This window comes from Salminus brasiliensis, chromosome 5 (assembly GCF_030463535.1).
Source record: "Salminus brasiliensis chromosome 5, fSalBra1.hap2, whole genome shotgun sequence".
Lineage (NCBI taxonomy): Eukaryota > Metazoa > Chordata > Actinopteri > Characiformes > Bryconidae > Salminus > Salminus brasiliensis.
The window spans coordinates 2,030,784-2,102,228 of record NC_132882.1 but is presented as its reverse complement, the minus strand read 5'-3'; the positions used below and the strand labels follow the sequence as shown (position 1 = coordinate 2,102,228).

At 41.9% G+C, this 71,445-nt stretch overlaps 4 protein-coding genes across 4 annotated transcripts in view; all 4 read right to left on the bottom strand.

Annotated features, from left to right (window-relative positions):
- The window catches only part of LOC140555817 (von Willebrand factor A domain-containing protein 7-like), a 17,036-nt gene extending 5,207 nt beyond the window's left edge, over positions 1 to 11,829 (bottom strand). The window contains exons 1-12 of the mRNA XM_072679136.1: positions 11,550 to 11,829; positions 9,870 to 10,069; positions 8,532 to 8,804; positions 7,723 to 7,816; positions 7,503 to 7,628; positions 5,303 to 5,486; positions 4,472 to 4,650; positions 4,180 to 4,295; positions 2,728 to 2,844; positions 2,260 to 2,433; positions 1,735 to 1,867; positions 1,285 to 1,437 (exon numbers count right to left, since the gene is read on the bottom strand). Of these exons, the coding sequence (XP_072535237.1) occupies positions 1,285 to 1,437; positions 1,735 to 1,867; positions 2,260 to 2,433; positions 2,728 to 2,844; positions 4,180 to 4,295; positions 4,472 to 4,650; positions 5,303 to 5,486; positions 7,503 to 7,628; positions 7,723 to 7,816; positions 8,532 to 8,804; positions 9,870 to 10,069; positions 11,550 to 11,829 (2,029 nt within the window). The remainder of the gene's footprint in view (positions 1 to 1,284; positions 1,438 to 1,734; positions 1,868 to 2,259; positions 2,434 to 2,727; positions 2,845 to 4,179; positions 4,296 to 4,471; positions 4,651 to 5,302; positions 5,487 to 7,502; positions 7,629 to 7,722; positions 7,817 to 8,531; positions 8,805 to 9,869; positions 10,070 to 11,549) is intronic.
- Positions 11,830 to 18,999: 7,170 nt separating this feature from the next.
- On the bottom strand, positions 19,000 to 28,741 carry LOC140555816 (von Willebrand factor A domain-containing protein 7-like). Its single transcript, XM_072679135.1, has 11 exons — positions 28,550 to 28,741; positions 27,546 to 27,818; positions 26,395 to 26,488; positions 26,185 to 26,310; positions 25,250 to 25,436; positions 24,569 to 24,741; positions 24,292 to 24,407; positions 21,627 to 21,743; positions 20,580 to 20,795; positions 19,669 to 20,016; positions 19,000 to 19,374 (listed from the first exon to the last, which is right to left on the bottom strand). Exons 1-11 carry the CDS (start codon positions 28,739 to 28,741, stop codon positions 19,000 to 19,002), a joined length of 2,217 nt encoding a protein of 738 aa, XP_072535236.1.
- A 4,698-nt stretch (positions 28,742 to 33,439) lies between these two features.
- On the bottom strand, positions 33,440 to 46,487 carry LOC140555815 (von Willebrand factor A domain-containing protein 7-like). Its single transcript, XM_072679133.1, has 14 exons — positions 46,299 to 46,487; positions 43,882 to 44,154; positions 42,943 to 43,036; positions 42,733 to 42,861; positions 41,627 to 41,813; positions 40,912 to 41,084; positions 40,642 to 40,754; positions 40,213 to 40,329; positions 37,787 to 37,960; positions 37,185 to 37,317; positions 35,994 to 36,146; positions 35,798 to 35,890; positions 34,681 to 34,943; positions 33,440 to 33,814 (listed from the first exon to the last, which is right to left on the bottom strand). Exons 1-14 carry the CDS (start codon positions 46,485 to 46,487, stop codon positions 33,440 to 33,442), a joined length of 2,466 nt encoding a protein of 821 aa, XP_072535234.1.
- A 4,485-nt stretch (positions 46,488 to 50,972) lies between these two features.
- On the bottom strand, positions 50,973 to 66,754 carry LOC140555814 (von Willebrand factor A domain-containing protein 7-like). Its single transcript, XM_072679132.1, has 15 exons — positions 66,751 to 66,754; positions 65,798 to 66,003; positions 62,851 to 63,123; positions 62,193 to 62,286; positions 61,989 to 62,114; positions 60,727 to 60,913; positions 59,709 to 59,881; positions 59,487 to 59,596; positions 58,842 to 58,958; positions 56,048 to 56,221; positions 55,650 to 55,782; positions 54,755 to 54,907; positions 54,014 to 54,106; positions 53,092 to 53,357; positions 50,973 to 51,350 (listed from the first exon to the last, which is right to left on the bottom strand). Exons 1-15 carry the CDS (start codon positions 66,752 to 66,754, stop codon positions 50,973 to 50,975), a joined length of 2,487 nt encoding a protein of 828 aa, XP_072535233.1.
- Positions 66,755 to 71,445: the final 4,691 nt, after the last annotated feature.

Here is a 71,445-nt window from a genome sequence, read left to right as displayed (position 1 = left end):
TGTATCAGTGAGGTACTGATGGTGGAACTGTTGGTCTGTAGTGTGTATCAGTGTGATGGTGGAACTGTTGGTCTGTAGTGTGTATCAGTGAGGTACTGATGGTGGAACTATTGGTCTGTAGTGTGTATCAGTGAGATACTGATGGTGGAACTGTTGGTCTGTAGTGTGTATCATTGTGGTACTGATGGTGGAACTGTTGGTCTGTAGTGTGTATCAGTGTGGTACTGATGGTGGAACTGTTGGTCTGTAGTGTGTATCAGTGTGATGGTGGAACTGTTGGTCTGTAGTGTGTATCAGTGTGATGGTGGAACTGTTGGTCTGTAGTGTGTATCAGTGTGATGGTGGAACTGTTGGTCTGTAGTGTGTATCAGTGAGATACTGATGGTGGAACTGTTGGTCTGTAGTGTGTATCAGTGTGGTACTGATGGTGGAACTGTTGGTCTGTAGTGTGTATCAGTGAGATACTGATGGTGGAACTGTTGGTCTGTAGTGTGTATCAGTGTGGTACTGATGGTGGAACTGTTGGTCTGTAGTGTGTATCATTGTGGTACTGATGGTGAAACTGTTGGTCTGTAGTGTGTATCAGTGAGGTACTGATGGTGGAACTGTTGGTCTTTCTAGTGTGTATCAGTGTGGTACTGATGGTGGAACTGTTGGTCTGTAGTGTGTATCAGTGTGGTACTGATGGTGGAACTGTTGGTCTGTAGTGTGTATCAGTGTGATGGTGGAACTGTTGGTCTGTAGTGTGTATCAGTGTGATGGTGGAACTGTTGGTCTGTAGTGTGTATCAGTGTGATGGTGGAACTGTTGGTCTGTAGTGTGTATCAGTGAGATACTGATGGTGGAACTGTTGGTCTGTAGTGTGTATCAGTGTGGTACTGATGGTGGAACTGTTGGTCTGTAGTGTGTATCAGTGAGATACTGATGGTGGAACTGTTGGTCTGTAGTGTGTATCATTGTGGTACTGATGGTGAAACTGTTGGTCTGTAGTGTGTATCAGTGAGGTACTGATGGTGGAACTGTTGGTCTTTCTAGTGTGTATCAGTGTGGTACTGATGGTGAAACTGTTGGTCTGTAGTGTGTATCAGTGTGGTACTGATGGTGGAACTGCTGGTCTGTAGTGTGTATCAGTGTGATGGTGGAACTGTTGGTCTGTAGTGTGTATCAGTGTGTTGGTGGAACTGCTGGTCTGTAGTGTGTATCGGTGTAATGGTGGAACTGTTGGTCTGTAGTGTGTATGAGTGTGATGGTGGAACTGTTAGCTGGTTCTTGAGAGAGCATTACCGGTCACTTTGAGAGTGTAGGGCTGAACTGAGCTGATGTTAATGGACCACTGTCCTTTTGGGCTGGAGGTGTTGATTCTCACTGAGTGGAAGTTGACCACAGTCTGGATGACCCCTAGAGGGCCCTCTGACTGCTCACTGGACTGAGACTGGCCTGTGGGAATAGGGAAAGCATGATTGCAGTTGTGGTTACATCAACTGGTTGTGAATGCACTGCCAGAGTTCTGAGAAAAGTTCAGGTCTTAAATGTGTTTTTTAAATGCAAATGATAAAACTTGGTGGAAGGACACATGCAGGTCGATTTGCAGCAAAAAATAGTCCCCAAAGAAAACATATTATTTTCAGATTCTCCACTATTTTATAGATTTACAGTATAGATTTACAGGTGGGTTATAATAAAATGGCTCAACTCTTTCAGTTTGAGAACGGTGATTGAGAAGAATGTAGTCACCAGAGGGAGCTGTGATGGAGAACTGGGTTGAATTTCCTGTGATGTAGAAGGTCAGGTTACCCACAGTGGAGTCCACCACAAAGGAGAAGACTTCTGCTGTCCCGGGGTCCCTCACCGTCTGAAATATGGTCACCTGTGGTGAAATGCTGATGTTAATTACAGTTAACGTTTTAGTTGACAATCCCCACCATCATGGGTCAATCAGAACTATTTTTTGATCGTCTATAGTTAGGCTTTGTTAGATCATCATCTTTATAGAAGTGACATATTATTGATAAAGGTAAGTTGAGAAAGGCAGCAACTCCTTTATGTGGCTTGTTCTTTACAGAAACTGTTCTAGACGTTACTTCGTATGAAATGTGTAAGCTAGCTACATAAGTAGGGTTTCTTTTACTTTTGTTGATACTTTTGGTCTTCCACTCAAGTGTTTTTCCTTTTCCTACCATCATCATTTCACTGAAGGATGGTTTATGGATTATTATTAACAATTCTGGAGTGTGTTGTGGGGTCGGGCAGTGTGTTTACCAGTCCAGAGATGGTGGAGTTAGTAATGAGGCTGGAGGTATTGGCCAGCTGTTCTTTGGAGACCTCGATGGCCTGCCCACCCGAGGCCAGGGCTAAATCCTCGTACAGCTGGTTCACAGAGTTCGAGAGGCCACGAGTCGTGTTGGTCACAGGATTGGTCAGCAAAAAGTTGACCTGTTTGACAAACGAATGAAACACAGATGTGATTAGTGTGATACACAAAGAAGATTAGGTTTCTTAGTCTTGGACCAAGCTGAGATGTTAGTGGTGGTTTACTGTTGGGACATTAAAGTCTAGTTTTGGCTTAATCTGCTTAATCTGGTCTGGGAGACTGGGTTTGATCGTTTGTATTGCTGGGGTTGGGTCTACTCTTGACATGGAGCACAATATCTCCCACTGAGGTGGGATGAACTGATTTTTTTCATGTTGGACCATCTCAGGTACTTGTATAAGTGATTAAATACTTGCCGTGGACTTTGTGCTCTCGATCAGTGCCAGTACTGTGCTCTTCATCTCAACGTCTTTTGGTCCTGCATCAGTGAAAAGGAAGATCTCAGATGCTGTGGGTGCCTCTGCAAAAGCGAGCTGGACGAGAAACAGAGATTGTGTGAAGGTATGTGAAATATGCCATTGGTCTGACTGCTGTCTGTTGTATCTGAGAATGTGATTGTTAGCTTGAGGAGATTGATGAAATGCAGATAGCCACGTAGCTCCCAGCCCATCTGATCTGTTAAAATACAGCCAGCAGTTTTCACAGACAGCTTTTTGTAAATGAGCTGAACTCAGCTGCATTAAAGTGGATCTGAAAGATGAGCAGCCACAACTAACCTCAGTGTTTCTAGGAAATAACTCTGGTAAAGCTTTAAGCAATGCGTTTAAAATAATGGATAAGCATCATAAACTGTGAACAAGAACAGCATTTATGACAATGAAATACTCAATTTTTGATTTTCCATGGAGTAATGGGCCCTCCAGGAGGTCTTCAGTTAATTAGAAGACCCAGCTCCTGCTCCTTTATTGGCCTTGCAATATAACCATAGTCATATAATTTCTGGCGCTAAATGTAATTTAGCAAGGTTCTTTGGGAGGAGAGAAAAGACCAAATAAGATTATCATGGATTGCTGGCCTTTGCCTCTCATGACCTTTAAGGCACTTTCTACCAATCTGGTTCTACCTATCTGGACATGTGCAGCCCATACAACCTTCTCCAGGTTATGAATGGTGATGAGTGAAAGACAGTATTCATTACTCTATCTGGCCATTATGAGTACCTAGTTTTGAATTGCCATTTTCTGACATAGACAAACAAATATCCTGTGTCTAATAAGTTCTCCAGTTGCTTCTGGTGAATCATTTATTTGCAAAGCTTTTGCCAGTTTGTAAAAAAGCCCTTCTCTTTGCCCAGTTTGACTTTTTGGAATATCTCCAACCAGGCTTGAGGACAATGTGGCCAGATACTCATGTTGGAGTTCCTGTGATTGAATTTCTGGTGGCCATGCATGTGATTGAATTTCTGGTGGCCATGCATGAACCATGCCTTACTGATTTACATAGCAGCATGTCTGGTTTGTGCCTGTAATAAGGAACCTAGATCCAGAATCACAGATCTGCTGTACCCATTAATTATGCCCTCTTGCCCATGGTCTCACATCTTCTGAAACTTTGTCATGGGGCTGCCTGCTTCCTGTAGTAATACAGTAATCCTAGTCTGCGTTGACGTTTACATTAAATGTACACAAGTTTTTTTTTTTAACAATTTGTGTAGCTGGCTTTGTCTGGCTTGGTCCCTGCCTCACATACCAGGTAGGCCGAACCACAAATTGTACATTCTATTTATGCACAATTATTTGGGTTAGTACAATAAATACTGTTTCATTTACACTCAAATCTGCCTCCTGTCATAAATTAAGTTTCCATACCCAAAGTCCAGAGAGACGCATTTCAGGATCGTCTCCTCCTCCTCCACTAGCTGAAAGAGCATTGACTTTATTTTTAAACTCCTTAGGGTCAGATGTTTCGGTCACAGGTCCAAAACCTGTAAAGGAATTGTGATCTTTATAAATAGAAATCAAAATATGTTCATAATACTTTGAAATGCAGAGGTTTTAATCAGAGTGTGAAACAATACAAAATAAGCTACAACTTCAAAATCTGCATCACTGTATTTCTGATGTAAACACAAACAGAAGCACCATAGGTAAACCAGCTCACCTGTGTTGTTGAAGGGGACCAGGATGTAGCCCGAGGGTGCATCCACAGTGCCTTGCCTACTGTCAATGATGAAGGAGGTGATGCGCTTGACTTCATCAATCTCATCAGCCATGCTCACTGAGGTGTCAATCACAATACAGAGCACAGAGGACAAGGGAGTGGACGAGATTCCCATCAGTCTGGCAGATGAAGAAGAACTGATTATGAACATGCATAGATAAGTACGCAGGGAGTATACACAAAAACACTTGATTAGAAGTCAGTATACTCAAACAAACCAGTAGAGAGAAGTACACATACACCTGACTTCACTACTGTACAATATAATGTATATAAAGCATTGCTTTACCTCGCTCAGGCTATGATGCTAATGCAGCTACATAACAATGAAAGGGAGCCTAAATTAGCATCCCATATTTCTACGACCCATATGGTCCATATTTCTACAGTGTCAGAAACTACATAAGCAAGTCTTTTTTACTAAACACCTCCACATGCTTTGGGACTTTCGACTTGCAGTTAGTGCTATGCTAATTGGTGGGGTATAAGCTTCCATTACTTGTTATTAAACTTGTTATTGTCTATTAGCCTCAAAAGTAGAACACTCATAACTCATAAATGTAACACTCAGACACTCATGGCTACTGTGCTTTTGCTAATTGTATTCCCCACACTTCCTCTGCTTCCTCTGCACTACAATCACTTTTTATGCTTTTTACGCTTTTATGCCTCTATCATGCTGCTCTCTTGTTTGATTTTGCTGCTGTAAAAACTGACTTTCCCTGTGGGATAAATAAAGTGATCTATCTATCTATCTATCTATCTATCTACCTGAGGAACTCTGTGTCATTTGTCTGTCTGATGTCCTCCAGTAGGTCCCTGGTGGCAGCTGTGGCTACGTCTGCTGCCAGTTGGTGGAGGTAGCCATGGGAGGCCTCAGGGTCATCCTTGTTAATGCCACCTTTGGGCACTGCATAACTCGTCAGGTCTGCGGTTCCTCCATGGCTGCACTTCCCTGTTGATTTCCATTCAGTCAGAAAGACACATGTTCAATAGTGGCAATTAAGCAAATTATATAATTCTCTAAATGTATTTCTCTAAATTCTCTGTATAATTAAATGGTTACGAGTAAACAGAGTAAACAGAGTCAGTCAGAGTGGGGTTTGGTGTGAAACTCTCCATTCTAGAGAAACCTACCCAGTCACAGTTGTTTTTCAGATTCACCACTATTAGCTCACCAGTATGTTCTTTCTTCTTAACGATACTATTTGATAGAAAATAGCCAAATATATATTTTCTAAAAAAAAAAAAAAAAACTCAATCGATGTGGAATCATATGTGACAATAATTAATGAATGAATAATTTATTTGAAAGTAGTGTATCTGTGTGTAATCTGAATCTAGAACTGTCTCTCCTCAATCTATAGTAAAGTAAAAAAAAAAAAAATTAGAACACCCCAACATTTTCACATCCCTTTTTAATCCTATTTAATCATCTGTAGATCTGATCTCCATGTGATCAATAATGAGAGATAGAGGCAATCTAACTAAACTCACACAACTGAATTAAAGTCTTTGATCATCATTCATAAAATGGAATTCATAGAAATGGAATTTTCTTCAACGACCAAATGTCCAGTATATGTTCAGAAAGATGATGAAGGTTTTGGAGTGTCCTAACCTTTTTAAATTACTATATCTTTGTGTAATCTGATTGGCTGAGCATCAGAACCAGAGTGGAGATCTTCTCAGCTGCGAGGATGTTCACCAGGATGCTCAATCCAAACAGATCAGAATCAGCTTTTAATGAAATTAATCAACTGAAAGTGTGACGATCTTCTCTTTACACCATACATGTCTTAGAACTTTCTAGAAAATATTACTAAATCCATTTTAGCTTCTTACTGGGAGATTTAACAGTGCATGCAAATAAGTGAAAAGTGGAGACTTTCAGTGTGCCAATAATAATAACTATTTGTTTGTTTTAATATTTAAATAAGAGAATCAGTAATTGCTACACTATTTGCTTTTAATGTCATATTAACTCTGGAAGTGTCTTATAGGAATTTAGATCTTTGTTCTATAAACATACTGTACTGTAAGGAGGTTTAGGCCCCTAATCCCATTATTTTAGGTCATGCCCCTCATCAGTGAGAGAGTTTTTACTGTCGAAACTCTGAATCTTATATAACATAACATAACATAAATTCTGAATCTTGTGAGCTAGTCTGAAGAACAGAGCTCGGTTCCTCCTGGGTTCTCCTGGACGCCCCCCAGTCCAGCCAGCACAGCGTGAAGGATGTGTTCAACTCCATCAGCAGCAGCAGCAGCAGCAGCAGCTCACCTGATTTACCATTATTAAGCCCTGATTTACCACCAAACCAGGTGTTGATCTGAGGAGAACTCTAAATAATACTAGACTCCATGAGGAGAACTTTGATTAATACAGATATATATATATATATATATATATATATATATATATATATATATATATATATATATATATATATATATATATATATATATATATATATATATATATTATTCAGTAGATTGGTGTTTGTAATTAAACTCTACAATATTATAAATGTAAATATTATTATAATATTATAAAAGGCTTAAATATTTGAAACAGAAAACTGTGTAATCAGGATTGCTTGTTCAGTGGGTAGCTCTGGGTAGATACAACTAAGCAACCAACCATTGTTCGGGACTGCACTGGTAGATTTGAAGGCTGGCAGATTAACCAACAACAAAATTAGGACCCAACCAATCAAGTGCTCCATGGTTTCTAGTGGGTGGAACTGGTTTAATCTGGAAAATGTCACCCTTCTAGAAGTTCTACATGTATCACTGAATCTGAATACAAGTGACAGCCTAATCAAACTTACATCAGTTTTTGGAAATCAGTGGTTGCAACTCTATACCAGGACTTTTTCTGAAGCGAGCTCTAATAGTCATGGTTTAATGCTGTGTGTTTCTACTACACTCTGCAGTGGGATGACATTTGAAAACAGGAGCTCTGTACCAGAGGGCTTTTTAGCGCTGAACAAACTGAAATATCCAGAAGTCAGTTTCTTCTGGATGATGATCGCTTCCAGGATGTTGCCTGTGCTGTTCTCATTGCAGTTCTGGCACGTTGGCGTGTTCTTATCTGAAGTAAAGAGGAGATGTTCAGTCTCATTGGCATGTATTCATACAGGTATGAGGGTAAACCCACAGATCCGCACACACACACTTTGTTTTACCTGCAAGGTTTTCAAGAGGCAGGTTTGGATTAATGAGGTTTGCGTATGGAGATCTGTTCCCCAGCTCGATCCAGTTACTGTGACTGTAGAAATCCTTCAAAACCAGCATGAAAGCAGCGTCAGACACTGACAAAAGGACTCTGACTCCGAATAGCCCAGAAAAAGGGTTCCTTTACTTGCAACAACAGTGGAAGCTTTTTTGGAGCTGTATTGCCTGAGGAGCAGTGCTTGTCTAATATGAGGGAAAGGGAGGGTTTCTGCGGCAGCATCTCAGATCTGAGCCGGGAAAGTAAAAGCATCCAGATATACAGGCAGTTCCATGGCTTTATGAAACCTGCCTATTCAGTAACCATCATAATTACTTTCAGGTTTAGTTGAATGGAGGTTTCATGGTTTGTGGTTTGCTGAGTGAGATCCAGCAGCTTTTACCATAAAGGCTTATCACAGACCATATTCTTTATTAATTATAACTAATATGTGTCTAATGAGGTGGCCCGAGAGCGTACACAGTGTGTACAGTGTGCACTACACACACTACCACTGGCAAGTAATGTAATGTCAACCATCCAAATAGTAACAGCGGTCCTGTGATCAGGAACTGACCAATGATGAATGGGGTAAAGGGTGCTATCAACATATGGAGCTACAGCCTGGAACTGTACACCTGTATAGTGGAGCTAGGAGGTAGGGGCGGGCTTCTAATGAAGTGGCTAGTGAGTGTTTAGTGTGGTGTTTCTGCTGTGAATAAATGTTGGTGCTGTTGTTACCAGGTCAAACACTGATGAATGCAATGCTGATCATGCTGTTACCTGTAGAGTGTGGAGTATCTCGCCTAGTCGCTCTCTTGCAGATATGAATTTCTTCTTTTTAAGGCTTGCCTTCACCAACGACAGTCCCTTCGTGATGAGGCTTCGTCCTTCCTCAAAGTTCTCATTATCAAAATGGTACTCTGCGTCCAGGACATGCCTGCCATCCACCCAGGCGTTCCTGAGTTGTAACTCACTGATGACATACTTCAGTGTGGAGGCGGAGTCAGGATAGAGGCAAGCTTTTGCCACAGACTCTGCAGTCAGAGGGTTTGGCTATGGAAAAACAGGAAACACTGTATTTTGATGATGGATCACTGTAAGAAAATAAATGACAATACTGTTTTTTTTTTATTGCAGCGATAGTAAGAAACAGTGATCAGTTGTGGAACATATCAGTACAGCATCTCAGAGCTTCAGTCCAGTCAGAAGCAGAGCTCAGACTAAGAGAATAGTGGAAGTAAAAGCATCACGATGTACAGGCAGTTCTGGTTCTTTATGTAACCCGCTTGTTTGCTCTTTATTCTCCATCATAGCTACTTTCAGGTTTGGTTGAATGGAAGGTGTCTCTGGTTTGTGGTTTGCTGAGTAAGATACAGCAGCTTTCTGCATTTCCAGAGTTACATAAAGACTTATCACATTCTTGAGTAATTATTTGAATTATTTTAATTATTTTAATACACATAACACATTAATACATAACTTTTAGGTAAACATTCATATGTTATTCTATGCAAGCTCACTCAGGACACCAATTCTATCCTGTAATTAGAAAAAATACCTACATTTATTTGCACAACCTGCAAAATTAAAAACTCAGCAATTCAAAAGTTTAACCATCAACTTCATCTTTTAACACAACAACAACCCAAACATTAAACTGAATATTCATTTTGTCTCTGAAATGAGCCAAACAGCTTTATATTGCACTGCTAATTTGTTGCAAATGTGCACTTATTATTATTTACATGGAGGTTAATAAGCTAAATTGGCTGCGCCCACCAGCACAAAAAGGCTGTATTCCAAAGCCTATATTACAATCAAGGTAGGTGGCATTTCTTGGGTACTATAGCATAGCCCTACATCTAGAGGGAATTGGCGGACACCCTCAATTACTCACAGTTCTCTGCACGCATTAAATTCAATACAATTCTATTGCCATTATATTATAATGGGGGCAGTGGTGGCTCAGCGGTTAGAGCTCCGGGCTGTTGATAACAGGGTTGATATTTCCTAGAATGACTCAAGGCTTCAGGCTATGAGCTCTGAGACTGTACGTGTTCCTCATGTTGTGTTGAGTCACGCTGTGTTGAGCACACTGAGATAATTGAGTCATCTCACCTGAACAAAGGTTCCTCCCTGATCTGTAATGATTTTCTGGCACACCTCTGCTGATTTCTGTAGAATAGCATTACGGGTGATGTTCTGATGGGTGTTGGGGGAATTAAACGTGATTTTAAAAGCCTGAATCCTCGTCTGAGCAGCGAGGGAAAGCAGGAGGAACCCGGCGAAGATGAGGTCTGGGACCATGATTGGAGCACCTGAAAAAGAAAAGGAAATTGGTCTCAACATGAAGATCTCAGTTAGAGCAGCCATGCTGTGTGGATTTTAAGGCCTGTAAAGATTGTGAAATTGATTTTATTAAAAAAAACTGTTACGATCAATTGAACTGTCTTTTTATTTTAATGTAATGTGGTGCTCACTTACAGCGGGGTTGAACCCAGGCCGCCGTGTTGGAGGGCCGGCGCGCTACTGAGTGAGCTACCACGATCACGTGACCAACGGGCCCAAGTGCAGAGTCTTTCAATCTTAGAGCAGGTAAACCGGAAATGAAAAGTAAAATTTCTCGGGACTCGAACCCGGGCCGCCGCGTCACGAGACAATGAAAATTGAAAATGAAACAAATGAAACTTAAAAGGAGATGGGTTTAATAACAAAGGACGCCAGGGGAGAGCTGGCTACCTCTTTAACTCTAGAGGGAAAAACAACTGAAGAGCAAAAAGGATCTCCCAAAAGAAACCAGAAAACTGAGAAGTTACAGGGAAGACAGACACCTGCCTTCCTCTGTAACACGAGTGTATGCGTGCTACGCGCACACACACACAGACACACACACCAGGGAAGACAGACACCTGCCTTCCTCTGGTACACGAGTGTATGAGTGCTACACGCACACACACACAGACACACACACCAGGGAAGACAGACACCTGCCTTCCTCTGGTACACGAGTGTATGAGTGCTACGCGCACACACACACAGACACACACACCAGGGAAGACAGACACCTGCCTTCCTCTGGTACACGAGTGTATGAGTGCTACGCGCACACACACACAGACACACACACCAGGGAAGACAGACACCTGCCTTCCTCTGTAACACGAGTGTATGCGTGCTACGCGCACACACACACAGACACACACACCAGGGAAGACAGACACTCCTGCCTTCCTCTGGTACACGAGTGTATGTGTGCTACGCGCACACACACACAGACACACACACCAGGGAAGACAGACACCTGCCTTCCTCTGTAACACGAGTGTATGCGTGCTACGCGCACACACACACAGACACACACACCAGGGAAGACAGACACCTGCCTTCCTCTGTAACACGAGTGTATGCGTGCTACGCGCACACACACACAGACACACACACCAGGGAAGACAGACACTCCTGCCTTCCTCTGGTACACGAGTGTATGAGTGCTACGCGCACACACACACAGACACACAGACACCGGGAGAGAGACTCGGGAGGGAAACACACGAAGGGGAGTGACACACACTCAGCCTTCCACTCGAGACTACACAGGCACACAGATACACACACCACCAGAATCAAAAGATCCAGCAGTGGGGCAACTGGATCTGTGTGCCTATATAGCCTACTGCCCAGGTGTAGGGAATTGGGCTCAATCACTAGCTGGGGTGACTCGGGGCCTCCCCCTGGTGGCAGGAGGAGGCCTTGCCCTAGAGCTACCCCTTACAGGACCCCCCCCCCGAGGGGCGGCACCCGACGTCCCCAACCCAGCTGCACGGTCCCGACGAAATGCCCGGACAAGCCCGGGATCCAGAATGTGGCGGGAGGGCACCCAGGACCGCTCCTCCGGGCCATAACCCTCCCAGTCCACAAGGTACTGGAGCCCGCCTCGGACCCGCCGGACGTCCAGAAGGCGCTTGACAGTGTAAGCTGGCGCACCGCCAACTGTACGCGGACCCGGCGGATCGGTGGAACCCACGGAACACAAGACTGGCTTGAGGCGGGACACATGGAAGGTGGGGTTAACACGCATTGAAGGGGGAAGGGCAAGGCGGTAGGCAACAGGATTGACCCGCCGAAGGATCTTGAATGGCCCGATGTAACGAGGAGCCAGCTTGCGAGGGGCACCACGTAAGGGCAGATCCTTGGCTGAAAGCCAAACCCGTTGCCCAGGGCGATAAGTGGGAGCTGGCAACCGCCTCCTGTCAGCGTAGCGTTTCTGAGTAGCTTTCGCAGACAGAAGGGACTTGCGGGCCTTCTGCCAGGTCTTACGGCAGCGCCTGACTAGCAGTTCTGCCGAACGAACCCCCGTCCCCGTCTCCTGTCCGGGGGAACATGGGCGGAGCATATCCATACTGGCACTCAAAGGGGGACATTCCCAGGGATGAGTGCCAGAGGGTGTTATGTGCATACTCCGCCCAAATGAGTTGATCAGACCAGGTAGACGGGGAGGAGGAGGCCAGACAGCGGAGGGTGCGCTCCAGGTCTTGATTGACCCTCTCTGTCTGGCCATTAGACTGGGGGTGAAAGCCAGATGAGAGGCTGGCCTCTGCCCCCAATAGTCGACAAAAGGCCCCCCAGAACCGGCTGGTAAATTGAGGCCCACGGTCTGACACGATGTCGGAGGGGAGTCCGTGAACCCGAACCACCTGGTTGAGCACCAGCTCGGCCGTCTCCTTAGCGGTTGGCAGCTTTGGGAGAGCCACAAAGCAGCCAGCCTTGGAGAACCGGTCCACAATGACTAGAATCACCGTGTTGCCACGTGACCGGGGCAACCCAGTGATAAAGTCAAGGGACAGGTGAGACCAAGGACGTGAGGGGACGGCCAACGGAAGTAGTAGACCAGTGGGCCTGGTTCTGGGGTCTTTACATTGGGAGCACACCAAACATGAGGCCACATGAGCTCGTACGTCTAGTTCCATGCGGGGCCACCAAAACCGCCGCCGCAGAAGCTCGAGCGTGCGCTTAGTCCCTGGGTGTGCTGCCTGGGAAGACGCATGGCCCCACTGAAGCACCCGTTCCCTTACAGGCCCGGGTACATAAAGCCGATCCGGGGGGCCACCACCCGGATCAGGCTCAGTAAGGTGAGCCCGCTTGATTGCGTCCTCCAGTCCCCATCGGACGGGCGCCACGATCCGGGTTTTGGGGACTATTGTCGTGGGTGTGTTTGATTGAGGAGGGGGCTCCCACTGGCGAGAGAGAGCATCGGGCTTGGTGTTCTTCGAGCCCGGTCGGAATGACAGTATGAAATCAAACCGAGTGAAGAACAATCCCCACCTGGCCTGGCGCGGATTAAGACGTTTGGCCTGCTGGATGTAGGCCAAATTCTTGTGGTCCGTCCAGACCAGAAAGGGATGTTTTGCTCCCTCAAGCCAGTGTCTCCACTCCTCCAGCGCCAGCTTTACTGCTAGCAGTTCACGGTCACCCACATCATAGTTCCGTTCCGCAGGGGTGAGGCGGTGAGAGAAGTAGGCACAGGGGTGCAGCTTCTGGCCAGGACCAGACCGCTGGGAGAGGACAGCCCCCACGCCTACCTCAGAGGCATCCACCTCTACAAGGAACGGGAGTTCTGGGTCAGGCAATTGGAGAACCGGGGCCGTGGTCAACAGGCGCCTTAGCGTGTCGAACGCCTCCTGGGCTTCCGTGGACCAGACGAACCTCCCCGATGTTTTTCTTGTTAAGGCGGTCAAAGGGGCTGCCACGGAGCCAAAATTCTTCACAAACCGCCGGAAGAAATTGGCGAACCCAAGGAAGCGTTGGACTAGGCGCAAAGAGGTTGGACGCGGCCAGTTGTCCACGGCCTTGATTTTGGCCGGGTCCATGCGCAGGGTGTTGTGGGACACAACAAAGCCCAGAAAGGAGATTGTCTGCGCATGGAAATGAGATTTCTCTACTTTCACAAAAAGGTGGTTCTCCAGGAGCAATTGGAGAACCCGGCGGACGTGGGTGACGTGTTCGTCTACAGACCTACTATAGATGAGGATATCATCTAAGTATACGAACACGTACCTGTCCAATGCCTCCCTGAGGACCTCGTTGATGTAGCGCTGGAAGACGGCGGGTGCGTTCATCAATCCGAGTGATAAACGCCGTCTTCCACTCATCACCCTCTTTGACCCTAACCAAGTTGTAGGCACTGCGCAGGTCCAGCTTGGTGAAGATGGAGGCCTGCTGCAGTGCCTCAAAGGCTGAGGTCATGAGGGGCAATGGGTAGCGGTCCTTGGTGGTGATTTTGTTGAGACCCCTGTAGTCAATACAGGGTCTCAAACCCCCATCCTTCTTCCCCACAAAGAAGAAGCCGGCTCCGGCTGGGGAAGTGGACGGCCGAATGAACCCCAGAGCCAGGGCCTCCTGGACATAGTTCTCCATTGCCTGGCGTTCTGGCGCCGACAACGAGAACAGCCTACCCCTAGGGGGGGTAGTGCCAGGGAGGAGGTTGATAGCAATGTCAAAAGGTCTGTGGGGGGGCAGCAACTGGGCCTGTCGTTTGCTGAACACCTCCCGAAGGTCCCAGTACTCTTTCGGCACTTGCAAGGGGTCAAAACCTTCAGGAACGGTGTTCCTGAAGGCCCCTGGGGCCTTGAGGCAGGAGGACTGACAAGCTGGCCCCCATGCCAAGACAGACCGAGATAGCCAGTCCACATGGGGGTTGTGCCGCTGGAGCCAGGGGAAACCCAGAACCAACTGCAAGTCGGGAGCACTAATGATGAAAAACACTATCCGCTCGGTGTGAGGACCGACTCGCAGCATAAGAGGGTGGGTTTGGTGGGACACCACCCCGGGCTCCAGTGACCGACCGTCTATAGCTGCTATGGGCATAGGCTCCCTTAAGGGGACCAGCGGCAGGGCCAGCTTCCTGGCGAGGCCAGCATCCAGAAAGTTCCCTGCTGCTCCAGAGTCCAAGAAGGCAGGCAAGCGGACCTCAAACATCCCTGACGCTAGTGTGGCATTGAGGAATACCCCCTGGGCCCGAGGGAGAAGCGTCAGGTCAGTCAGTGGTCTCCCCTGCCCTGATGGACATTTGGCTTTTCCAGAGAGCTCGGGGCAAGCAGAACGGAGATGCCCAGAGACCCCACAGTAGAGGCACCTGCCCTCACGCATGCGGGCTTCACGCTCCTGCCGTGGCAGGCGAGTGTGCCCCAACTGCATGGGCTGGACACCACCATCGGGAGGCTCCTCTAACCCCCTAAAAGAGCCAGAGACAGCCGGTGGGCCATTAGAAGCTCGAGGGGCTTTGGCACTCCGCGCCCTTCGCCTCTCCTCGAGACGGTTATCAACCCGTTGGGCCAGCTCAATGAGTCGATCGAGGGAGGTGGGAGGGTCACGGCAGGCCAGCTCATCCTTGAGCTCTTCACCGAGACCATGGTGGAAAGCCGAGGTGAGAGCGCTGGCATTCCATCCACTCTCTGTCGATAGCGTGCGGAATTCGATGGCATACTCAGCCACCGACCTTTTTCCCTGACGCAGGTGCAGGAGGCGGGACCCTGCCTCTTCTCCACGGAGCGGAAGGTCGAAAGCCTGTGACAGCGCAGCCGCAAACCGGGCCGTGGAGGCACATACGTGGGGTTGGTGCTCCCACACCGGGGTGGCCCAGGCTAATGCCCTACCGGTGAGGAGAGAGATGATGTATGCCACCTTAGCACGCTCAGAAGAAAAGTGGGATGGTTGCAGCTCGAAAGCCAGTGAACACTGAAGGAGGAACCCTCTACATCCTCCTGGTTCACCAGCATAGCGCTCTGGGGCTGGTAGAGGGGGCTCAGCATAAGGAATCATGGCTGCTTGGGCAGGGGCAGCCTCCTCCTGGGGAGGTTCAGGAGTGTGCTGGGCTACTAGATTTGTCAGACCCTGCAGCTGAGAAAGGATCTGCTGCAGGGCCTGCTCATGCCTCCCCACAGTCACCCCCTGATTAGCTAGAGTGGCTTTTACCTGCTCTAGATTGAACATCTCTGCTGGGTCCATGTCTTGGCTGGATCTTTCTGTAATGTGGTGCTCACTTACAGCGGGGTTGAACCCAGGCCGCCGTGTTGGAGGGCCGGCGCGCTACTGAGTGAGCTACCACGATCACGTGACCAACGGGCCCAAGTGCAGAGTCTTTCAATCTTAGAGCAGGTAAACCGGAAATGAAAAGTAAAATTTCTCGGGACTCGAACCCGGGCCGCCGCGTCACGAGACTGACGCTCTGTCGCTTCACCAAAGCTGCAGTTATGAAAACGGCCAACAAATGAAACTTAAAAGGAGATGGGTTTAATAACAAAGGACGCCAGGGGAGAGCTGGCTACCTCTTTAACTCTAGAGGGAAAAACAACTGAAGAGCAAAAAGGATCTCCCAAAAGAAACCAGAAAACTGAGAAGTTACAGGGAAGACAGACACCTGCCTTCCTCTGTAACACGAGTGTATGAGTGCTACGCGCACACACACACAGACACACACACCAGGGAAGACAGACACTCCTGCCTTCCTCTGGTACACGAGTGTATGTGTGCTACGCGCACACACACACACAGACACACAGACACCGGGAGAGAGACTCGGGAGGGAAACACACGAAGGGGAGTGACACACACTCAGCCTTCCACTCGAGACTACACAGGCACACAGATACACACACCACCAGAATCAAAAGATCCAGCAGTGGGGCAACTGGATCTGTGTGCCTATATAGCCTACTGCCCAGGTGTAGGGAATTGGGCTCAATCACTAGCTGGGGTGACTCGGGGCCTCCCCCTGGTGGCAGGAGGAGGCCTTGCCCTAGAGCTACCCCTTACATTTAACTTTGAAGTACAAATCTAAAGCAAATCTTTCTTCTTAGCTGTTAAACACTGAATGGGAGATTCACTCCATATCACAATAACAGATTTGACCAGTAATTAATAACAAGTCTGACAAATAATTTATATACTGTTGATTTATCCTCAATATTGTATACAAAACAATGAGAGAAAAGGTTTGAGACATAATGTTTTAAATTTTTCTTGTCAAGGGAAGTGACAACACTGAGTGTGGGCCACATGTTTTAGATTAGAACTGTCTGCAGATTTGACTGTTTTTTATCAGACTGTTGAATGTAACATTGTAACAGACATAAAATACATTTTAACTGAAATTCTACAGAAAATAGATATTTTATGCAACTCATGTAATAACTAATTGAGTAAGAACAAACAAGAATATTAAAGGTATTTCAGTTGAATGTTTGAATCCGAGGATTTAAAGGCATTCAATAATATGTGGACTAGGAGTCATTTAGTTACATTTTGTGTAGAAATTGTTAATAAAATAAACATCAAGCTATATTAGCAATAGAGCAATAAACAACAGAGAAAAATCAATCTATTTAGTGTAATTATTCAAAACTCATTCAATAAAAATTATATATTATACATAATATAAATTATACATGTACAGTGTACTTGTGTATACATCTAACTGTACTTTGAAACAGAAGTTTTGCATTTATTTAGATGACATTTTAAAAGAAACTTCAAAAGTCTAGTGTGAATGTAACTGATCTTTTACTCACACAGATTTATAGTAGCAGTAACATATTATAAATTAATGAATAAATATGTCAGCTTTAATTTTCATATTTAAAGTTAGAGTATTGCCATTTCAGAGTAACTTTAAAAGGCCGGTATAAACAGTGAGAAATTACTAACAAGTTTCTGGAAACAGCAACAGCCCTAATATTGAGTTTACTTGGTTTAAAATGTGCATCATCCATGCATTAATAAAATAGTACAAATATATACAACATTATATATATTATGTATATATTTTACATTGTTTTAATGTGTAATTTGTATTTTTTTATTAAGTTTAATTAACATTCTAACTTTAGGTAACAGAGTTCAGTTTCTTACCTGAGGGGTTGAAAGCTGCAGTTGCTGTGAACAGCTTGGAATTCTGGAATTGCTGAGCTGTGATCCAGTGAGTGTGTGTGTGAGTGTGTGTGTGTGTGTATGTAATGAGGACCTCCTGAGGGGTGTGGGGTTGCTTCTTCATGCAAAAGTGGTTTCTGAAAATGCCCCAGAACCTGTTCTGAAGAATCTGAGGAACTTTTGCTTTCACTACAAATCACATACACAATCTGTCACAGGTCATAACCAGGGTGTCCAGACTGGGACAGGGTGTCTGGAGTCTGGAGTGGGACAGGGTGTCCAGAGTGGGACAGGCTGTCTGGTGTCTGGAGAGGGACAGGGTGTCTGGAGTCTGGAGTGGGACAGGGTATCCAGAGTGGGACAGGCTGTCTGGTGTCTGGAGAGGGACAGGGTGTCTGGAGTCTGGAGTGGGACAGGGTGTTTGGAGTGGGACAGGGTGTCTGGAGTGGGACAGGGTGTTCGGAGTGGGACAGGGTGTCTGGAGTCTGGAGTGGGACAGGGTGTCTGGAGTCTGGAGTGAGACAGGGTGTTTGGAGTGGGACAGGGTATCTGGAGTGGGACAGGGTGTCCGGAGTCTGGAGTGGGACAGGGTGTCTGGAGTGGGACAGGGTGAATAGAGGGGATTTTAACACCTGCAGTGGAACCTGGTTCAGTTCTGTTCTTCACTGATGGGAATGAATATGCACCCTTGAGGACGCAGCAGAAGCGGCACTTGGGTGTTTTCTGACAGTTTGGTATTTGGTGTCACAGGTGAGTTACAGTGACCCCCCAGCACTCCACATTCCACCTCCCCCCTTCAGACTGACAGTTGGCAAAGACAACTACAGCATCAATTTTATCACATTATTCTACACTGTGCAGTTGTGTAGTGTTGTGTAGTTATATACTGAAACTATGAGTTAAGCACTGTTGTGTAATTGTTTATTGTTGTATTGTGTATCATTCTAAACATATTGTGTAGTTGTTTATTATGGTGTTTATTATTCAGCTCAGTTTAGTGATTCTGATAATCAATATTTAAGATAATTTCAAGAGTAAGATTTAGACTAAAAAGTACACCACCTGCTATTACAAGAAAAAGGGGGTTCAATGTAATTCCATGTAAAGAGATTTTTGTTCCACATATTTTGAAGCATTTCTATTGGTCCACTCATCCTGAAATTTTGATCCCAGTGAAAAACCCTATAAACACTACTGTGATGATTCTTACGCTAAAATAAAGACCAGTCACCTGACTCACATCCCTCAAAGTAAGTCAGAGGACAGTTCTCTCCTCTTACTGTAATGATGAGACTCAGACAGAGACTCTCCACCCAATAAAACTCTACTGGTGGCTGAGGAGACTGATGAGGACAGTTAGAGCACTGAGCCACAGACTGAGAGCCAGGCCAGCAGGGGGCGCCACTGCCCTGGACACAGCAAGCCTCAGGAAAGCGTAGTTGGTGTCATTTGTCCCCGGCTGTGCCGCCTCGATGGTGAGGATGACCCCTATGCCGGACGTAGTATTAGCCGGGGCGCTGAGCTCCACCGTGCCACTGGCCACGCCATCGCCCCCTGCTGTCAGGGAGCTGGGGAACGTCATGTTGTACTGGCCGCTATTCCTGACAGTAATGGTGTAGTTACTCAGGTTGTTCCTTGTCGTCACGTTGAAAAGAAGTCTGAAAGTCTGTCCAGCAACCCACGTGCCGTTTCTCACAGCCTGAGGAGGAGAATGGAGAACAGCTCTTTAGGTGGATCTTCAGGAACAGAGTCAGAAGAAGGGAAATGACAGAATGGGTTTGAACTAGACCTCAGTGTTAAAATACTCTACATACTTAGGGACAGTAGAGACAGTAACTCCAACAAAAACAGGAAATACTCTTTTTAATAGCCTTGATTTCAGCAGAAACAATGAACGAGCAGGTGTCCCAATACTTTTGCCCTTATATGAATCTTTTCATTCCCTTCTTTCAAATGGGAATGAAATGTTGTGTGTTTGGTGTGAAGGACTCACGGTGACGGTGATGTTGGACGCTCTGTATCGGGTGGAGGACTGTCTCTGAAAAGCTGAGGTGGAGGAGGAGTTGAACTGTCCATTGAAGCATACGTAAAAATCTCCCTTGGGCACTGTGGTCACTGTCACCAGATAGTCTCCACTGCCCACGTCCTCCAGGATGCCTTTGTAGACCCCGGAGCCTGATGCTTCAACCAGGGTCAGTTCTTTTAGCACCCCTGACTCAGAGCCAAGCAAGGAGACCAGCAGAGTGACATTTCCAGCTGTCATCAGGTAGAAGAAGAGAAGAGCGCTGTCAGATGGTTTTAGATTTGAGATGCTGAGGGCTGTTTGATTACCCTGTACTGTCTGCTTAAGGGGAATCCCACTAATCTTCAATATTCCTGCACAGTCAATGTTTTAACAAAGTCTTTCAGTGGGTTTGGTGGTTTATTATATAACTGACTTACAGTGGTAGTCAATGGAAAGAGATATAGCCATTTTATTTCCTATGCAAACCCACCAGTGAACCTACACATGTCTATTAAGCTTTATGTTGAATGATGATGGTGGTAAAACTTTAATGACATATGATTTTAAAAGCAGGTTCTAGAGCCGAACTCTTCTCAGAACTCTGGTAGAACAGTGTCTCAGGCATCAGACAGCGTCTTCATCACCATTAGGTGAAGAACTTTCTGTGAGGAGCTTTTATTAGAGCTTCAGACGTCTGCTTCACTTCACCTCCACTGTAGAACTCCAGCTCTGACTGGGGGAGTTTATCTAGAACTGAGCGCTTCTGAATGCAGTAACATCAGTAAAGATCACGATATTAGGAGAAAAGGAGATTGAACAGCAGGAATGGCAGCCAATCAGAGTCCTGCTGAAGAGTAAATACTCTACACACCTCAGAACAGAATTCAGAACCATCCTACTAAACAGTTCTGGAGAGTGTTCAGGTCAAGCAGTGTGTTTACCAGTCCAGAGATGGTGGAGTTAGTAATGAGGCTGGTGGTATTGGCCAGCTGTTCTTTGGGAACCTTGATGGCCTGTCCACCCGAGGCCAGGGCTAAATCCTCGTACAGCTGGTTCACAGAGTTTGAGAAGCTGCAAGTCATGTTGGTCAGAGGATTGGTCAGCAAAAAGTTCACCTGTTTGACAAACAAATGAAACACAGTGTGATACACAAAGAAGATCAAGCCTCTGAGATGTCAGTGGTGATTTACTGTTGGGAGATTCTCTTCTAGTTTGGGGTTTAATCTGGTCTGAGAGACTGGGTTCTACTGGGTTACATTTATATTCTGTATTGCTGGGGGTTTTGATGTCAACAATAATGCAATAATGCAACATAATATAAAAGTATCTTCTACTTGATTTCTCAGCTTTGAACATCATATACACTGCCCAAAAAATAAAGGGAACACTAACATAACAGCCTAGATCTCAATAAATGAAATTGAAATCAAAATTATTAGCCCTTGGAGTTCTGGATTTGGAATCATACTCAAAGTAAAAGTGGAAAATCAAATTAGCAGTGTGTGAGGGCTCCACGTGCCTGTATGAGCCTTCCACGTGCCTGTATGAGCCTTCCATGTGCCTGTCATGCTGGAGGATGTTGCAGGGGGCAGAATGTTCTCCACATGCTCAGTGTGAACCTGCTCTCATCCGTGAAGAGCACCGGGCGCCAATGGCGAATCTGCCAATCTTGGTGCTCTCTGGCAAATACCAATTTCCCTGCACGGTGTTGTCCTATAAGCACAAGCCCCACTTGTGGATGTCAGGCCCTCATACCACCATCATGGTGTCTATTTCTGACAGCTTAGGCAGAAACATGGATGTCCTCCTTGCACAAAGACGGAGGTAGCAGGCCTGCTGCTGGGTTGTTGCCCTCCTACGGCCCCCTCCAGGTCTCCTGTATAATTTTCCCTCTGACATTTAACGACTGACCTGACTGATTGCTCAGATATTGATGAAATACTTGCCGTGGACTTGGTACTCTCGATCAGCGCCAGCACTGTGCTCTTCATATCAACGTCTTTCGGTTCGGCATCAGTGAAGAGGAAGATCTCTGACGCCGCCGGTGCCCCTGCAAGAGCGAGCTGGGCGAAAGACAGGCAGATATTGAGGAAAGAGTCTGAAGGTATGTATGTATATATATATTGTCTGCGGTCTCATGGTATGGAAACATTTACATTAGGGGGTTCTGGTTCAGAGTTCCAGTTCCTGACAAATCATATAACATCATATGTATATGTTTCTCCTTCTAGGAGAATAGCTTGACAGCTTGTGGACAGGTGAGACCAAAATAGAGTTTGAACCATTTACAAATAAATTAAATGTTTCCTTCGAAAACAACACAGTCAAACATGATGGAGGTTTAAAGATAATATGGGCCTTGACATTGAGTGCATAGGAGGATGAAAGAATTTTGGAATGCAGTGTAGGACCCAGTGTCAGAAACCTGAGCCTCTGTCAGATGCCATGGGTCTTTCAGCAGGACAATGACCCAAAACATACTTCATACTTAAGACAAAGCGTTGAAGAGTTCTGATGTGGCCAGTAAGGAGGCACCCTTCAGATCTGAGAGACCTGGAGCAGCTGGCAAAAGAAAAGAGCTCCGGAATTCCAGTAGAGAGATGTAAGAAACATCAGCCATGATTACAGGAAGTGACTGATTTCAGTTGTTTATAAAGGATGTGATACCAAATATTTAGTTAAGGGTGCTAATCATTTTGTCCAGTCCATTTCTGGAGTTCTGTGTGGAATTGTATCAGATTTCACCCTCATTCTCTGCTTGTTTGTGTTAAATTAACATGTGAATACCAAACTATTCGTTACTGCATCAATGTTCTGGGAGAAGTTGTGCATTTTCTGAAAGATGTGCAGGAGTGTCAATAATTTTCATTTATATATACTAGTGCTGCCAGTGTTAACACTATAACCTTTATTTAACACAAACAAATCATCTTACCAAGTTTGGCCCCAACATCCTCCCTTAGGTCTCTCTAGTGACGTATTAGCGCTATAACTATACTGCAAAAGTATTTGCTCACCTGCCTTCATACGCATATGACTTTAGTGACCCCCCATTCTTAATCCATATGGTTTAATATGATGTTGGGCCACAATGTGCAGCTATAACAGCTTAAACTCTTCTGGGAAGTTTTTCCACAAGGTTTAGGAGTTTAGTGTTTATGGGAATGTTTGACCCTTCCTCCAGAAGTGCATTTGTGAGGTCAGACACTGATGTTGGACGAGAAGGCCTGGCTCACAGTCTCTGCTCTAATTCATCCCAAAGCTGTTCTATCAGGTTGAGGTCAGGGCTCTGTGCAGGCCAGTCAAGGTCTTCTACACCAAACTTGCTCATCCATGTCATTATGGACCTTGCTTCTTTGTGCACTGGTGCGCAGTAATGTTGGAACAGGACGGGTCCGTCCCAAACTGTTCCTGCAAAGTTGGGAGAATGAAACTGACCAAAATCTCTCTGCCTGCTGAAGCATTAAGAGTTCCTGTCACTGGAACTAAGGGGCCGAACCCAACTCCTGAAAAACATCCAAACTTTACACTTACCACAATGCAGTCAGACAATTACCATTCTCCTGGCAACCGGCAAACCCAGACCATCAGAAGCGTGATTCGTCACTCCAGAGAACACGTGTCCACAGCTCTAGAGTACAGTGGTGGCGTTCTTTGCCTGGTCAGTGCCGGCCGGTTGATTGCTAAAGAACACCGAGCACTGAAGCAGGAACCCCTCACAAAGCTCTGGATCACCAGAATACGCATCCGGTTTGCCCACTGGATACAGACTATGGGACGTGGTGACTAGGCTGGGAGAACTAGTGGGCTCCAACGAAACTACCAGCTTCGTGAGCCCCTGAATGCCAGCCACTAGTTGGGTGACCTGCTGCTGTTGGTCAGCCTGTTGCTGTGTCAGGTGACCAACTGACTCAGACACACTCTGCAGAGTGAGGTGCTGCTGCCCCAAGACCTGTCCTTGGGCGCGAACAGCCTGATTCAGGGCTTTCATCCTCGCTGTTCGTCGGCTGTGAATTCTGTCATGGTGTGTATGGCCAGACAAGATGGAATGAACACTCGCAGAGATGAGATCAAAGGGTGTACAAAACAAGGTTAAGAGTCTAGCTTTGGATACAGGGGAGACTAGAACTGAGAACCAGAGCTGTGCTCTGTGAAAACAAAAGGGGTAGCTGGAGAGCCAGCTGCCTGACTAGATAACGAGGCAAGCCCAACCTGAGTACGCCGTGACTGCCTTGTGAGCTGGGGTCACCAAGGAGCATAAGCAGGAAGCGACGTAACACGCTTGTCTCTAGAACCAGACTACAATATCTCTCAAACCAGATCAGAACGCTTGCCAACATGAACATGCCACCGACACGTGGCGAAACAATTCACAGCACAGAGAAGCCATTAGCCAGCTCCTTAAATGCTCCCAGTCCCAGGTGAAACACATGAATCAAACACAAATTCACTGGTCCTAAGTCCTTATATGTATATTTAAATACCTATATTTATATACGTATAGCACATAATCAAGCAAATTTGTGAAACAGAAAATTCCTAATCCTGTTTTAGTAGGATTTACACTTAAACCTGCACTCCTTTCTCTCATTATGAATTATGTGTCCATACCCAAAGTCCAGAGAGACTCATTTCAGCATCATCTCCTCCTCCTCCACCAGCTGAAAGAGCGTTGACTAGACGTTTAAACTCATTAAGGTCTGTCGTTTTCTTCACAGGTCCAAAACCTGTAAGTGAATCATGATTGATGATATGAATGGAAATAAAAACAGAACTGTAGACCACAGACCACAAAACATCAGAATACAGAAAGACTACAATCACAAACTCTACATCACTGTATCACTGATAGAAAACAGACAGAAGCACCACATGTAAACCAGCCCACCTGGGTCATTAAAGGGAACCAGGATATAGATGGAGGGTTCATCTGCAGTGCCCCGCCTACTGTCGATGATGACAGAGGTGATACGCTTGACTTCAGTGATTTCATCAGCCATGCTCGCTGAGGTGTCAATCACGATACAGAGCACAAAGGAATAGGATGAGATTCCCATCAGTCTGGCAGATGAAGAAGAAGATGAACGGATTGTGAAGAAGCTTTTAAACACACTTTTAATACACACACACACACACACACACACTCACTCATATATGCTGTATTTTTACACATTACAAAGTGAGTATACTGGGAGTACACACACACATTATTAGAAATCAGAATTCACAAATCTACCAGTAAAAAGTGAGTATTTTGCTCTGACGGATTTAATTGCATTCAGCGACAAGAGTGTTAGTGAGGTCAGGATGTTGGATCCTCAACTCATCCCAAAAGTACTAGATGGAGCTCCACCACCATCATTCCAGAGAACACAGCTCTTCCACTGCTCCACAGCTCCTCAATGCTGGGGGGGCTTTATACCCCTCTAGCCCACGCCTGGCATTAGGCAGCATGGTGCCAATAGGTTCATGATGGGATGTCCACGAAGTTTTGGACATATAGTGTACATTAGCCTCGAAAGTGTGTGAAACACTCATGACTGCTGTTCCTCAACACTTCCTCTGCTACCTGAGGAACTCAGTGTCAGTTGTTGACCTCCTGATGTCCTCCAGCAGGTCCTTGGAGGCAGCTGTGGCCACGTCTGCTGCCGCTAGGTGGAGGTAGCCATGGGAGGCCTCTGTGTCATCTTTGTTGATGCCTCCTTTGGGCTCCACGCGGCTTGTCATGTCTAAAGTTCCTCCATGACTGCACTTCCCTGTTGATTTAGTCAGTCAGAAGAACACACACAAGGAAATTCGATTCACTACATTTTCTGCATAATTTAACAGCAAGAGCCTTTTCTCCTCAATTTATACCTCTGTTTAATCTGATTGGCTGAGTAGCAGAACCATCTCTCACCAGTCTATATCTGTGTTTAATCTGATTGAACTTTTAGAAGTCTTGATCTTTGTCCTATGAACGTATTTCACTTTCATTAGTTATGAGTTTTGGATTCTTTGTTTCATGATATAGTTTTACAATCAGTTTATTGGATTACTGTGTTGTACTGCTTATTTCCACAGGGGAACCCTTGGGGCCTTCTAGGACTTCAGTAAAAGCCTAGTCAGTAGTCTCATCAGTAGCTTGATGCTTATCTCTATAAGATCACATTTAGTTGCCAAATAGTTGCCAAAAATAGGTTAAATATGTGAGACTGAAAACTGTCCAATCAAGATTCTCTTTGGTATCTGGGTAGAACTAAACAAGCTCTCCCACTGGTCAGGCCTTTGGAGGAACTGAAGGCCATCAGATCAGCCAAAAACTCCATTAGGAACTGACAGAAGAATCAGCCAATCACGCTTTTAACTATTTCCAGTGGGTGGGACCAGTTTTATCCAATAACATATTACTGAAAGTACTGAAAGAGACTCTAACTTAGCAATAACACACTACAGGATTCCCAGTGGTGAGTTTTTGAGCATATACTTTGCAGTGAGATGCCATATGAAAAAATAGTTCTGTACCAGGAGGTTTGTAATTGCTGAACAAACTGAAATATCCAGTGGTCAGTTTCTTTTGTTTCAGGATCGTGTCCAGGATGTTGCCCATGCAGTTGTCACCGCAGCTCCTGCACGTCGGCGTGTTCTTGTCTGAACCAAAGATGAGATGTTTCATTGGCATTCATGGATATTGGTAAGAAATAACCCACTCTCCACAAAACACCACATTTTTACCTGCAAGGTTTTCAAGAGGCAGGTTTGGATTGATGAGGTTTGCGTATGGAGATCTGTTCCCCAGCTCGATCCAGTTACTGTGACTGTAAAAATCCTTTAAAACCAGCATGAAAGCAGCGTCAGTCAAGTAGGACAGAATGAAACACAATGTTTAAAGCAAATTTGTAGCATTTTTTAGCACTAGTCCTTCCTCCCAGCCAATCAGGAAGAACACACACAAGGAAATTCAATTAATTACATTTTCTGCATAATTTAACAGCAAGAACCTTCTCTTCTCAATTGATACCTCTGTTTAATCTGATTGGCTAAGCAGCAGAACCATCTGTCTCCAATCTATATCTGTGTTTAATCTGATTGAATTTGTAGAAGTCTTGGTCTTTGTTCTATGAACGTATTTCACATTCATTTGTTGTTATGAATTTTGGCTTCTTTGTTTCATTCCACGAGCAGACATGGCTAGTGAGTGCTATTCCCAATTCAGGGTGACTCTAACCTTGATTTTTATCCTCACCCTTTTTGCGTGTTCTCTTTTCCTCTGCCTGATATATCGGTCCTCCTGCCCTCACCTCTGCCCTCTGCCTTGCTCTGCCTCCTGGCCTCAGCTGGCCTTACACTGAACGTACTCCTTAACTCATGCTACCTTTTTTTGTCCTTTTTTCAATGGGCTGCCCTGTCTTTTTGTCCTCTGGCGCCTGTTCAGCAAACATGAACAAATATTTGTACGAACATGAATACGACCAAGTCAACCATTTAAATGTGGTTGGTGTGGCGCAACAGATAACACCACTATCTACCAATAAGATATTGCACCATGTGGGAGACTGGGGTTTGATTCCCAGTCTGGGTGACTGTGCTGCGCTACACCAATAAGAGTCCTTGGGCAAGACTCCTAACACTACATTGGCCCACATCTGTAATACGAGTAACATTGTAAGTCCCTCTGGAGAAGAGCGTCAGCTAAATGCCACAAATGTAAATGTAAATATCTGGACATGTGGACAACAGTGGTATACTGTAGAGCAACAGGTGGAGTCTGTAACTATACACCAGTCAAGTAGAGCTAGAACATAGGTGTTTCTCATTATGTGGCCAGTGCATATTTAATATGGTGTTTGTGTTTTAAATGAAGGTCATGGTGATCATGCTGTTACCTGTAGAGTGTGGAATATCTCACCCAGTCGATGCCTTGCATACTCGTAGTCCTTCAGTTTGAGGCTGGCCTTCACCAAAGACACTCCCAGGGCGATGAGGTTGCGCCCTTCCTCGAACCTCTCATCATCAAAATGGTACTCTGGATTGTTAAAGTGCCAGATATCCACCCACACATTCCTGTATTTTATTTCAGTAAAGGCAGATTTTAGCGTTGAGGCTGAGGCAGGAGAGAGGCAAGCTTCCGCCACAGACTCTACAGTGAGTGATTTTGGCTATGGAAACAAAAAAATCAGGAAACACTGTATTTTGGTGATGTTCACTGTGGATACTTTACAGATGCAGATTTCAAGAAAAGAAACAACAAGAATGTTAAAATTGCAGCGATAATTAGAAACAGCGACTAGTTGATCTAGAAAATACCAGCACAGTCAGAAGCAAAGCTCAGACTAAGAGAAGAGTGAAAGTAAAAGACCCAGATATACAGGCAGATCCAGGGCTTGTTCTGTCAGTTCATTCACCATTATAACTGCTTTCAGGTTTGGTTGAATAGAAGTTTCATGCTTTGTGGTTTGCTTTCCTCATTCCTGACATCCCTTATGTTTATGAAAACAATGTTATTTAAGATGTGTCCTGGAGCTGTGTTTGGTCTAAGACTGATTACAGCATTCCTCATCAATCATGATTTACTTCTGAAATATGATAAATGAATTATGCAGGATCACACAGAGCCAGTCCAGTCCACTCATGAATTTCCATAAGAACATTCCATAGGTATTCACACAAACATGCAAAATTTCAAAGCTGTGTGTATTACTATTAACCTAAACTCAGAGGTGGGTCATAGTTCTTTTCCTTTAAACCGGATTTGGCCAGCAGTATTTTCACCGCTATTTTCCAGAAGGACTCCTGGCTTTATGTTCTGAGCTCTGGGGCTGACCGTGTTCTGCTAGTTGAGTTCAGCATGCAGAGGTAAGCGCTGCTCTTTGTCCTAATCAGGTCTTACCTGAATGAATTTTCCTCCCTGCTTTGAAACAACCTTCTGACACACCTCTGCTGATTTCTGAAGAATGGCGCTGAGGGTGATGTTCTGATGGGTGCTGGAGGAATCCGAATTTAATATTTTAAAAGCCTGAATCCTCATCTGAGCAGTGAGGGAAAGCAGAAGAAACATGCTGAAGGTGAGGCTCAGGAACATGATTCGAGCACCTGGAAAAGACAATTGGTCTCAATGCGAATATTGTGAAATCTTAGATGACGGTTGATTTTCATTGTAATTAACAATTGAATTCTCTTTTTAAGTACACATCTAAGTTCATATCTAAAGTACACTACATGGACAAAAGTATTGGGACACCTTCACATTACACCTGCAGGAGCTTTTAAGACATCCCATTCTAAACCTGTAGTCCATAATATAGATATTATATTATATTATATATACATATAATATGTTGGATATTATTATGGACCTGTAGTCCATACACTTGTGGATGTTGGGCCCTCATACCACCATCCTGGTGTCTGTTTATGACAGTTTGAGCAGAAACATTGATAATAGTGGCCTGATGGAGGTCAATTTGCAGGGCTCTTGCACTGCTCTTCCTGTTCCTCCTTGCACAAAAAAAGAGGTAGCAGGCCTGCTGCTGGGTTGTTGCTCTCCTACCGTCCCCTCCAGGTCTCCTGGTGTACAGTCCTGACTCCTGTTATCTGCTCCATGCTCTGTGCTGACAGACACAGCAAACCTTGCCCTGTTTGTCTGTTGTCTGTTTTATTTGCACAACAGCAGGTGAAATTGATTTACAATCAGTGTCACTTCCTAACTGGACAGGTTGATTTCACAGAGTTGTGATTGGCTTGAGGTTACATTGTGTTGTTTAAGTGTTCCCTTTATTTTTTTGAGCAGTGTACTATACTGGTATAATGTAATTTATGAAAGTATAAAAATCTGTAATAAAATGTAAAAAGTATCGAAGCAAATTTACTTGCTGAATAAATTTCAAAACAAGCTACAGATGTGTTTAGTCTTAAATTAGCAGGCTCCCTTCCCGCTTCTAAAAAGCAGTAATCTTTTCTGCGTATTACAGTCTATCGTACTCCTGGACCTAACTGTATCATCTCATTCGCATTTTAATTTTGTATGGCTTGACGGAACAGTTGCCATTTTTCTTAATTCAGTTTAGTTTTATTGTTGTTTAAATTCCTGTTTTGCTTTTTATTGTTATGTATTTATTTATACAGTGTCGACCCGAGGAGGATGGGTCCCCCTTTTGAGTTCTGGTTCCTCTCAAGGTTTCTTCCTCTCGAGCCGAGGGAGGTTTTCTTGCCACTGTTGGCGCTAACTTGCTCATAAGAGGCTCGGACCCGGATCTCGGTTTTTCTGTAAAGCTGGTTGTGACAACATTCATTGTGAAAAGACTGTATAAATACATTTTAATTGAATTTAATAATTTACAGGATTAGTACATGTAAGAAATGCAATTTACTGTGAGAAAAGTAATGCAGTTTCTTGAAAAAGCAACAAATGTAATATTAATTTAATTTATTCTGATTCATCTTTTGTACATATTTATAGTATAATGTTACTCTTTATGCAGAAACTTCTTTATAGAAGAAGGGAAAAAAAATCTATTGGTTCATTTACTTCTATTCAAATGTATTTGTATAGCTCTCTTTGCAACCTGATGTCACAACGTAGCATAAAAGAAATCTCAAAATTAGACAAAAAGAAGGGAAAACAAAAAAATATGTATCAAGTAAATGAAAAAACACAAAAAACAAACAACACAGTGCAGAAAAACTCCCTTAAAGACTCACAAGGAGCACTGTTACCACTGATAAATGACCACTGATCAATGACTAATAAATACCACTGATAAATGACTAATAAATTATATAAACACCACATAAGTTCATTATTCTGCACGGGTATACTGATATAATCATGACATTTTGGAATGATAAAAAGAACAGATTAGGTAGGTCAAAAAGTGAAAAAAAAAACATGCACAACAATGGAAATATAACGCAGTTACTCACCAAGTCAAACGTCAGGACACTGAAAGCTAAAACTGTGCTAAGGTATTAGGCTAGATTTTTTATTCTCTACTGTGCAAATGATGTATGAGTGTCTGAAAACCAACACCTCCAATATTACAGTATTTTTTCATAGAAAAACCTGCTTGATCGGTTTATGTTTTTACTTAAAACAATAACAAAGTTCAGATTCTTACCTTAGAGGTTAAAAGCTTCTGTGACCAGCTTGACATTGAGGAATTGCTGAACTTTAATTCAGTGTGAGAAGTTCATTTTTAAATAAGATCCTGGTGGAGGAGGTCCTCCTCAGAGGTGTGGGATTGCCTTTTTTTAAATTCAGATCATTTGGACCTGTTTTTGAAAAATGTCCTAAAACCTGATCTGAACAATATGAAGAATGTTTTTTCTGTTAATTTACATTTACACTTTCTCCATGCTAATCTTTTCACAGATCCATCATCACATTTACATTTAAGGCATTTAGCAGACACTCTTCTCCAGAGCGACTTACAAAAGTGCTTCGATATTTACTCAGCTAGTTTGAAAAGACAAAAATTCTGAGAAACCTCTTAGACACTACTAAAGACACTACTAGAGAAAAACTACTAAACACAAGAGGCGGGTCTTCAGTCTGGGTTTAAAGACAATTTAATGGAAGCTGCTTATACATTGTGTTAAAGAGCCAAAACTTTGCATAACTTCATATTTACATTTTTTCTTGTAGCATCACAAATCAAATCATTTAATTGCATAGCTTTTACAACTGGCATTGTCACAAAGCAGCTAAACCGTAAAAGGACAAGAGATCAACCACATAAAAAAATAAACTCCTCAGTGAACAAACCAAAAGCGACAGCACAGAGACAACACACCAGTTGTCTCAGGTTTGAAGGGTGCCTTTTCCAGATGGCATGTTTCAATAGGATTTAGATCAGGGCTCATAGAAGGCCACTTCAGAATAGTCCAATGTTTTCCTCTTAGCCATTCTTGGGTGTTTTTAGCTGTGTTTTGGGTCATTATCCTGTTGCAGGACCCATGATCTGCGACTGAGACCAAGCTTTCTGACACTGGGCAGCATATATCTCTATAGAATCCCTTGATAGTCTTGAGATTTCATTGTACCCTGCACAGATTCAAGACACGCTGTGCCAGATGCAGCAAAGTAGCCCCAGAACATAACAGATCCTCCTCCATGTTTCACAGTAGGGACAGTGTTCTTTTCTTGATATGCTTCATTTTTTCGTCTGTGAACATAGAGCTGATGTGCCTTGGCAAAAAGTTATGTTGCCTAGGGCTAAAAAAGGGATCTACAGAGGCTGAAATAGTTGATTCTGATGAACAGTTCACTTTCCAAAGCAAATTTCTCTGCCCAGTTGCCACAGGGCATTTGAGTGACTCTGAAATTCCAGATCTTACCATATCTAACTAACGTTCAAACTACAAATGATGTCCTCATTGAAAAGGCAGTGAAAAGGTGAGCGACAAGAAAAGCTGAAACAAGTTAACACAGGTAAAAGTGCTCGAGTACATGAGCTTCACACAGAAATGCAGCCAGATCTCCAACCTTCTCATCCTTCTGAAGATCTTGTTACTGCAGTATCCGTTAAGACAATCATGAGTAAATCCTCAAAACCAGAAGCATGAATAAAAAACAAATAATGGAAAATCTCAGAGCTTAAATGAAGGAGATGTTTCTTGCCACCATGGAAGCCAATGAAAAGCCAGCAAGACCTCTTTGTCGTAAACCAGGGGTTGTGTGAAATGTCAGGAACAACAAACCTTTTAAAGTTGTCTGCAATTTTTTAAATGTGGGCAGCCAGGACGTTTTTCCTGGGGGTGCAGAATGAGTCAGCAGATGGGAGACGGTCATGGACTGCTAAGGTGGAACAGTCCCAATAATGGGACCAATAAAATGTGGGCAGCCATCCCATCACTCACACCTTATTGACTTATTAGGGAAATGTTTTTTAATCAGTTGTAACTGAGTTGTAACTGTAACTGACTCATATTCCATTGTATTTACTGTAGTCCAATACATTTCAGTCAAATCAAAAGGGGGCACTAACTGCTCTACTTATCATGTTTGTGCATCTCAGGCTAGTGAAGAACATTCAGTAACAGACAGTGCATGAGTGAAAGCAGTAGCACTATCTATGCTAAAAAACTAAATCTGTATTTTTCTATGTATTTTCAGACAACCCCCCCCCAATAAATGTCACCAAAAATTGGACCTCATGTCTAATTTGAGGTCTGTAACATAGGCTTTAATTAGGCCAAATCTTAAAAGACAACAAATCAGGCTGTCGCAGTTATGCAGATGACATCCATCTGGATTGGGATGTTTAAAAATGCAGTCCACACAGGCAGAGATTTCTTTAAAGTTTATTCAAAGAATAGTCAGAATAAGAGCAATATTATAATGATGATGGTGATAAAACATTATTGATGTGATTCAGATATTGTATGCAGAAATTAATAATGGATAGGTTAGAGATGTAGAAATTCTACACTAAAATTCATGAAACCCCTAAAAATGTACCCCAGGTGGGCCAGTGGACTAAAGTGCTATCACCATGATCAGAGGGTCGCTGGTTTGAATCCAAATTAGGGAGAAAATGGGGAAAATATCCGATAACATTTATAGATAAAAAAGGACTTTCTTCAATCTTGTAGTTATTTATTAACATTAAAATGTAGAATATTGTTTTTTGTAGGATTGTGTTTGTATTTAATTTACAATGTAAAAACCCTATAAACACAACTGTGATGATTCTTTAACTAAAATGAAGAGCAGTCACCAGACTCACAACTCTAGAAGTAATGATGAGACTCAGACAGAGACTCTCCACCCAATAAAACTCTACTGGTGGCTGAGGCGACTGATGAGGACAGTTAGAGCACTGAGCCACAGACTGAGAGCCAGGCCAGCAGAGGGCACCACTTCCCTGGACACAGCAAGCCTCAGGAAAGCGTAGTTGGTGTCGTTTGTCCCCGGCTGTGTTGCTTCGATGGTCAGGATGACCCCTGTGCCATCTATAGCATTAAATGGGGCACTGAGCTCCACCGTGCCATTGGCTACACCATCGCCCCCTGCTGTCAGGGAGCTGGGGAACGTCATGTTGTACTGGCGACTGTTCTTGACATTGATGATGTAGTTACTCAGGTTGCTGCTTGTTGTCACATTGAAAGGAAGTTTGAAAATCTGCCCAGCAACCCATGTGTCATTGTTCACAGCCTGAGGAGGAGAACAAGAGTCAGAAGAAGCTTCTGATAGACTGATATTGATGAAATACTCCAGACAGAGAAGGGTTAGGTACATTAGACTGTGCCTCATTGTCAAAGATATTAACGTGAGACATCACAAGTGCATAACTCAGTGTTATAAAATGGATAAGTGTTATAAAAAGTGTTTAAATGGCTAATAAATTATAAATTCAATTGATAAATACACAATATATGCACACCTATGTGACCTAACAACAACTGAAATCCATATTAAATGTACCACTGTTTTAGACAGTCAGTTAGCTAGTTTGCAGCATATTAATCATGGAAACCTTAGTGGTTAATATTGTCAATTTTTTCCTGTTAGTCAGCTTTGCTAACAGAGTTTAGACTGTTGGAGAAACTGTGATATATTCATTACATGTGTCATTTAATAGTAAAATACTGGTTTCACATTTGTTTTCATTGTTTTAGTCAGTTCTCCCTAAACACTGTGATATCAGAATACAATGCTATAGAGGGTGCACAGTTAATTAAATGCTACTCTTTTTTCAACTGTAGGCTAAAAACACAGCCCCAGGCTAGCCCTGTACTTCCTGAGACTACAGTAAGAGTCCTTTCAGAAAAAAGGGAGAATCTATGCATTTCCACTTAACTAAAAAGAACTTCATGTAATAACTTTAAAAAAAAGAACTGACTGAAATACAACAGAAACTTCCTGACAGTCCAGACCTCCCACCTCAGACCACAGCTTCTGCCACTACATTCGCCCCTTCAGCCCCTACTAACAGAATACTTTTCACTGATGCCCAGAACACTCCTTTTTTACTATGATAATGATGACTAGTCGACTAGTGTTTGGTGTGAAGGACTCACGGTGACGGTGATGTTGGACGCTCTGTATCGGGTGGAGGACTGTCTCTGGAAAGCTGAGGTGGAGGAGGAGTTGAACTGTCCATTGAGGCGTATGTAAAAATCTCCCTTGGGCACTGTGGTCACTGTCACCATATAGTCTCCACTACCCACGTCCTCCAGGATGCCTTTGTAGACCCCGGAGCCTGATGCTTCAACCAGAGTCACTTCTTTTAGCACCCCTGACTCAGAGCCAAGCAAGGACACCAGCAGAGTGACATTTCCAGCTGTCATCAGGTAGAAGAAGAGAAGAAATGTGGTTACATATTTTCAAGAAACTGGGGGTGGTCTGCTTTCCCTGTGCTGTCCAAGAGGAATTCCACAGTCTCTCCCAAATGTCAGCACAACTCAGTTCAGGGGATTTGGTGTGAAATTGTGGTTCATTGTATTTAAAATTACACATTTTTTTGTTTGTTTCCTTTCTTCTCTCTCCCATGTTTTGAGCTGCCTTCTGTTTTCTGCTCAGTGCTGATGTGAGTCTGTTGGGGCTGGGTGCTGCTGCCTGTCTGCACCTCTGGACCGGTTTCTCCCACTGGGTGAAGTTGCTTGTGTTTGCCATGACCCATCTAACCTCTCTGATTTTCCTTTCTTTCTTCTTCCTGTTTTTACCCATGTATGGAGATGCATTGTTCCTGCTGTTCTGTTGCTGTGCTCAAACCCAGCTCTCCTATGAACTTGTCTTAGTACATACTACAGAACATACTAGTCTTATCCCCTTATAATAAAACTGACCATATGTCCTGAACTTACTCACAACTTTATAATTTTATATCTCTTGACCTGCTGTCACATTACCACCGTTTATTATTTTAGTCTTATTTTACTGCTGTTTTGATATTTGTTATGCTATCCTGTGTTGACTGAAAGGGAAGGGTTCTCCTTTTGAGTCCTCTTAAGGTTTCTTTCTCTCACTCTAAAAGAGTTCCCATTCTCAATGACAAATGAAAACTATTTCATTATGTAGAGAATCATCATCTATATAAATGGATAAAGTAGATAAAGTGATTGTAGCATAGCTAAAATCAGTAGTGGTAGCCACCTTGATTACTGAATCTTTCCCTATTTGTAATTGTGGACTCACTTGCAGGAGGTCTGCTTTTATACACAGCGTAGCCTGGTTGAGGGGTCTGGACAACCTCCACGAAATCAAACTTGAAGTTTATAGTACTTTTACCTGGATTAAGAAAAACAACATATTTACAATATACATCATGCACCTAACAAACCTGATGAACAGAGCTGAATTGTTGACTTTATTGATCTTGAGAGAGTGTTACCAGTCACTTTGAGACTGTATGGCTGAGCTGAGCTGATGCTGATAAGCCACTGTCCTACTGGGCTGGACGTCTTGATTCTCACTGTATGGAAGTTGAACACAGTCTGAATGACTCCCACAGAACCATCTGATTGCTCACTGGACTGAGACTGGCCTGGAAGGAGAGGGGAAACACAGTTTTCTTACAGAAGGGTGTGGTTAAGGCCAGGGTTTTTCAGCACAAAGGCAAGCTCTCTCTGTTATTTTTAAAGACTTTTTAGTGTGACTTTCATCTTTGTCAGAAAAGAATAAAAAGATATTCTGATAAACATTTGAAGCCAAAACTGACAAACTAGAAACACTACAAACAGCCATGTAAATGAATTAAAGGGGAATTCTACTGTTCAAAAATTTGGCATCACTTTACTGGGATGGTCCATTATAGATGCATCATAGATTCTTACCTGACATTCAACTAAATATCTTTTAAACACCTGAAATGTAAGACGTATTGTCTTTTGAATGCAATCCAACACCTAACCTTACCTTACCCTTTTGAAGGTTAGGTTCAGGGTTAGATTTAAGGTTTAGGTTAAGGCCAGGTTTATGGTTAGGATTTAAAATTCGGCATAATTAAAAAGTTAAGATGAACACAGGCATTTAGTTTATAAGGTTTGGTGGGTTTTGGTGGGTTTGGTGAGAAATGCTCGGTTCTAGATAAGCTCCCCCAGTCAGAGCTGTGGTTCTACAGTGGAGGTGAAGGGAAGCAGACGTCTGAAGCTCTAATAAAAGCTCCTCACAGAAAGTTCTTCACCTAATGCTGATGAAGACGCTGCCTGATGCCTGAGACACTGTTCTACCAGAGTTCTGAGAAGAGTTCGTCTTTTTAAAATCATATAATTAAAATGGTGGAGGGATACACGCTGTAGTGCGGCAAAAAGTAGTCCCTAAAGAAAACTGCAGTTGAGATTCTCCACTATTTTAACATCATCATCATCATCATCACCATCATCATCATTCCATATAAAACTCAGAAGACTTGTGTAGCTTCACTGATGGGTTTGGAAATAAAAATGGGTATATTTTGCCTCTATATAGTTGTAGTTATGACGACCAATGCCTGGTTTCATTTACCACCACTGTATTTTGAAAAATCTAAGTTTACTGCTATTAGTTAAACTAAACTCTTCACGGTAGAGAAGAATGTAGTCACCAGAGGGAGCCGTGATGGAGAATTGTGTTGAATTTCCTGTGATGTAGAAGGTCAGGTTTTGCACAGTGGAGTCCACCACAAAGGAGAAGACTTCTGCTCTCCCGGGGTCCCTCACTGTCTGAAATATGGTCACCTGTGGAAAAATAGGAAAAGTATGTTCTGAACTTTACTTCAGTGACACATATACCACACAGTGGTTCTGTTAAAATGGTTTTCAATACAGGTGTAAAATAACCACTTTTGTTCATTGACGTCCATAAAGCCTTCCTATAGTCCTATAGAAATGTACTGACTCTGTGTTTACTGGTGTAAGGTAGGGTGGTGCGTGTTCACACTGCATACAGTAAAATAGACCAATTTGTAGAATCCATCAGCAGAGCTTTCTGTAAACTGTAAAGATGGATGAAGCTTTGGTTCTTGTTGGATGCACTGTATTTTTTCCTGAAGCAGTGTTGAGCTCATTCAGAGCGCAGTTTTGATCAGTAGGAACTTATTATTGTTTAATCCAATCAAAGAAAGAGTAAACATAGTGATGTTCATGTATTGTTCAGAATGAGAGTTTCTGACACTGACAGAGGATCACAATATTAGTGAGTCTTTACCAGTCCAGAGATGGTGGAGTTAGTAATGAGGCTGGTGGTGTTGGCCAGCAGTTCTTTGGAGACCTCGATGGCCTGTCCACCTGAGGCCAGGGCTAAATCCTCATATAGCTGGTTCACAGAGTTTGAGAGGCTGCGAGTCGTGTTGGTCAAAAGATTGGTCAGCAAAAAGTTCACCTGTTTAACAAACGAATAAAACACAGACGTGGTGAGTGTGATACACACACACACACACACACACACACACACACACACACACACAAAAAAAAAAAAAAATCCCAGCCTTGGGTCTTGGACTAAGCTGAGATACCAGTCATGATTTACCATTGAAAATGTAAATGTATTGTAGTTTTGGGATTACGGTGGTCTGGTAAACTGGGTTTCATCAGTACTACGGCATATCTAAAGTAAAAGTAATACTTATTACTATTCGTTTACATAATAAATAACAATTTTTTTTCTGTATTGATTTACATTTACATTTACATTTACAGCATTTAGCAGACGCTCTTATCCAGAGCGACTTACAAAGTGCTTTGCTATTTACCCAAGAAAAGCCTTAGCTAGTTAGAATAGACTAATAATTCAAAAGATACTTCTAAGCTTAGACATTACTAAACACAAGACAATAAGGTGACCATAGTACTCTATTCGCCCAAGTACTCTCGGAAGAGGTGGGTCTTCAGTCTGCGTTTGAAGACAGCGAGCGACTCGGCCGTTCGGACACCCAGGGGCAGCTCGTTCCACCACTTTGGTGCCAGGACAGAAAAAAGCCTGGACGCTTGTCTTCCGCGGATTTTGAGGGATGGCGGGTCGAGCCGAGCCGTACTTGAAGCTCGAAGGGCTCTTGGTGCGGATCGGCTTTTGACCATTGCCATCAGGTATGGAGGGGCTGGTCCAGTCTTGGCTTTGTATGCCAGCATCAGGGTTTTAAATCTGATGACCTGGGCAGCAGCTACAGGAAGCCAGTGGAGAGAACGCAGCAGTGGAGTGACATGGCTGAATTTAGGGACATTGAAGACGACCCATGTCGCCGCATTCTGGAGGAGTTGCAGGGGCCTGATGGTGCGCAGAGGGAGACCAGCCAGAAGAGAGTTGCAGTAGTCAAGTCTGGAAGTGACGAGAGACTGAACAAGCACCTGGGTGGCCTCTCTAGAGGCCTCTCTAGAGTTGAACTTTTTATGTTTATATGTTTTACTGTCAATAAATGAAAAAAACATGCATCATCATATTAAAGTCACTCCTCTTCCACCTAGATTGAAGGTTTGCAGTCTACACTTCCACATAGTCTATTTTAAAAACAGAATACTTCATAAAAAATGCTATGCTTTAAGCAACTGTCTGGACTGAACACCCAGACAGGTAGAAACAGCCTGTCTGTGGCTTTTGAGAACATCTAGAATGTTCTCCATAATTCTCACAGAAGCTTCTGGCTTTTGTTAGCTGTTTTCTTGAGCATTTGAAAGATAAAACCCATTTGATAGGGTTAATCCTTAATTACAGTAGGGTAAGAGTGCTCCACTGACCGTTACATTTAAATGTCCCTATTGATCAATACTGGTCAACAGCTCCAGTATAGGTGACAGTACTTCCTTAAAAATAAAAGTGCTACAATAGGGTTCTTGAGCAATGCCACAGAAGAACCATTTTAGTTTTATACATATATAAAATATAAATATAAATATATATGTGTGAAAACCCTCTCAAAGCAATATTATCCTTAAACAGCAGCTTCACAATCATGTTGATACTCCATTGACTAATAGAGGGAATGACATCTACAAAGCACAATGTGTATTTACTGCAGTGGTGTTAAAGTTACACTCCTCAACTGTAGAAGGAGCCAAAAATACCAATTTTCCCATAATGCTGCTTAAAGGATTAAACAGGTTAAGGTTCTTTACCAGTTAAAAGGTTATACACAATACACTCACAGCTTCTTTACAAAATGTTTTTTTATATAGAATCAAAAGTGAATCTTCTATGGCATTACTAATGCAGCCCTTTATTTTCATTTAAATGAAAATGAAATCAGTGAAATACAATTTTGTTAATTTTGTACAAATTCAAAGTAAAATGAAATGAGAGTATATAATAGTACATATCTTACAAACAAGTTTATAGTTGTATACTGTAAGGCCATAGTAGACAGTATTCATTGAACATCTAATATTAGACACAGCTCCTAACTCTTCAATGACAGCTCTGTCGTGTGGGTTCAGTTTATAATGTGTTTTGTCTGGAACGATGTAGAAAAACACCATCATCATCACTGACTGACCTCACTGAGTGGTCACTATTCAGGTCCAGAAAGTAAAAATCCATCTCAGGATTATGCTCCAACTGCCTGGGCAGCTCTGGTGTGAACCTTTACTTTCTGGACCTGAATTTTCCATCTCTGATTGGTCAGATATTGATGAAATACTTGCCGTGGACTTGGTGCTCTCGATCAGCGCCAGCACTGTGCTCTTCATCTCAACGTCTTTCGGTTCGGCATCAGTGAAGAGGAAGATCTCTGATGCCGCCGGTGCCCCTGCAAGAGCGAGCTGGGCGAGAGACAGGCAGGAATTGAAGAAAGAGTCTGAAGGTATGTGAAGCATCCTTTTGCTGTCTTTTGTGTTTGAGATTATGACGGTTTTCATAAGGGTTTATGAAATGCATGAAAACAGCCACCGGCTGATCTGTTAAAAAACAGCCACCAACAGTGAAAACCAGTTAGACTGAACTGAGAACTGGTTGGACTGGGACTGTGTTTTCATAGAGAGCACTTTGTAAATTGTACTGTCAATCTAGAAGCAGTTTATAACAAAATGTAGATTATAATCAGAGTGTCAGTGACAGGTGATGACAGACCATACCCAAAGTCCAGAGAGACTCATTTCAGGGTTATCTCCTCCTCCAGCTGCTGAAAGAGCGTTGATTTGACTTTTAAAGTCATCCCGGTTTGTCGTTTTGGTCACGGGTCCAAAACCTGCAAGACAATCATGATATTTATGGATGGAGATAAAAACATATTCATAATTAAGATCAGTTTATCAAACACCAGGATACAGAGACAAGCACAAATACATTGCTGTAACACTGATAGAACACACACACCCAGAAGCACCACAGGTAAACCAGCCTACCTGGGTCATTGAAAGGAACCAGGATGTAGATGGAGGGTTCGTCTGCAGTGCCCCGCCTACTGTCGATGATGAAGGAGGTGACACGCTTGATTTCAGCAATTTCATCTGCCATGCTCACTGAGGTGTCAATCACGATACAGAGCACCGAAGACGAGGACGAGATTCCCATCAGTCTGGCAGATGAAGAACATTATTGAGGATATTAGTGACATTATTGACATTATATATATACACACACACACTTACCAATAAACCTGGGTCCATACTGGGTCTATACAAACACAAATCAGCAATTAGAAGCCAGTACACACCAATAAACCAGTACAAAGTAAGTATACTGGGCTATTTACACATAAACACATTTCAAACTCCAAATAAAACTCCAAGTAAAGAGAGCATAGATGTTTTTGCCTTGACCCGCTGGGCTATGGCACAAATGTTCTGTCCAGGCTTCAGTCCATGTTCTGGATAACAGGTCTAGATAAGAGTCATGTAGAGTCAAAAACCACAGAACCGCAAGTCTATTAGAGTCTATTAGAGACTACTGAAGACCTCCACACAGTTCGATGAGAGTGTGTGATGATTTAGACATGCAGTTAGCACCATGCTAATTGGTGGGGGGTATAATCTGCTATTACTAGTTAGCTACATTAGCCTCAAGTGTCTAAAACACTAAAGGCTGCTGATGTGCTTTCACTAGACTTCCTTCTTCTACCTGAGGAATTCAATGTCATTGGTTGACTTTCTGATGTCCTCCAGCAGGTCCCTGGTGGCAGCTGTGGCCACGTCTGCTGCCACGAAGTGAAGGTTGCCATGAGAAGACTTGGGCGTGTCCTTGTTGATGCCACCTTTGGGATCCAATTGACTCGTCAGGTCGATAGCTCCTCCATGGCTGCACTTCCCTGTTGATTTACAGGCAGTCAGAGGAACACATGTTTAGCAATGACACTTAAGCAAGCGCTGAGCTCAAAAGCAGAGCACTGTATGACGAAATGGCCAACAACACACAACCTGGGACTGGGAGGAGTCGTGAGCAGAGTGGGGGTAAAGGGGAGGCTGTCTAACTGGGGAGAAACCAAAATGGGGATTAGAACAAAACCCTACAGGCAGCGTCTGGGCGTTAGAGGGGTATTAAGTAAGCGTAACTATGAACAGCGCTCAATAACAAAACGAGGGAAGCTGGGGTACCAGCCGCAAAACCAAATAACAAGGCTGACCAAATCTGAAACGGCAGCGTGCTGCTGCGGGCGTTGTACACCTTGCTGGGACGTGGGTGACCACAGTATCCAGATCGGAAGCTAGCAAGCGAGCCTCGCTTGAAGCGTGAGTAGCCAGGAAAACCTACTCCTGAACGAGGGTGAATTGCCTGAGCTGATCTAAACACCTCTGAGACCAAAGAGGAACCGCAGGGCATCTGGAAGGTTCCAATAGGTTATATTCTCGGCACCGAAAGGGGGTGTTGAGGCTCCTTAAGTACCCCCCAGTCCCAGGTGAAACTCATAATCCAAACAAACTCATGAACCAAACCAAACACACGTGAGCGTAAATAAAAATGTCCTAAATAAAAAAAGTCCTTATTTGAGCCTGTGGTCGGCGGCTCGGGATCACCCCGGGGGAGGGCCTGAGAATATTTTCCGTTTTCTTCATGGTTTGAGCCACTGTGTAAATAAATCTGGATGAATAGACCAATAGAAATGCTCTAAAAGTTTTGGAATAAACTCTTATTTTACATTCTTACTTCCATTCAGAGTTGCATGATTTTCATTGGACAGTGACAGTATACTGTTAATAGAAAGCCATGTGGAAACGGTCATTCCATACCAGCGGGTTTGCTAATGGTGATCCCATTGGTATATCCAGATGTCAGTAACTTCTGACTGATGACCGTATCCAGGATGTTGTTCGAGCAGTCGTCATCAACGCAGCTGCGGCAGGTCGGTGTGTTCTTGTCTGAATTAAAGATGGTATGCATTTCATTGGCATTCATTGATATAGTTATAAAATAAACACAAACACACACACACTTTTTACCTGCAAGTTTTTCAAGAGGCAGGTTTGGATTAATGAGGTTTGCGTATGGAGATCTGTTCCCCAGCTCGATCCAGTTACTGTGACTGTAGAAATCCTTCAAAACCAGCATGAAAGCAGCATCAGTCAAGTAGAGCAGAACTTTGATTTTGAAGATGTAAAGCTAGAAACACTTTTCTAGCCATGAAAAGTACCAGGGATGAACCTGTCCTGGCCTGAGAAGCAGTACTGCCCTGTTGGCCGTACAGTGAGATAGAGGGTTTCTGTGGTAGCATCTGTCTAACTAAAAAGAAATGAATGTCTGAAGCTCATTTTTGCTGCCATGGTATTAAAATGTTAACGGGTGATTTGTATTTTGCCTTTGTCAATAAATCGATAAGCTTTACACATTATTATTCTTATGATAATCAAATAATTCAAAGCAAAGATGAGTTGATGTGACACGTGTTCAATAGAGTTGAATGGAGCAGAGCTGAGGTAAACAGACTTGAGTAGAGTTAAACAGTTACTTGGGTGATTAGAGTACTGTGGTCACCTTATTGTCTTGTGTTTAGTAATGTCTAAGCTTAGAGGTATCTTTTGTATTATTAGTCTATTCTAACTAGCTGAGGCTTTTCTTGGGTAAATAGCAAAGCACTTTGTAAGTCGCTCTGGATAAGAGCGTCTGCTAAATGCTGTAAATGTAAATGTAAATGTAAATGGAGGATGACTGACACAAGTTGTGGGTGGAAATAATTTGAGCTACCGTTTTTAACTGACCAATCAGGTCAACCACCTAAATAATATCTGTACACAGCGGTCCTGTGGTCAGAAACTGACCAATGATGAATGGGGTGGAGGGGGCAGGAAGACTGTACCCCTGTATAGTGGAGCTAGAATGTAAGTGTTTCTAATAAAGTGACCAGTGAGTGCTATGAATGAATGTTGGTGCTGCTCTGTTACCTGTAGAGTGTGCAGGATCTCGCCCAGCTGCTCTCTGGCAAACTCGTAGTTCTTCTGCATGAGGCTGGCCTTCACTTTTTTCACTCCCTCTGTGATGACGTTGCGTCCATCCTCAAATCTCTCATTATCAAAATGGTACTTTGGGTCTTTGAAGTACTTTAAGTCCGTCATGAAGTTCCTGTTTTTAATCTCACTGATGGCCGACTTTAGTGTTAAGGCTGAGGCAGGGGAGAGGCAGGCTTCCGCCACAGACTCTACAGTGAGTGATTTTGGCTGTGGATAAAACGGGTAAAACTTGAACAGGACTAGAGCCACCCGGGGGTTTAGTGGGGGACTCGAGTGTGAACAGTTTATCATACCAGTGTTGGAAGGATGAAGCCTAGAACTTTCTTCTTTCCAGACCAACCAGCTCCATCACATCTTTTCAAACTTCTGCTAACAGAACACCACTGGAGCTCCACATGCTTGGAGGAGAATGCTAACTGCTAATTTCTTTAATGTCCGCTAACAGACACCCTACATTAACTAAGTCTCATTCTGAGTCTGTCTTATTTAAACCTTGGACGTTTAGTCTGGTCTGCTCTTGATTGATGGTTGAAGTGAGTGGTGAAGAAGATCACCATGGCCAGATCCAGAGAGCTCTCTGAGGCCTTCAGAAAGAAGGGTGGGGGTGCGGAGGAGTCTGGGAAGGGGTTTAAACAGATCTCAGAACAGTTACAGATCAGCCGCTGTTCCACCGTCCACTAAATCATCTACAAGAGGAACAGCTGACCAACATGACCAGATCAGACCATCCTAACAGGATCAGCCCAACAGATGATGAATCTTGAGTTTGGATCTTATGTTTTTCTTTTTTTTGATAGTTAGGGATTCCTTTTGCACTGTAATTTCTACATGACCTACTGCTGTTACTATAGTTACACTCTCCTGTCACTGTGGTTCCTAGTAATTACATTTTCTCTATAGTCTTACTACCTCATATCTCTATAGAGCAATAATACATATACTATATTGTATCCACATCGGCTCTGCTTACTTTTATTTATAATTTTTTGCTGTTAATAACTCTTCTGTAACTTTTATTTTGTTTCCACTAATTCCACTAATGTAGAACCCTGTGTGCAATATGTACAGTAATGTGACACTACAATTTCCTTTGGGATCAATAAAGTGCTATCTTATCTTATCTTAGTGGTAGATCAGGTGAGAATAGCGAGAGGAGGAGTGACCAAATGACACAAAATGAAACATTGCTCAGTTAAGATGCTTAGTCCAACATCAGAGCTGCAGATTCTAAGAAATAATAGAACAATAATGGTTAAAAGTGATCAGTTGTGCATCTCAGAGCTGTAGTCCACAGTCAGAAGCAGAGCTCAGACTAAGAGAAGAGTGAAATAAAAGCATCCAGATATACAGGCAATTCCAGTGCTTTGTGTAACCACCCTGTTTGCTCTGAATTCATTCACTCATTCATAATTACTTTTTAAGTCTGGGTTGAAAGGAAGATCAGTGGTTTGCTGGGTTTGCCTTCATAACTTAAAAAAAAAACAGTAGTGTTTTCTAAAACTGAGGTCCTATGGTGGTGTCCTAGAGCTAGATTAAGACTGCTTACAGACAGCATTCTTTAGTTGATCTTAGTGATCAGCTAAAGCATAGCTTTCCCAGATCCACAGTGCATGCAAAGTCAGATGGGGTGACAGAAGTTTGTCTTCAACACAACAATGAGCGGAACAAATTCTCTCTAATCTGACAGAAATGTACTAACTAAGAAGAGATTTACTAACTAAAAGTATACTTATTATACTCATTGAACTTATTATAGATGTAGAGAAGTTCATAATGACTCAGAACTTATAGAAGACTTATAGAAGACTCAGAACTTAGAGAAGACTTATATAAGACTCAGAACTTAGAGAAGACTTATAGAAGTGTCAGACGTTATAGAAGATTTTCAGAAGACTCTGAACCGAGAGAAGACTTACAGAAGACTCAGAACTTAAAGAAGACTTAGAATTTAGAGAAGACTTATAGAAGACTGAGGACTATAGTTATTATTGTTAGTATTGTTTTTGTTTGGATTTGGAGACCTTACATGTAAATAAAACACATCTGGGTAGATTCACATAAGTGTATATATGTGCGACTCTATAAGAGCTGGTCATCCAGTCATGTGACACAGCCTTTCCCCAGGCGGAGATCACAACATAAATATGTATATCAATCTCATCACGTCTCAAAACATCACAACAAAAAGTGAAAAGGGAAGTCTTTTTAAGTAAGACATAAATACATAAATCATTGACTCCAAGAATATGGCAGAATATCTAAGAATAATTATTAAAGAACCTTTACATCAAGAGAAGGTTCTTTAGCCATTCAAGAGATAACCATGCTTTGTCCTGATCATGTCATCTTACCTGAACAAAGTTTCTTCCCTGCTTTGAAAGCACTTTCTGACACACCTCTGCTGATTTCTGTAGAATAGCATTGATGGTGATGTTTTGATGGGTGCTGGAGGAATCAGGAATGATATTAAAAGCCTGAATCCTTGTCTGAGCAACAAGGAGGAGCAGGATGAACATGGTGAAGATGAAGTTTGGGAACATTACTGGAGCAACTAGAAAAGAAACAGAATTGATCTCAATTAGAACAGCCATGCTATGTTAATATCAAGCCAGTAGAGATAATGCAATCTTAGCTGAGAGTTAAATCAACAGTTAAGTTCATTGTTGTTAACAATTGAATTTTTTTTAATATTGTGTTTATTAAAGCTCAATACCCACAATATTTGTTTCTTTTTTTTTACTTTAAAAGTTTTTTTTACTTTAAAAGTTTACATTAAATGTATCTTGTATCTTCCCAAAATATGTTTACATTAGTTGCAACAATTATATAAAGAAAAACAATTCAACCCCTAACTTCTCTTTGAACTTCCAATTAGGATGTAATTTGAACTATTTGATCTGATGCAGAATTGGCATCATATCCTCCTATTGTGCAGGTACTGTTGAAGAAGATGCCAGGTTTTATGGAACTGTCTGTGTCTGTTAATGTAATTGTCTTTTTAAGAGTTAGACTTTTAAGAGAAGGACCAAACTCCAAACTCCTCCTCGTTGTACCAACCTCCAACCCCTTTCCTCCACTTCTTCCACCACTTACCACCACTTACTTGCGAAGACCACAAAAAAGCTGACCCAGACTCCAGGCCAAAAATAGCGGCCCACACTAGCAAACTAATGATTTATCATCGTATGAATTTAAAATGAATAAAATAGCTAATTATGCTAAATCAACATTCCAATAGGCTATTTAACACTATTGAGAGCTGTGTAGAGCAGAGCTAACTAACTTTTGAACACAACAGAAAAAAAAGCAGTGTTGTGCGACACCATTTTGAAAGAACAAGACCTGCTTCTAACATCCATCCAAACGGCCGTACATCTACCAGAACATCCTTACCAAGAGAGTATAGTAAAGTATTTAAAATACTCAGATATGAGGCTCCGGTAAAGCTCCGGATGTGTCAGGTGCTTGTTAGGCTGTCAGGTAAGATTGTATCCGCAGCGCTAATCTAAGAGCCTCACAAGCATTTGATGCATCAGCTTCACCAGGACTTCTTAACCAAACCATTACTATAATATTTTATTCTATAATATTTTATTCTATAGCCATTTATGAAAGTTTAGCATATGTTGTGAGTCTCTCAGGATTCTATTATATGAGACTAATGTAAATCATGATGTGTGATCATAATGTAAATCAGGAAGTGAGGGAGCATACAGAGTTAAGAGTTAACTTGAACATTTAATCTATAAACCATTGACAGCATTTCTCCACGATTCCAAATACAAATATTTCTATTTACAGCATTTATTTGTAGATATTACAAAATAATAAAATTATTCAGTGCTTTTAAAGCTTATACAATTAATACAATAAATATTAATAATATTTACACAACACAATATTAATGGTTTAATTTTGAGAGAATTTAAAGTTAAAAGAGAACCCTTGACTGCCAATCATAACTTTCATATCTTGGCATGCTTTCACTTTGCTGTTGGTTGAAATACAAGTAGCTCAGCTTTGTCTGACAGAATACCTGGAATGAAATGGCTGCCATACATGTAGAGATTGAGAGTGACCCCTTAATTATTCAAAAAATTTGATTTTCATAAGTATGATCAGCCAGGAATCTGCTGTTTAGTTACATTTCTAAAATTATTACAGTAAAAAATGTGTTTGTTAAAAAATGAATAGATCTGCTTAAAACTTACTCTGGTCAAGTTTAAACTACTATTCTAACAGAATATACTTTACCTCTGTTGTTTCATCAGCTACAGTGTCCTAAAACGTAAAGGTAGAGGTATTAATATGTAAAACATTTTATAAATGGACAAAAACTGAATTGTTATTAGGAAAAGCTGCAGTTTTCAGTTTTAAAGTACTGGTATAAAACTGTGCACTTTACTGTGAAAAAAAATAAATTATAATTATAATAAATATAAAACAGAAATACTAATTCCATTTACTTTAACATTCACATATTCATTATTTGAATATGAATATGATATATCTTTGTTGCCACTCAAAACCTCATATCTCCACATTAGTAACTTTACAGGAGAAAGAAAAAACAGTGGAAGTCAATGTGAAAATATTTGGTTCCAAGTCATTTTAGAGCATTTTTATTTTATTGTTTTTTTTGTATTATTATTTAATTAAAAAAATAAGGAGCAGCAAAATTGGATAGTCCCGAATGTTTCATGTCAACAGCGGAATAAAATTACCACAATTGTTGACAAGAGTCAAAAACTGAAAGGCAAAACATTTTGCTGTGGAAACCCTTTAATACTGAGTGTATAAATATCAATATTATTACAGTAGTTTCACATAAACTACTGTAAACTACATTTCTTACCTGAGGAATTAAAAGCTGCTGTTTTAATCTGTAATTCAGTGAAGAATTGGGGCAAAGTCTGAGTAAATCCTAAAAGCTCCTTTAAATTGGACGTTAGTGGAGGAGGTCCTCCTCGGGGTGTGCTTACCTTTTTAATGCAAATAATTTTCACCTGCCTTTGAAAAATGTTCCAAAACCTGATCTGAGGAACATAAGTTAACATAAGGAATGTTTTTCTGTTAATCTACATTTCTACTTTTGCTTTCTTTCCATGCTCCACTGAGTCTTTTCACAGATCTATCATCACTGTCAGATCACGTCAAGTCAAGTCACTCTGACATTATCAGATCAATCTAGAAGTGAGAATTCAGAAAAACAGCTCGTAAAAGGCCTCCACGTATCACCACTATATTGTGTAAAAAAAAAAGCTGCTGTAAACTGTAAATTTACACCACTGCTATCTTAATGATGGAAATTAGCGGTGCTAAACGAGTAAACAAGTTGTGTAGCTCTGTTTTGAGGAACTTCTGTATGTACATATGTAATTATTTATTTATTTTTAAAGGTGGGCTATAACTTTTGATTGGCTATAGATATAGGAGGGCTGTATGTACTGATGAAAACTATGCAGGTGATATTTCTCCAAATTCACAAGTAAAATCAGTACAGGTACAGTTTTGTGTTTTTCTTGCTCCAGAATAACTGACTGAGCTCAGCTGTTAACTGTCAGTGTGTTAAAGCAGGAAACTCCAGCAAACTCCAGCTCTCAATTCCCCAACCCTGATCTACACGCTGTCTAAGCATAAATCATTGCCAATAGAGAGACACCTGCAGGATACTACAGGTACTGATATTATTTCACAATAATTGAACTGCTTCAGTAAATATGATAACGGTGCAGTGGATCATAAGCTGGCAACAGCCAATTCATTGTTCTTCCCTTCAGAGAAACAACTCTCGAGCATTTAAACCAGGCCGGGAAAGAGCTGGATTAAGAGCTTTTAAGAATTCAGTCCAAACCGGCTGTGATTGCCTTTGTCAGGTTTATTTGAAAAGTGGTCAGACATTTAACTGACACTCGTATCCAGAGCAGTGAACTCAAGGTTACTCATACAACAAAGGCGGGCCAGTGTCTTCCCCAATGAGTCTTATTGGTGCAGCGCAGTATAGTCAGACCAGGAATCGAACCCTGGACTGCCACATAGTGTGGTAGCTCAATGGCAGGTAGTGGTGTTATCTGTTGCGCCAAACCAACAAGATGAAAGATGAAAATGTGACAAAATAAATTCTAATACATCTAAAATGATCTGCTGATAATTATATAACTGATTAATGTAAATGAAAAATAAATGAGAAAATGAAGAGAAAAAAGGCCTCAGGGAGCAAAACAGTCTGAACCCCTGCTGGTGTACCTTCAGACTATCCCATTGAGTCATGGTGTGTCTCCACCTATTTCAAAAATCACATGCATAATAATTCAAAAGATTGGTAGAAACACAGAAATGCTACATAACACTAAAAGTATCATAAAATCTCTTTTTTAATGAAAAAAAAACATCCTCCAGTAAATTAACCTGCAGTTTATTTATTAACAGGAAACCAGTTGAACTAATTGATTTAAGGTGAAATATTAATTTCAAATATTTCTATAATTTAACTCTGTTTAGTCATTATGTAAATTAATATTAAAGATGTGATTTAAGACTATGATTAAAAATAACTTTTGTTTTGAGCTGTTTTTTGTTTTTGACATTTTCTAAAATGAAAAACCACCTTTTTTTTAAATAATACATTTATATTTTATAAAAAAAAACATATTTATTTATTTTATTTTCTGAAAAATTATGTGAATACATTTATATTTAAAAGAATACAGGAGAGGGAAACACATTTTTGAATTTCAATGTAATTTCATGCAATAAGAATGAGAAAACAGCTCAAAGCAAAAGTTATTTTTAATCTTAATCTTAGTCTTAAATCACATCTTTAATATACATCTTTAATATACTAAACAGAGCTCAATTATAGAAATATTTGAAATGAATATTCCAAATACTTTAGTAATATTAGAAACATACATTTCAAACTATAAAGAACATCACAACTGTGATCATTCCTAAATTAAGAAAAGACCAGTCACCTGACTGACTAATGATGAGACTCAGACAGAGACTCTCCACCCAATAAAACTCTACTGGTTGCTGAGGAGACTGATGAGGACAGTTAGAGCACTGAGCCACAGACTGAGAGACAGGCCAGCAGGGGGCGCCACTGCCCTGGACACGGCGAGCCTCAGGAAAGAGTAGTTGGTGTCGGTTGACCCCGGCTGCGCCGCCTCTATGGTGAGGATGACCTCTGTGCCACCTGTAGTGTTAGCCGGGACGCTGAGCTCCATGAAGCCGACGGCAATACCAGTGTCAGTTGACGGCAGGATGGGGAGATACGTCATGTTGTACTGGGCGCTGTTCCTGACCACGATGATGTAGGTAGTTCTGCTGTTGGTGCTCGTCGTCAAGGTGAAGAGAGCTTTAAAACTCTGCCCTGGAACCAACGTGCCGTTTGTCAGAACCTGAGGAGGAAGATGGAGAACAGCTCTTTATGTAGATCTTCAGGAACGGAGTCAGGAAAGCTTCTGGGAGAGAGAGGGGTATGAAGGGCTGTGCTTGACGTAGACCTGGGTCATAAAGGTGCACATATGAGCTATACTGCCATCACAGACACAAGGTAGATACGCTAACCACCCTGCACCATGTCTCAAAGTCAGACATTTAGGCACAATCCTGGTTGTCCTGAAAAGGGTGGAGGTGTGAAAAGCTGTAGGACACCATCTAACGAAAAGGAGTCAGAGGAGTAGGCGGAGATGAAGAGGATAGTGTCTGATGTGAGGAGTGGAGACAGGAGGCGGATCGGTAGAGGCAGAGGCTCACAGGCAGTCTTAGGCTGCGTTCACTTTACAGGCCTCATCAACCAATTCTGAGTTTTTCCGATCAACCTACTGACTTCCAGTGACGGTGAATAGAAGCAGGTGTCAATCATGACTACAGGCCAAATACGAGTCTTCTGAGTTTTATGTGCAATGATGATGATGATGATGATGATGGTGGTAAAATAGTGAATAGAGAATCTCAACTAATCCAGTTCTCTTTAGGAACTACTTTCTGTAGCCGCACTACACCCTGCAGCATGTATCCCTCCACCATTTTAATGATCTGATTTTAAAAGCAGGTTCTAGAGCCGAACTCTTCTCAAAACTAAATCTGATTTTTTGCTCAGATCGGATCAGATTTGGCTTTCGTGACCTGTATCTGTCTGTAATGCAAACCAATCTGCTTATGAAACAGCTTATGACTGATCATAGGGTAATCCATGAAGTGTTTGTAATGCCCAACATGACGTCTGATTATGGATAAAGTCCCTTTCAACACAAAGGTCCAATCAGCTTGCAGGTTATGCCACAAGCGAAGGAGGGTGGACGTGTTAGTGGGGAAGATGCCCTTCAAGGTGGAGATCTGTAATCAGTACAAGCTGGAAACTCAATAATACAAACTATTCATGATTGTATCAGTGATTTAATCAGTAATCAGACCTTCAGTTTCCGGTATTTTGGTCTTTTTTTTTCATTCATAGAAATCAGAGCCTGGTCTGACTGAAAATTACGTCAAAGCTATCCATTTTTGTTGCATGCTCACAAATTCACAAGTGTCCAATCTAGAACCACATATGAAAGTATGAAAACATCAGATCTGTGTCAGATTAAGGCAAAGAAATCAGATTTGAGTCACTTCAGCCTGGTAATGTGAACGTAGCCTTAGTTTGCTTCTGTATTTGTGCAGAACATCTGACCGTCCCAGGGCAGGTGGGACGGATAGTGCAAGTCTTGACGACAGAGGACAACAAACGTAGAGGAATAGGAGAGACGTGGGAGAAGGTGTGGGTGGAAGGTCTCAATAGTTGAAGCAAGATAGTGGTGGGGACAGTGCAGTTTGAGGTGAGAGGTGAGGGAGGACGAGTTTGAAAGGTTTCAAAACTGGGACAGGTCTGCTGAAGATGTCCAGTGTCCATTCCAGCAGACTGATTGAAGATGAGATCAGAAGATAACAGATAACATCTGATAGAAGGTTGGATTTTGCAGAGTAAGATACGTGAGGTTTTCTCAACGGGAAAACCACACCAGACAATGTCCAGTTAGTCAGTGAAGTCGCCTAAAAGAACTGAAGGATGGGGGAGGGGGCATGGCATAGTGTGGGAGGAGCTGGGCATGGCGAGACTTAGGGAAGTGTAGTATTTGGTGTGAAGGACTAGAGACTCACAGAGATGGAGATGATGGATGCTTTGTGCTGGGTGGGGGACTGTCTCTGGAAGACTGAGGTGGAGGAGGAGTTGAACTGTCCGTTGACGTGGACGTAAAATTCTCCCTTCGGCACTGTGGCCATCGTCACCAGATAGTCTCCATTGCCCATGTTCTCCAGATTGCCTTTGTGGACCCCGGAGGAGCTTGACGCATCAACCAGGGCCACTTCTTTAAGCAACCCTGATGCCGAGCCAAGCAAGGACACCAGCATCTTGGCATTTCCACCTGTCATCAGGAAAAGTGATTCAGTGGATTTGGTGTAAAATTGTGGTTCATTATATAGAAACCTACTGACTTCCAGTGATGGTGAATGGAAGCAGGTGTCAATCATGACTACAGGCCAAATACAGCAAATTTAATTTCCTATACAAACCCACCAGTGCAGCAACACGAGTCTTCTGAGTTTTATATGGAATGATGATGATGATGATGATGATGATGAAGGTAAAATAGTGGAGAATCTCAACCAATCCAGTTTTCTTTAGGGACTACTTTCTGTAGCAGCACTACACCCTGCAGCATGTATCCCTCCACCATTTTAATGATCTGATTTTAAAAGCAGGTTCTAGAGCCAAACTCTTCTCAGAACTCTGGTAGAACAGTGTCTCAGGCATCAGGCAGCGTCTTCATCACCATTAGGTGAAGAACTTTCTGTGAGGAGCTTTTATTAGAGCTTCAGACGTCTGCTTCCCCTCACCTCCACTGTAGAACTCCAGCTCTGACTGGGGGAGCTTATCTAGAACCTCCACTGTAGAACTCCAGCTCTGACTGGGGGAGGTTATCTAGAACCGAGCGTTGCATACCAAACTCCCCTCTGACTGCATCTGTTCACATCTTAACTGTTTAACTATGGTGAGAATTTATAGTGATTGTGGACTTACTTGCAGAAGGTCTGCTTTTATACACAAAGTAGCCTGGTTGAGGGATCTTGACAACCTCCACAAAATCAAACTTGAAGTTTACTGGACTTCTACCTGGAAAAAAGTAGACTTTGCATTTAATATTTTTAAAGAAAGCACACCCTCTTTGTATTCTGTGGTTTTATGTATCAGGACATTCTGAATTACATTTGGGGTCGGAAATGCAAACGTTTTTCTAAGAAAAATCAGACAAATGTTTTTAAAGATAAACACAAAGAAGTTGTCAAATATTATATATATATAATTTCTAAAGAATCTTAAGAAAGATTTTTTAAAAGTCTTGAGATGCTGGTCTCTCTTAATTGTCTTTTTATGCTGTATTTACCAGCTTATCATAAATAATGCAAAATTACATTTTTAATAGTCCAATATTCAGCTAAACCAGCATGTTTTAGAGTCAAATCTAAGAATAACAGAATCAAACTAAGCATTCTAACATTTTTGGTAAAAATAGGTAAGTGAATTTTCCCAGAAGAACAATCTCCACCTTTAATCCTGTTAAATTAGACATTCCTCCCAGGAATTCAAACATTTAGACTGATCATGTTAGAGTGCGAGGCCACCATAACCTTAAGATTACAATTAAGAACATATTTTTTGGAGAATACAGATTGTTCCTAGATTTTTTTCTTAATTTAATTATTTGGTCTTAAAATGAGGTAAATACAACCTCATGTTAGCTGGTTCTTGAGAGAGCATTACCAGTCACTTTAAGAGTGTAGAACAGAGCTGAGATGATGTTGATGGACCACTGTCCTTCTGGCCTGGAGGTGTTGATTCTCACTGTGTAGAAGTTGACCACAGTCTGGATGACCCCTAAAGGACCCTCTGACTGCACACTGGTCTGAATCTGGCCTGTGGAAAGAGCGGAAATAGAAAAGAGTTCATTTGTTTGTTTTTCATCGTTTTTTTTGTGTTAAAGGGGGATTCTCTGCATAATTAAAGAGTTAAGATGAACAGTGTTTTTCACACTGGGGGTTTGGTGGATTTGCTTGGTTTAGTGTGAAACGTTCGGTTCTAGATAACCTCCCCCAGTCAGAGTGGTGGTTCTACAGTGGAGGTTCTAGATAAGCTCCCCCAGTCAGAGCTGTGGTTCTACAGTGGAGGTGAAGGGAAGCAGACGTCTGAAGCTCTAATAAAAGCTCCTCACAGAAAGTTCTTCACCTAATGGTGATGAAGACGCTGCCTGATGCCTGAGACACTGTTCTACCAGAGTTCTGAGAAGAGTTCGGCTCTAGAACCTGCTTTTAAAATCAGATCATTAAAATGGTGGAGGGATACATGCTGCAGGGTGTAGTGTGGCTACAGAAAGTAGTCCCTAAAGAAAACTGCATTAGTTTTACCTTTATCATCATCATCATCATTCCAATATAAAACTTATGTAGCTTCACTGGTGGGTTTGGATAGGAAATAAAATATTAGATGTTGTAGTCATGGCAACCAATGCCTAGTTCTATTCGCTTTCATTGTAAAGAAATCAGAGTTGTAAAATTTCACACAGAAACCCAGCTCACTGCAGCTGGTAGCTTTTTAACTGACTCCTACAGTGTTAGCTAAACTCTTTCCGTTTGAGAACAGCAGAGAAGAATGTAGTCACCAGAGGGAGCCGTGATGGAGAACAGCAGTGGATTCCCCGTGATGTAGAAGGTCAGGTTTCGCACAGTGGAGTCCACCACAAAGGTGAAGAGCTCTGTTCCCCCGCTGTTCCTTACCGCCTGAAATATGGTCACCTGTGGAAACAAAGGGGAGGAGCATTCAGAAAAGTACAGAAAAGTACACTACTTCAGTATTGCTGTTTTATCCAATCAGAGAAAGGATAAACGCAGAGAAATCAGTAAAGATCACGATATTAAGAAGAAAGAAGATTAAACAGCAGGAATGGCAGCCAATCAGAGTCCTGCTGAAGAGTAAATACTCTACACACCTCAGAACAGAATTCAGAACCGTCCTACTAAACAGTTCTGGAGTGTGTTGTGGGTCGGGCAGTGTGTTTACCAGACTAGAGACGGTGGAGTTAGTAATGAGGCTGCTGGTGTTGGCTAGCAGCTCTTTGGAGACCTCAATGATCTGTCCACCTGAAGCCAGGGCTGAAGTCTTGTACAGCAGGTTCAGAGGGTTCAAGATGCCGAGGGATGTGTTGGTCAGAGGATTGGTCAGCATAAAGTTCACCTGTTTGGCAAACAAATGACACACAGATATGATGTGTGGGGTTAAACTGAGATGCTGGTTGCTTGTGATTAGCTTTGGAAACTGCTCTGAGTCTAGATTTGGGTTAATCTGCTCTGAGAAACAGGGTTTGATCATTTCTACCACAAATCATTTACATAATAAACTCAATTTCTATCCTACATCAAAGTGGTTTTACTCTTTAAAGTTTACAATTGTTTCCATTGTTTTTAAACACTGAACACTTCTCACTTCCCAAACTTCGGATGCTGGACTACTGGTAAACAGTAGAGTTTGAGAGTGTTGGCTGTTGTTGGCATCTCGTTGATCAGTGTGGAAGAATATAACAGGACTGATAACAGGATTTGACTGGATATGATAAACTTCATTAGATAGGCTTAATCCTGATTAGGACTGTCTGGTCCAGTCTGGTACCTTTTATTCTAACACCAACCTTAACCTTAACCCCAACCTTAACATTAACATTAACCCTATACCTTAAACCTTAACCCAACCTTAACATTAACATTAACCCTATACCCTATACCCTATACCTTATGTCCTAACCCCAACCTTAGCCTTAACCCTAACATTAACATTTACCCTATACCTTATACCCTAACCCCAACCCCAACCTTAATATTAGCCCTATACCATATAGCTTATACCTTAACCCCAACCCCAACCTTAACATTAGCCCTATACCTTAAACCTTAACCCCAGCCTTAACATTAACATTAACCCTATACCTTAAACCTTAACCCCAACCTTAACATTAACATTAACCCTATACCTTAAACCTTAACCTTAAACTTCAAATTAACCCTATACCTTATATTCTAACCCCAACCTTAACCCTATAGACTATACCCTATACCCTATACTCTATACTCTATACCCTAACCCCAACCTTAACCTTAACCCTATAGACTATACCCTATACCCTATACCCTAACCCCAACCTTAACCTTAACCTTAACCTTAACCTTAACATTAACATTAACATTAACATTAACATTAACCCTATACCCTATACCTTATGTCCTAATCCCAACCTCAACATTAACATTTACCCTATACCTTATATCTAACCCCAACCTTAACCCTAACCTTAACCTTAACCTTAACATTAACCCTATACCCTATACCTTATGTCCTAACCCCAACCTTAGCCTTAACCCTAACATTAACATTTACCTTATACCCTAACCCCAACCTTAACATTAGCATTAACCCTATACCCTATACCCTATACCTTATGTCCTAACCCCAACCTTAGCCTTAACCCTAACATTAACATTTACCCTATAACTTATACCCTAACCCCAAACTTAACATTAACATTAACCCTATACCCTATACCCTATACCCTATACCTTATGTCCTAACCCCAACCTTAGCCTTAACCTTAACATTAACATTAACCCTATACTCTACACCCTATACCTTATGTCCTAACCCCAACCTTAGCCTTAACCCTAACATTAACATTAACCCTATACTCTACACCCTATACCTTATGTCCTAACCCCAACCTTAGCCTTAACCCTAACATTAACATTTACCCTATAACTTATACCCTAACCCCAACTTTAACATTAGCATTAACCCTATACTCTACACCCTATACCTTATGTCCTGACCCCAACCTTAGCCTTAACCCTAACATTAACATTTACCCTATAACTTATACCTAACCCCAACCTTATACCTACCCCCAACCTTAACCATAACCCTAACCCTAACCTTAACCTTAACATTAGCATTAACCCTATATCCTATACCTTATACCCCAACCCCAATCTTAACCGTAACCCTAACCCTAACCTTAATTCTGATTTACAGCAGAGCATAAGTGCTCCACTGACCCTTTATTATTGGTGAGGTGGTGATCTTGGAAGGACTTCTCTTGGAAAGGAGACTCGTGATCACCGTCTATCAGTAGCAATAATTAAATATTTGATTCCAGTCAAAAGTTCAGTGTGGAGAGAGAGAGCCTGCCAATTCTCTGTGCCCCTCTGCTCTCTCTCCCTAGACAGAGGAGCACCTCACGTTTTATACCCTACTGCACGTCATGTGTTGTTGTACTGTTCCCATATGCAGGATGTCTGCATCTTATCCATAAGGGATATAAATCAGCCCCCACCATTATTTAACATACCTGGTCTACGTGCTGAAGACACAGCTGGACCCCTTAACATCCCTGTCACATACACTGGAAAGTACATCCAGTCTGAACAAGCTCCTATATTTGTTCAGTTCATATACATTTTACCAAATTAGGCCTGGGAATAGATCTCACTCTCCTTTCCCAAGTCTAACCCATGGGCCTCACTGTATTATTCCTCAACTCCGTATCATTCCTTCAGGTCTATGAACATCTGCATAGATAATGAATATACTACACTGGTCAACAGTTTCGAATGTTGCTTCTGCATGAAACTCCTATTGGAAAACGCTAAGTTGTGAGTGACACAGTGATTGGTTACTTTAGCATATGATGTGTGTGTGGGACAGTGTAGAAAAACATCATCATCCTCATCATCATCATCCTCATCCTCATCATCATCTCAGGTGAGAAGAGATGTTTTCCCCTCTGATATCCAGTGTCTGAAATACTTGCCGTAGACTTGGTGCTCTCGATCAGCGCCAGCACTGTGGTGATCTTCAGAAAGTCAATCGGTGGGGAATTAGTGAAGACGAAGATCTCGGACGCTGTGGGCGCCCCTGCAAGGGCGAGCTGGGAGCGAGAGACAGGGTGGTGAGGAGGGAGTGTGTGAAGGTTTGTGCACCATCTGATCTGATCCGTTAAAATCCACACATGAACTGGAAACTGGTTTAACTGGACGAAGACAGTCTGAAAAGAGGATCAGCTGCAATAGACCTTTGTACTCCCACTGTAAGAGACAAATCTCAAATTCCACTCAGAGCTCCAGAAATGGGCGAGACAAAATGACTGGCAACTGAATATTCGATAGCGCACCCTTCATAAACAATTCAATTAATTTGGCATGTGATAAAATGTGAGAAAATCCAACTTTCAGTTTCCATGTCTTTGTAGTTTTAATAATCTGTGATTTTAATATTTGGCAGTAAAGAATAGTAATAATAGTAATAATAATAATAATAATAATAATAATAATAATAATAATAATAATAATAATAATAATGACTGTAGTTTACTATTAAGGTTTATGTATTTATGCACAATAAACAGAATAGGCTCAAATCTGCTCTCAGCCTGTAATAATAAATTATGTGTCCATACCCAAAGTCCAGAGAGACTCATTTTAAGCTCTCCTTCTCCAGAAGCTGAAAGAGCGTTGACTAGACGTTTAAACTCATCAGGGTCTGTCGTTTTGTTCATGGGTCCAAAATCTGTAAGTGAATCATGAAGTTTATTAATGCAAAAATACGCTCTACACACTCTACACACTCTACATCACTGATAGAACAGACAGACAGGAGCACCACAGGTAAACCAGCTCACTTGTGCTGTTGAAGGGAACCAGGATGTAGATGGAGGGTGCATCTGCAGTGCCCCGCCTACTGTCGATGATGAAGGAGGTGACACGCTTGACTTCAGCGATTTCATCGGCCATGCTCGCTGAGGTGTCAATCACGATACAGAGCACCGAGGATGAGGACGAGATTCCCATCAGTCTGGCAGATGAAGAAGAAGAAGATGATGATGATGATGAACGGATTGTGAAGAAGCTTTTAAACACGTCTCAGTCCGTCTGATAATCTGATCATTAATGGACATGAACATAAAACACACACACACACACACACACACACACACACACTCACACACACACACACACACACACACACACACACACACATACTGTATTTATACACAGGACATAGTGAGTATACTGGGAGTACACACACCCATTATTAGAAACCAGTATACACACACAGACCAGTAAAAAGTGAGTATACACACACAAACCCAGCATTGGAAACCAGTATACACACAGACCAGTAAAGAGTGAACATACTGGGAGTATACACACATAAACCCAGCATTAGAAACCAGTATACACACACAAACCAGTACAAAGTGAGTATACACACACAAATCCAGCATTAGAAACCAGTATACACACACAAACCAGTACAAAGTGAGTATACACACACAAATCCAGCATTAGAAACCAGTATACACACACAAACCAGTACAAAGTGAGTATACACACACAAACCCAGCATTAGAAACCAGTATACACACAGACCAGTAAAGAGTGAAAATGTAAATGCATTATAAAAGCGCTAATGTAGCTACACAGCATTGAAAGGAAGCTTATTAATCCCCTTCTGTCCTTACTTTAGTCCATGTTCTAGATAACAGGGAGTCATCCAGTATCAAACCACATAAGCAGGTCTATTAGAGATTACTGAACACCTCCACATACAGCTAGCATCGTGCTAATTAGTGGGTTATAAGCCTTTGTTAATTGTAAACTACATGAAACAGTGTTCCTCAACACTTCCTCTGCTACCTGAGGAACTCAATGTCATTTGTTGACCTCCTGATGCCCTCCAGAAGGTCCTTGGAGGCAGCTGTGGCCACGTCTGCTGCCACTAGGTGGAGGCTGCCGTGGGAGGCCTCTGGGTCGTCTTTGTTGATGCCTCCTGTGGGCTCCATGCGGCTTGTCATGTCTAAAGTTCCTCCATGGCTGCACTTCCCTGTTGATTTCAAGTCAGAAATTCATAGCAAACAAACAATCAACAGGAGAAGGAAATAAAAAGATGACGTCCATCCCATTCAAAAAATCAACCAAGCATTCTCACTTTACACAGATCAGAACCAGCTTTTAAAGATGGCTAATGGCTGGTAAGAGAGTCGCCATTGCTTTATACAAGCTGGATGCCTGTGTGAAGTAGAGGGTAGTGGGGAAGAGCTAGGCATGAGCGTAACAGTAGCTGGTCGTGGTCGTGTTTACACTGTATGTTACGTGATAAGATTGAACCTAATGGAGGGGTACCTGTCGTGCTGAAGATGCTTACGACTCGATGAATCACCGTTTATTCAAAAACATTGTGGATCACGCTATTTTTGCAATTTGGTTCTACCTTTCTCCTCATCCTAGCGTAAAAATCCTTTTATAATGTTTTTTTATGCGCATTTTTACAAATCTCAAAAACCTGGTGGATTGAAAACCGTCTACAGTCACGTTAAATCTAGTCTTAAATCTAGGTCTTTGGTCTATGCTATGCTTTGTTCGACGGTGGTTGGTGTGGTGCAACAGATAACACCACTACCTGCCAGTAAGCTACCACAGCATGTGGGAGACTAGGGTTCGATTCCTGGTCTACACCAATACAAGTCCTTGGGCAAGACTCCTAACCCTACATTGGCCTACCTCTGTAATACGAGTAACCTTGTAAGTCGTTCTGGATAAGAGCGTCAGCTAAATGCTGTAAATGTATTTATCTTCTCATTTCTACAGAGGAACCCTGAGGGTATTCTATGGCTTGCAAGAAAGCCTAATGACTAATAATGGAGAAGATAAAAGAATATGTGTGATTTTAGCATAACGTTTTTTTCAGTAGACCGATGTCATCACTTTCCTATGTTTGACTGTGAGCTTGAACACAATCGGTAGCCAGACCAAGATTATGGGGCGGCTCTGTACCAGCATTCTCCACTAAACCAGACTCTCTTCGCTTAGCACTGACATACTACAAGCATCCCACTGGTGAGTTTCTGTATGACAGTATACTTTGCAGTGGGATTCCACATGGAGAAGCAGCCCTGTACCGTCAGGTTTGAAGATACTGATCAAACTGAAATATCCAGACGTCAGCTTCTTCTGCTTGATGATCGTATTCAGGATGTTGTTTGTGCAGTCGGTAATGCAGCTCTGGCACGTTGGCGTCTTCTTGTCTAAACCAAACATGAGATGTTTTATTGGCGTTTATGAATATGGAATATCGCATTTGCATTTCTGCATTTTTTTTTTACCTGCAAGGTTTTCAAGAGGCAGGTTTGGATTAATGAGGTTTGCGTATGGAGATCTGTTCCCCAGCTCGATCCAGTTACTGTGACTGTAGAAATCCTTCAAAACCAGCATGAAAGCAGTGTTAGTCAAGTAGGGTTAGAGTTAGGGTTAAGTTAGGGTTAAGTTAGGGTTAGGGTTAGAGTTAGGGTTAGAGTTAGGGTTAGGGGTTAGGGGTTAGGGTTAGGGTTAGGTTAGGGGTTAGGGTTAGGGTTAGGGTTAGGTTAGGTTAGGTTAGGTTAGGGTTAGGGGTTAGGGGTTAGGTTAGGGTTAGGTTAGGGTTAGGGTTAGGGTTAGGGTTAGGGTTAGGGTTAGGGGTTAGATTAGGGTTAGGGGTTAGGTTAGGGTTAGGGGTTAAAGTTAGGGTTAGGGGTTAAAGTTAGGGTTAGGGGTTAGGGTTAAGGTTAGGCTTAGGTTGGTCACCACAGTGGTCCTGTGGTCAGAAACCAGTATATACTGTACAGCAGCAGTCAGTAATCTTACTGTATCCTACAGTGATTTGCATAGTGGGGCTACAAGCCTGTTTCTAATAAAGTGGCCAGTGAGTGTTCAGTGTGGTTCAGTGCTTTTGCTGTGAATGTATGTTGGCGCTTCTTTAACCAGGTTGCCTGATCATGCTGCTACCTGTAGAGTGTGCAGGGTCTCCCCCAGCTGAAGTCTTGCAGACTCGTAGTTCTTCAGCTTTAGGCAGGCCTTCACCAACGACACTCCCTGCGTGATGAGGTTGCGGCCTTCCTCGAAGCTCTCATCATCAAAATGATACTTTGAATCAGTGATGTACCTGATGTCCACCCTGGCGTTCCTGAGTTGGATCTCACTGATGGCGGACTTTAGCGTTGCGGCTGAGGCAGGGGAGAGGCAAGCTGCCGCCACGGACACCTCAGTGAGGGACCTTAGCTGTGGAAAAACAGGAAACCCTGTATTCTGATGATGGTTCACTGTGGAAACTTTACAGATGCAGATTGCAGCGATAATTAGAAACAATCATCAACTGTAGACAATATCAGCACAGCATCTCAGAGCTTCAGAAGCAGAGATCAGACAGAGGACGTCTTTACACCTGAATGTCCGGACCAAGGTTTAATGAACACAGTTGGGCCAGTTAGTTTTAGGCTACATGGGCTTTGTCTCCCTATACTTGACAGACCCCTTGTTTCATTTCTTGCCCTAAGCTCCCCTCGAAAGTGCACTTTTATGAAGTTGTGGAAGGGTGGGTAAAAGGGACATGAGCATTTAAGGCCATCGCCATCGTTAGAGTTTCGTTTTCTCTATTATTCGCCTGGAAGGTCACAGAATCGCAGTGGAACATGGGTAATTGCCTTCTTGGAAGTGTGATGTGATGTGTACTTATGAGAGGGGCACACTGGGGGCACTCATGAGCGCCCTTGCTGGGAAAGTATAAAGAAACGTGACACCCTACAGCCTTACACTCCAGCTGGCACACGCAAACGAGGGCTGTGATGGTGCAATTGCGAGTATTGGGACAGAGCCATTGATTAGAAGTCTTAGAATCAGACTTCTTTCGAGTGCACCATGCAGCAGAATGAGGAAGGGTTGATCGACAGTTACAGTAGATACAGGAATCTGCAGTGTTATCTGCAGTGCCTATACTGCTGCGTGACGTGCAAAGGGGGTCGGATTTTGGCGCAACACTAGTTCCATTTTTTTTCTTCTGTTGTTTAATGTTTGTTTCAATAGCCTGCCTCAACTTCCTTCCAAACAGGTGTTCTTACCCTCCAAACAAGCCAGCCGCAGGGCCCAATGGATACCAAGGCCGTGTCGTACCGTTCTCCTCTGCTGCTGTGTTAGCTACATTAGCCTCATAGACCAAGTTAAGGTCTCTCCATTTTTGTAGAACCTGGGGCTTGCTCATGAAGTTGACACAAATGTGAAACCAATCAGAAGATCCGTATGTCATTAAGCCCTCCCACCAAACGGTTCTAAGGCCCCAAGGATGGTTAGCTAACATTTACATTTATGGCATTTAGCTGACTTACAATGTTACTCGTATTACACAGGTGGGCCAATGTAGTGTTGGGAGTCTTGCCCAGGGACTCTTATTGGTGTAGCGCAGCACAGTCACCCAGCCCGGGAATCAAACCCTAGTCTCCACCCTGGTGTTGTAGCTTACTGGCAGGTAGTGATGCTATCTGTTACACCACACTAACCACCAACCATGCTGAGAAAACTGGGCTCAGTCTAGCTTGTAAGCATTCCTTGGGTATCCTCCATGATCAGAACTGATTGAGACTGATCTTGCAGTGGACCAATGACCAACAGACCAATGGTTCAGTTGATTTGGGCTGAGATCACCTCTTTGGGTCAGACCGAATTTTGGACCAAACCAGGTAGGTGTGAATGTAAGGGGGTCACTACATGGGGAACTGTGTTCTGATCTCAACAGCGGTGTCTGGTTCTCTTTTTAGGTGTTTGATCTATCGTTGACCTGTTTACTCGTTTTAAATGGTATTTTATGGCAGTAACATGTTTATACTGTTGCTTTTATTGTGTTGTGATAGAAGCATTAGCCATAGCTTAGCCACACAAGTTCAAATGAGGGTTTTAGGATAGTGTGCTCGGTTTCCAGACGGCGGTGCTTATTTGAACGTTTTATCATTTGGATGTCTTTTAGATTGAGACGATGGCTTTTTGCTTGCACTGCCAGTCTGTCTGATATGGAACATATGATGATTTGTTTTTGTTTTTGTTGATTTATTTTCATTATTTTTCTTGTTTTGTGACTTCAGTCCTTATTTAGTCTATATTTCCCTGTGTCTGTCTTTTTTTGGGCATTTTGCTCATTTCTAAGGTACCTATTAATTTCTTTTGTTGATTCTATTTGAAATATTTTGTATGTTTGAATAAGTTAATGCCATTATCCTCGTCTCAACATCTGTGTCCATTTCTCTTTCTTTTTAATAAGGGAAACCGGAATTTTTGTATGAGTATGTGTTTTTGTATGTGACCCAGTTTCCCCTTGGCCTAAGGCCGGTTACATGAGTGTACCCTAAGAAATAATAGTGAAGATGAAACCAGATAAACAGGCAGTGTGTGTAACCTGTCTGTTGGTTTATTGTTTATTATAAATACTTTCAGAGTTGGTTCAGTGGAAGTATCATGGTTTGTGAGTTGCCCAGTGAGATGCAGCTGCTTTCCTCATTCCTGACATTCCCTACGTTTATGAAAACAATGATATTATGAAAACAATGATATTTACTGAAGCCGAGGTCATGGAGTTGTGTTCCAGAGCTAGATGAAGACTGATTACAGCATTCTTTATCAATCATAATTGACTTCTGAAATATGATAAATGTATAAGGTGGCTCAGAGCCTGTCCTGTCTAATCATGAATTTCCATAGGAATTCCATAGGTGTCATAGGAATTAACATTGGCTGCACAATTACAGTGCTGTGTAAATTACCATTACTCTACACTCACACTGGGGTCACAGATAGTCAGTATTTTCACTGATATTTCCCAGAAAGACTCCTGGCTTTATGTTCTGAGCTCTGCACTGAGTCCAGCATGCAGAGGTAAGCGCTGCTCTTTGTCCTGATCATGTCGTCTTACCTGAACGAAGTTTCCTCCCTGCTTTAGAACGACGGTCTGACACACCTCTGCTGATTTCTGAAGAATAGCGCTGAGGGTGATGTTCTGATGGGTGGTGTTAAAGGAATCAGAATTTGTTATTTTAAAAGCCTGAATCCTCGTCTGAGCAGCGAGGGAGAGCAGAGCGAACACGCTGCAGATGAGGCTTGGGAACATGATTGGAGCACCTGGAAAAGACCAGAAAAGACAATTAGTCTCAACATGAAGATCTCCATTGTGCTGATATCAAGTCTGGGAGGGTTCATTTCCATTTTAATAAATGTCATTATTTTTTCATTGTTAGGGGAAACCTTGAATTTTAAGTCTAATATAGCATCTGATTAGCCTCTTTGCTAGCTGTCGGTGCTTAGTTGCTCTATGCCGAACATGTTTTTATGTGTATTTGCCTCAACCAAACTATAAACACTATAGACTATAGTAAGAACAGAGAACAATAAGAGGCAGTTGTGTAATAGTTATGACCGGCTTGTTAACAGCACACTAATCACCATCACATCATTTACAGTAAAGAACCAGTTATGTATGTACCAGTTATTAATAAATACATGACAGTTGTAAACTAACTGAGTTTACTTAGAACAATGGTGAAACTTTGAAAAAGAAATGAACATTAATTAATTCTTATTGAACTATTTGATCTGGCTACTAGATAAGCTGTCGGAGCACCAGAGTGGAGCGAGATCATTAGACTCCACTGATGCAGCCGGCGTGACGGATTCTATCCAATGGTTTTCTATTTAGTGATTAGCGTCAAGCTTTGATATGCTTTAGCGACCAATCAGAGAAGCCTGGGTATCTGTAATTTTAATATGATGAAGGAGAAGCCATGCATTTGATCCTTTTGATTTTGATCTTGTTTACATAAAAACATCAGTACTGTGACCAAGACTGTGTTAGCTGAGGGGAGGGGGCACCCATGGGTGCTCTCAAATCACCCACCTTGCTATTTTCTCTTCCCTTGCATTTAATCTCTCTTTGTCTCTCTCTCTCTCTCTCTCTCTCTCTTTCTCTTTATGTTCTTACTTGTTTTTGTCAAGTCATGTTGCTTTATTGTCTAAATAAATATAAATAAACTATACACAGAGTTCCTCCAGGACAACACAACACAAGTGCTGAAACAATTTTAGTGTTTTTTGAGTACATTTGAATATATCTTTAATGATATATTTTGACTAATAGTCATCTTTTCACATTTTGAGGATTTCTTTTTTATTTCTGATATGTTGATCTTTTGAAGTCTTTGAGACGTAATTGTGATCTCATCTACGTTTCATTAAGAGACCAACTCTGTTACAGACGTTTCTCCTAAAATTGCTGAGAAGAAACATCATTAGTCAGAAATAGGACATAGAGCTCTTTCTGGTGTTAATTTGATCTCATTCAGGACTCCATGTTTGGTATCACTTTACTTAGATGGTCCACCTGACATTCAACTTACATTTAACTAAATATATATATATATATATATATATATATATGCAGCTGGACCCTGCACCTAATCCTAATCCTATTTTTTAAGATTTAAGGTTAAGGTTAAGGTTACATTTAATACACAGTAAAACTTATAGTGCTTGGAGGAACCTTTAAGGAACCATTTTCCTCTGGAAACCTTTACTTGAAGAGGTTCCTCCACAGTTTCACAATGAAGACCCTCCAAGAGTTAATCAAGCATCTTCTACTTTTAACACTGTGCAGAGATATTATGGAGACCTCCTTCCAGAGTTTGCTTTCCTCTGGGTATTTTAGTAATTTTGTGGTAAATTACCCAACGATATTACCACATACTGATAATGTCACGTGTCAGAACCCTGAAAAACACTGATAAAGCTGTGCTAATGCAGTATTAGCATACAGCTGCATTCTATATCCTCTCCCTGTGGAAACATTACAGTAATTTTATATTCAAATCTTAGTTGCTTTGTTAATGTTTTTACTCTCTACAGTAACAGGGTTCAGTTTCTTACCTGAGAGGTCAAAAAGCTGCAGTTGCAGTGATCAGCTCTGAATTCAGAATTTGCTGAACTGTTATTCGGTGACAAATAGAAGTGAAGTCTGAGTAAATCAGAGAGGTCCACTTTTAAAGGAGATATGTTTCAGTGGAGGAGGTCCTTCTCTGGGGTGTGTGTTAACCCTTTTAATTGGGATCATTTAAAACTGTTTTTTTATTGTTCCAAACCCAGTTCTGAAGAACACGAGGAATGTTTCTCTGTTAATCTACATTCCTACTTTTACTTCCTCTCCATGCTAGTGTTTCACAGATCTATTGTCAGTGCCAATCAAAAGCACATTACTGTGGTTTCTTTGACCTTTACAAACAGCTGCTCCTCTTTACAGTGTAAGTGAACTCTACGTAACATTATCTACATTTTCACTTAGAAGTAGAATTGTGTTAAAACGAAAAATGCTAAAAAAAAGGTTTTTTTTTGCAAACCTGGTTAGTGCGCCCCTATAGGTCAAAATGTGAGTTCTGCTGAACCTGTAGTTCTGCCTTAATTGATGATGAAATAGTAAGGATGTTTTCCTCTATTGCATAGTGGTGGAAGGTGATTTTCCCAAAGGAGATAAAAGTAATGTATTCTCATTGTCTGAGCAGAAATAAAGCAGATCTGCTCTGATAGCATAAGTAAATATAGAGTCAGTGTTCAGTGAGAGCGTCTACCTGTAATTAACTCTATATAACATTAGAATAAACCCAAATAAACAAAGTCAGCGGTCAGTGAGAGCGTCTACCTGTAATTAACTCTATATAACATTAAAATAAACCCAAATAAACAAAGTCAGTGGTCAGTGAGAGTATCTACCTGTAATTAACTCTATATAACATTAGAATAAACCCAAATAAACATAAAGTCAGTGGTCAGTGAGAGTGTCTACCTGTAATTAACTCTATATAACATTAGAATAAACCCAAATAAACATAAAGTCAGTGGTCAGTGAGTGTCTACCTGTAATTAACTCTATATAACATTAGAATAAACCCAAATAAACAAAGTCAGTGGTCAGTGAGAGTGTCTACCTGTAATTAACTCTATATAACATTAGAATAAACCCAAATAAACAGAAAGTCAGTGGTCAGTGAGAGTGTCTACCTGTAATTAACTTTATATAACATTAGAATAAACCCAAATAAACAGAAAGTCAGTGGTCAGTGGGAATGTCTACCTGTAATTAACTCTATATAACATTAGAATAAACCCAAATAAACATAAAGTCAGTGGTCAGTGAGAGTGTCTACCTGTAATTAACTCTATATAACATTAGAATAAACCCAAATAAACATAAAGTCAGTGGTCAGTGAGAGTGTCTACCTGTAATTAACTCTATATAACATTAGAATCAATCCAGATAAACTTAAAGTCAGTCGTCAATGGTCAGAATGTGCTGTTGGGCAGTTGAGTTATTGATTTGTTGGTTTGAAGACATTATTAATACATTTATAATACTTATTTATTATAATATTTATAATAACCTGCTTATGCTGGAAGAACTTTAGAAGAATTAAGATATTACCCTTATGTCTTATGTGAATCTTATTCAGCGGAAAACTTAAGGGTTGTTTTTCAGGAGATGGATTTCAGAAACAGGAGGACATTGTCTCACATTGGTCTCAAACAGGAGAAATAGTGAGACTGAGAGGTGATTTTAACTTCCATATTTCTGTCCTCTGGGTCAAATGTTGATGCTCTTGTTGGTTTCCACAGAAATGTAGAAAAATGCCTCTGATTGGCCTATGCATGCTTGTTATTGACCTAACGTTTATGTGTAAATGTGCCGAGTGTAAGCAGGCAGTGTGTACCATCAGCCATCAGTAGGGGCCTGGCCAGCACAGTAGGAAAGCTGGTGGAGCTGGAGCAAAGAACTCCAAGCCCCAGAATCCCCAGCGGTAATCAGCGCTGACCAGACCCACCTGTGTGGCACGGTATATATATATACACCCATCCAAACACACTGTCCTGTCGCACCTTTGTAGAGTGTTGAGTCACTATATAGGTCATTATGTGGAAGAATAATCTATAACCTACAGCTCCTTCAGTATGATGTCATCCATACAGTAGAGTACACCACACACACACACACACAAGTTGTTTAAAATGGGATTCGGCAGCTCAGCAATCTGTACACACTGCACCCTAAATATCACCCTAAATATCACAATAGACAACACCCAGTTGTGGTAAGATGTTTCCACCCTCCTGTCACACACCTGAACGAGCCATCCATCACCATCACTCTGCCTGCTTTCAGCAGCGACAAGAGAAAATAGCAGAACGCTAAACAAACATTCTCATACACAAGACATAACCCTTCAGCCCTGATCCACAAACCCAACACACTCCACCCTGTCACGCCAGCACATGGTGATCATACACACACAATCTGATTGATTTATTTATTACATTTTCTCCCCAATTTAGCTGAGCCAATTAACCCAGCCACTACTAGGACCCCCCCCCCAGCACTAGCAATGCTTCCAACACTAGCAGAGTGAGATACCTCAGATACATGTGAAGTCAACCACCACCTCTTTTCAAACTGCCGCCAATGCTGAATACAGCCGACACTCCTGATCCCCAGACAACAGACACCTGTGCCGGGCAACAAAGCGATGGGAGTGATGAGGGGATAATCCCAGAGAGAGCCAACAATCTGAGTTATATATGCAACTATATCAGTTATACATGCAGATTTATGAGTTATATATGCAGTTATATTAGTTAGATATGCAGCTATATCAGTTATATATGCAAATTTAGGAGTAATTTATGCAGTTCTGAGTTATATATGCAGCGATACGAGTTGTAAATGCTTCTATATTAGTTATATATGCAGCTATATGAGTTATATATGCAGCTATAAAAGTTATATATGCAGCTATAAAAGTTATATATGCAGTTATACGAGATATATGCAGTTATATTAGTTATATATGCAGTTATATCAGTTAGATATGCAGTTATACTAGTTATATATATGCAGCTATACAAGTTATATATGCAGCTATACAAGTTATATATGCAGTTATATTAGTTATATATATATAGTTATATGAGTTATATATGCAGTTTTATTAGTTATATATGCAGTTATACTAGTTATATATATGCTGCTATGTTAGTTATATATGCAGCTGTACAAGTTATATATGCAGTTATATTAGTTATATATGTAGTTATACTAGTTATATATGCAGCTATACAAGTTATATATGCAGTTATATTAGTTATATATATGGTGCTGTTAGTTATATATGCAGCTGTACAAGTTATATATGCAGTTATATTAGATATATATGTAGTTATACTAGTTATATATATGCAGCTATACAATTTATATATGTAGTTATACTAGTTATATATATGCAACTATACAGTTATACTAATTATATATATGCAGCTATACAAGTTATATATGCAGTTTTTAAATTATATACGTAGTTATATTAGTTATATATGCAGTTATACTAGTTATATATATGCAGCTATACAAGTTATATATGCAGCTATACTAGTTATATATATGCTGCTATGTTAGTTATATATGCAGTTTTACGAGTTATATATGCAGTTATATTAGTTATATATGCAGTTATACTAGTTATATATATGCAG

Coding starts and splice junctions, on each gene's coding strand:
- LOC140555814 (XM_072679132.1), bottom strand. Junction 58,959..59,486: donor TGAGTCTCTCTGGACTTTGG/GTATGGACACAT, acceptor TCTCGCTCCCAG/CTCGCCCTTGCAGGGGCGCC. Junction 55,783..56,047: donor ACTCCACCGTCTCTAGTCTG/GTAAACACACTG, acceptor TTGTTTCCACAG/GTGACCATATTTCAGGCGGT.
- LOC140555815 (XM_072679133.1), bottom strand. CDS start 46,487: ATGTTCCCAAACTTCATCTTCACCATGTTCATCCTGCTCCTCCTTGTT. Junction 41,085..41,626: donor AATGACATTGAATTCCTCAG/GTAGAAGAAGGA, acceptor TTCATCTGCCAG/ACTGATGGGAATCTCGTCCT. Junction 34,944..35,797: donor TAAAAGCAGACCTCCTGCAA/GTGAGTCCACAA, acceptor ACCTGATGACAG/CTGGAAATGTCACTCTGCTG.
- LOC140555816 (XM_072679135.1), bottom strand. CDS start 28,741: ATGTTCCTGAGCCTCACCTTCAGCATGTTTCTTCTGCTTTCCCTCACT. Junction 20,796..21,626: donor TCGAGAGTACCAAGTCCACG/GCAAGTATTTCA, acceptor TTTGTCAAACAG/GTGAACTTTTTGCTGACCAA. Junction 20,017..20,579: donor ACACTCTCCAGAACTGTTTA/GTAGGATGGTTC, acceptor CCCCTTAAGCAG/ACAGTACAGGGTAATCAAAC.